Source organism: Centroberyx affinis, unplaced genomic scaffold (assembly GCF_046629955.1).
Source record: "Centroberyx affinis isolate AG114_WGS23_722 - 3 ecotype Tasmania unplaced genomic scaffold, CSIRO-AGI_Caff_v1 ptg000774l_1, whole genome shotgun sequence".
Classification (NCBI taxonomy): domain Eukaryota; kingdom Metazoa; phylum Chordata; class Actinopteri; order Beryciformes; family Berycidae; genus Centroberyx; species Centroberyx affinis.
In genome coordinates, this window is record NW_027279382.1 from 397263 (window position 1) to 469351 (window position 72089).

The following is a 72089-nucleotide window of genomic DNA, read 5'->3' on the forward strand; positions in this document are numbered from 1 at the left end:
AAAATTGCAGCCTGGGATACTTACAGAAATTCCAGTGTCTTTGTTGAGGATGACCTGCAGCAGGTGAGGCGGGAGGATGGGTGGAGACTTAAACTTTTCTTCCTGTTTGGGAACATAGGCGTCCTGATGGTACGGCCCAGGAGGGGAGCTGGAGAGGTCTGACAGAGGAAGAGAGGAGAGCAGTTAAAGGTATTAATATGTAGCCAGCAAGGGGAGAGCATGAATTCAAAATGAACAACTTAGTTAATGTGCTGCTGCGGTCTGTTTAGCTCACACCCCAACACACCTTAGTCCTATTTTCAGGTGACTTTTTTGTGTCTTTTTCTGTTTGTTTTTTTTGTTTTTTTTATAAATACTCTGAAATTGCTAAATAATTTTTCAAACTTTTCCATACATCCCAGAGGTGGAAGTGGTTGGTACTGACTGGTATTTAATATGGTGCTGATAGTGGCTGGACAACGTGGCCACATCTATAGCTGAGGCTTTTATTTTCTCCTACAAATATTATAATTTAAGAAATGACAGTAGGTTTACTGTGAAATGTGTGCAGTCATATGTGTATGGGGTCTGAACAACAAAACGTTTCCATACTTTACAGACTTTTGTGTAAATCCCAAACATGTCAAGACATGGAAAAGATTAAATTAGTTTTTTATACCTTATACTTTGGTGTTTTATACTTTTTTGGTAGCTATTATGTAGCCACTATAATAAAGGCTCTTACATTTTTGTACCTGCAGACGGAGTGCCATTGTTTTTCTTTAGGGAATTCATGTCTTTACTTCCTCATATGTATCTTACGTGACTGGCAAGGAATATCCCTAGTATACTTTGGGTATTGTTGTTATCTGCCAACCACAGAGCACCAGTTTTTTGCCGTCCTCTACTATCTCAGATCAAAGAAGCCCTCCTTTCTTATTCTTTTTTCAAGTTGTTTTATTATACTTTTCCAGCCTTTCCAGACCTCTGTAGGAACCCTGTACTCTATTCTACTGTGTGTAGAAATGACTGTTAACAAAGCAGACATAAGGGGTGGTGAGCGCTTACCTGACATGTCGGAGCATTTCTGTGAGTCCACCATGAGAGCATCAAACACCTCAAAGTCTGTTTTCTTCACCTGGATGATATTGTTGACTGTGCCGAGCTGGTTGGTGATAACTGGCTGTGAGGAACCATGAGATTCAAACTGAGTCAAACTCACAACTAAAATTCAACATTACAAATAAGCACAACGGGACAGAAGCAAAACAAGCCCCTTGAACAACTCACCACTGTACAAAAAGAAGAGTGGTAACACCTTCACACTTTTTGGAACATATGATAGTTATGAAGATGTCACTTCAAACTTGATTACTATTGTCAGATGACCTCTGTGTTTGCCAAAAATAGGTATGTGATACTATGTGTGTACATTATGTGATGTTGTGCAGTTGTGATGATGTATGTAGGCTATTTTTTTCTGTACTATATTAGCCTATACAAGACATTTTAGATAGCTATAGTCTATTTAAAAGCAGTAATTTAAAATTAGCAGTAGCTACAAAATCCATGTGCACACATCTTTTATATTTCAGTTGTGAAGTACAATTATGTTAACTGCACTGTCCTGATCAAATAAACTACTAACTAAAATAAAATACATTTGATCTGGATTTTTTTGCTTTCCAAATATTTCAGCCATGGCAGATCTGTACTGGATTAAATTTACAGATGTAGATGGTAATAATAACAAATACAGGACCTGCCCCAGTAAAAGTTTGAAAGGGCTTCATGTATTCACAACTGCAACAGTTCTTCTAGCTGCACGATGGGGAGTCGATCAAAGAGCTTATTTGACAAAAAGTGTGTATTCCTTTGAGGTGATCATGAATGTCTGCTGACCTCAGTGGGGTCGTGGGTCCACTGGCCGTCCACATAAAACTTGTACTGATGCTCGCCTTCAGGTAGATCAACAATGGCCACAAAGTTGTTCTGACTTTGAGAAAGGAGAAGAGAGAGCATTAAGCACACAGTTATGACCCAAGTGTTCAAACTTACAGGTGGTATGTATCTGGCCTCTAAAGGGCGTGTGCTGTTTTTTTGACTAGTCACCACATTTCTTTGACCATCCTGCTCATAACAGCCGGACAGGTTAAACTGGACCTAGATCAGCATTCTTACTCCCAGAAACTTGAAGGGATACTGTGACATTTTGAATTTTAGTCGTTAAATTTTGTTCACCTGAAAGTTGTTGCGGCAAATGGGGTTCTACATGTCTACATTTGGTAACACACAGTTTATCAGTTTAAAATGCCAATACAGAAACCTTTTCCCCATACTATAAGGTATAGGTGATGAAAAACAAAAGACAAATCATCCCTTAAATATATACCCATCCCAGAGCATTTGTCTAAGGGAAAGATGCAACCTTAATTGATGTTGTACTAATTTTCCATATATGACTCCTAAAATTATAGCCTACATTTGGTAACTAAAATATATACGTGCTGCACTGAATTTTGTTAAGTTTTGGTTTTCATATCATGCAATTTTGTTTCATTCTTATTTTATTTCATCCTATATATGTTTACATACTGTATACATTTTTGCTTGTAACGTGCACCTGTGTGTTCTGTAAAGTGTAAAGCAAAAAGTCATTAAACATATCTATAAAAAAATATATGTCCCAGACGGTCAGGCTACTCTCTCACCTTCTGATAAGGGGGATCTTGTTGGCCCAGTTGTTGAAGGATCCAGACAGGTAGACCTCCTTGCCATCTCCAGTCCAGCGAAACACCGTGGGCCGGTCTAAAGCTGGCCCCTTGTCATCTGATTCCAAGTCCTGCTGCCATGCAAGGAACTCCTCTTTCTCTAAAGGAGCCTACAACCATAAAATACCACAATTAACTGTTCCTCCTCCATTCATTTAGCTCATGTATGATGGATTCCAAGAAGTCTATGGGCACCAACTGACAGATTATCTGAATTCCCCTTAACGGCGCTATAACTTACTTTCATGTCTTCGCCGTGAAAGATATCTGCATCCTCGGGGCTGTCCATCAAGATTTTTGGCCTCTCTCCCTCCTTGGTGCCTCGGCTGTCCCGGCGGTGAGCCTTCTCCCCCTGGCCCATCGCAGCTCTCTCGCTGCTCGTGTTCCCCATGACTTCCTCGTCCTCTTCTTGTACGCTGAGACAAGGTCACTGCCGACAGATTTACATCCAGTCAGCCACTCACAGGAGAGTACATCGGACGAGACGGTAAATTCTTTAAAATAAAGTTAATAAATCATTAATAGCTGCCACTGGAGTACTGACGACTGAACTTGCTGTGTGAGACCTCATCACTCAGACTTGAATGATTACATTTTTCCACCTGAAGCACTCCTGCTGAATGGATCCCTCTCCTCCAGCTAACTGCTTGCTTTCATTAGGGAAGAGATGGAGGTTTGTCCGCAAAAACAACAACAGATTCAAAGACAGTAGCCTGTTGCTATCCTAGTGCTCAACATGTGTCTATCGCACATGTGCACTTTACAGCTCTGTTCTATGGTATATTTCAACTTACTTTATCCTTTAACTTGCTTTTTATGAAATACTATTGCACAATTTACTGGCACTTTACAGCTTTGTTACATCCTACGTCACAAAATTACAACCAACCAATGGTAAGGCGGGGTCAGAGCCACAGTTGCCTGACTATATGTGACCATGGCATGATCAAGGGCGAGAAAATCCTAATGTTTTTTTTCCCTAAATAGATGTAGCCAGCTTCACAGGACGGTGCAGACCCACATAACGGTACTGCAATGCCACTGACGATTTAACTAACGTTAACCGTCCAAATGATGCTAACCACCAACGGTTGACGAGTGATTCACTGGCCAAGGCTAGGTTACATGATGGTAAAAGGTAAAGTGCATGCCACAGCTCGCCTGCAAACTCATTGGGTATATTCCGACTAACGATAGACGGTGGATAGTTTTCAATCTAACGTTACTCCTACTAGTGCAGAACAGACTGGCTAACGTTAGCTGGCTAGCTAACATCAAGGTGTAATGTATCGGTGGCTGGCTGGTGGAGAGCTGGTTGATCTAGTCAGGAATTGATGGTCAAGACAGTGGTGCAGGCTGTTCGAATCCTTGAAATAATAACCATTCATAACGAATGTCCTGATGATTAATATAGAAATATATATTTTATTTACCTGAGACGAGTTTCTAGGTAGTGTCGTACAGCTCGTCATTTTCAGCCAGTCCAGAAAACAAAACATTCGGTTGCTCTGAAGGAACCCCGCCCCCCGGTCGGCGCATGCGTAGTAGGTCTAACGGGAGAATGAATGAAACTGCCACTTTATTTATATTACTGGAGACAATAACGTGTTTGAATCAAGGCACAAGCGAATATATAATTTTCTCAGCTATCCCTATTATAATTTAAACAGTTTATAATTACTAGTCAGCATAATTATGTAAATGTTGTCGTGCTGTACCGTCGTGTCATCATGATTGGTCTCAGTAAACAGTTGTGTAACTTCACATGTTGAACACGAGATGGCAGTGTGGCTCAAGGTCAAACAGAATATACAGCTCATTTCACATATATTGAGTCATATTGTTTTTGTTTTTTTATTGATATGTTTGCCCTTTTGTTGACACTTATTTAGTACGGTTTCGTTCATTATTTCATTATTTTAATTATTAGTAGTATTAGTATTAGTATTATAATCTGAATTCCAGATATGCATATATTGAGACAATAAATATATACGTTTTTAATTCAATTTAAATTTATTTTATTTTATTTAATCTAATTTAAATGAATTTAATTTAATTCAAGTATTTATTTATTGTTTATTTTTTATTGATATGTTTTTCCTTTTGTTGACAGTATGGTTGCTTTTTCATTTTCTTTTTTTTTATTAATCTGAATTTCAGACAGGACAGTCTGTCTAATTGACATAGCTCCTAATTTCACTATATTGAAAATTTAGCAATCACTGTGAAGCGGTTTATAAATTTATAGTTTCTAGGAGGTCACAAGCTATCTCAGCTTTGATGATAGTTTAATCCCTGTGTCAGAATTTGCTATAGGATTAAAAGTACATATCCTTAGTTCCCACTATTTATAGTTATTTCACCAACCTTCCCTCTGGGCATAGGCTACAGTCATGTCTGATCGTCTGTCAGCAGTAATATGGATTTCTGTAGCAAAAGCTGCAGAATATGTTTCCATCTCTGTTTGTCCCCTTACGCTTTCTACGTCATTATACCAGCATTCCCCGATTAGCCCAATTCAGTTATGCTCAAATGCAGACACACATCCAATAGGCCTAACGACCCCCAACCCCCCCCCCCCCCCCCCCCCCCCCCCCCCCCCGCCCCCCTCCCAGAAATAAACACTCCAGCATCCTCGGGACACGGGGGGGGGGGGGCATCCGGGGCTGGAGGCCTTGGCACGTAATGAGGACCTAAATAAAAAACTGTCCAGCAGAGATGTGTGAACCGATGGGAGGCTGGATGGATAAAAACAGAAGAATTACATTTCACAAGGCCCTATTATCGGGACTGTCACAGCAGAGGCAGCCCTGAACAACGGGCATGGCTACAGCTGATTGCAGTGTTGAGAAGTCGGTCCAGACAGGGTTTTCAATTACAGAAGAAAAAATGTCCTGTCCCCCCACCCCCTCTGCGACCTTTATGCCCTGTAACATCCGGATTACACCGCTGGTCTCTCCTCATGAGGATGCCAGGCGACGTTGAAAATGCTTTTTTTGAGAAATCTGACAGCGATGACACTGTTATTCCAGTGCAGTGAATTTCAACAAACTGTGTGTGTGTGTGTGTGTGTGTGTGTGCTTGTGCTTGTTGTTGTGCAGGTGGTGTGGGAGCGAGTGGGAAAACGAGGAGGTGTGCGCCATGCATGCAACACCGTACAGCACTTCAATATTTCATCAAACGAGCTCTGAGAAAACAAGAGAGAGGCATGTTAGACTGGTTTGCCCTGGAACCAGACGGCTGCCTTCGGCTCGCAACCGGCCGCAGAGACTAAGTGGGCTCCGAGGAAGGAGGTGGCCGGGGCCGGCGGGGGTGGGATGTGATGTTTTGCTTGCGTGGGTGGGTGTAAAAATGGATTTATGGTCAGAGAGATATGGAGTCGGCTGGTAGGCTATATGGGATGTTGGGAGTTTCATGTGTTTTGAGGACTGGAGTTAAGTTGGCAGCGGCAGAACATGCACCTGCAGGTTGGAAGAGGGTAAATCCTTGGATCATAGCAGGATGTATTTGTGCCTTCCAAAGCCTCTGTGTCCTGTATTTCAGCCAATATTATTGGTGTGACTGGGCAATTCTTGTGCCAAGGATAAGACATTATGTGCATGAATATATGTAGCCTATAATCATTTACACATACCCCCTCTATCCTTTACACATACCACCCTTCTATCTTTCTCTATCCTTCTCTATCCTTCTCTATCATCTATCATGTCTCTATCAATCAATTCAATTCAATTCAATTACTGGCATGACTAAAACAAAAAAAACAATATTTCCAAAGCATGAAACAAGAAATTAATCCTCAATTAACCAACATTTGAGAAAATCTATCTATTTCTCTGTCTATCTATCTACCAATCTATCTATGTACTGTCTATCTATCTATCTATCTATCTATCTATCTATCTATCTATCTATCTATCTATCTATCTATCAATCTATCTATGTACTGTCTATCTATCTATCGATCTATCTATCTATCTATCTATCTATGTACTGTCTATCTATCTATTTCTCTATCTATTTCTCTATCTATCTATCTATCTATCTATCTATCTATCTATCTATCTATCTATCTATCTATCTATCTATCTATCTATCTATCTATCTATCTGTACTGTCTGTCTATCTATCTATCTATCTATCTATCTATCTATCTATCTATCTATCTATCTATCTATCTGTCTATTTGTCTATATATCTATGGACTAGGCTATCTATCTATCAATCTATCTATCTATCTATCTATGGACTAGGCTATCTATCTATCTATCTATCTATCTATCTATCTATCTATCTATATATCTATCCATGTACTATCTGCCTATCTATCTATCCATCTATGGACTAGGCTATCTATCTATCTATCTATCTATTTATCCATGTAGCTACTATCTGCCTATCTATCTATCTATGGACTAGGCTATCTATCTATCTATCTATCTATCTATCTATCTATCTATGGACTAGGCTATCTATCTATCTATCTATCTATCTATCTATCTATCTATCTATCTATCTATCTATCCATGTACTATCTGCCTATCTATCTATCTATGGACTAGGCTATCTATCTATCTATCTATCTATCTGCATGCAGAAATTATATGTTATACAATTTCTTTGTACCATCTCAGAGAATACACTTTGATTCTGCCTTTGGACTGCATTGTCATTAACATTGAGCTCTCATTAATTACTCAAAACTCAAAATAACTACCTTAGAGATATTAGGAAAATTTCTGCTTTTTCGTATTAACAACCTGAATGACCGTTTTGATTGAATTTCTCTCTCTGCCCAAAAAGCCCACAGAGGTCTGACAGCCTCAGCAGAAATCCCAGGGCGGCTCCTCTGGATAAAAGGCCTGCTGACGAACATCGCAACGTGACTGATGTGATGACATTTCAGCGTGGCTCCATTAGGCAGCCGGCCGGGGGTCTGGCACCGCCGCCCGCTCCCCCGACGCCCAGGACCATCGCCATGCTGTTCACCATTACTCATCCCTGTTGAGCTTTACCCACCGGCGCACCTCAGCCAGCAGCCGGACCTGACACGCTCTCTGCGGGACAAGCTGGATAACCTTTCCATGAGCTGGTGATGATTCACAAACTAACATTTTCACTTGTTGCCCTGGCACGCACGACACATGCACACTGCAAAAAAATATCCATCTTAACAAGTCATTTAGTCTGTTATTGAGTCCTAAAATCTTACTTTTCTTAAAACAAGTGAAAAATTCTGCCAGTGGGGTTTGATAATTTCACTGGTTTCCAATGCAAATCAACTTGTTTCAAGAATTTTGTAGAATCAAGTGTTGTTTTCTTGATAGTAGTGCAGTGATCTGCCTTATTCTGACTTGTTTCAAGATACTGACATTCGTTTCTAGAAAATTCCTGAAACTGCATTGGAAACAAGTGGAGTTTCATTCTCACCTCAGTTTTTCTCATTTTAAGAAAAATAAGATTTGAAGACTAAATGACTTGTTAACATGGGTGTTTTTTACAGTGCCACACACACAAGCTTTTCTGTATTTATGTGCTTTGTTCCTTTGTGAAGCACTTCATGACAACCTGTTTTGTTGAAGCACTTTAATTTGACCTGACTACACTTGCCATTATTGAACAGTATGACCCCGCTGTCGTTCTGATGTGCGTCAAACCGTAACAGCAAGGCCGCTGTGGATAATTGCTGAAAACAGCTTGGCTACATCTACAGGAATTTAGAAAAATTATATCAGTTTATTTTGGCAATCAAAATTTGGTACACACCCCACAGTTGAAAGCTTGATTGGTTAATTGCCACATCAGGATTTGTTTTGGGCTAGTAGAAGTTTAGATTCAGTAAGTCTAAATGATGATTGGATCGATGTTGTTGATTGGATCGATGCTGTTGATTGGATGGTGTCCTATGGGGAGTTGATTGAAATCTTTGTGCTCAAGATGTGCACAAACAACACCAGCACACAACTGCACTTTAGTCTGTGCAAAACTGCAGCAACATGTAACATACAGTACAAAAAACATACATTGATTGATTGTACAGAATCTTCAGACTACCTTTTCTTTCTATGAAATACACACACTCGGTAAATACAGGTGAAAGCTATGATCAATTAGGTTATTGATTTCACTTTCTGCTATTAGTCCACTTCAGTCATGAAGGGCAGATTCAGATGATGGGGAGGAGACGGGGTTAAAGGAAAAATCATTAAGCCTTGACACAACAGAGACATGGATTGTGCAAAAGGAGGGCAACTGCACTGTGCAGGAAGCTGTTCCAAGTATTGTGAGCACTCAGTATAAATTGGGGTGAAAAACTTTTTCAGCTTTTACTTTTTATAGCATATTGTCAATGTCAGCTAAGGTGATATAAAAAGAAACAGGGATGCGATTTTTCTGGGTCTTCTTTTTTCGCCTGCCATACTCCCATTCATTTGTTTTGTTTTGTTGTTTTTTTTTTAAAAAGACTGTTTTTTGGCATTTTTGCCTTCATTAGCTAGTGTATAGAGAAGAGAGGCAGGAAAGATTGTGTACAGAGAGAGGGATGACATGCAAAAAAAATCCCAGCCCTAGAGCCACCAAGACGCCCCTGCCATTCATTTGTAATAGAAGATTCAATTCATTTTCTGCCTCTTCCTGCTTTTTGTATTCCTGTTTACAAGACATGGCCTGTAATCAAATTGCGTTGTTTTCTTGACGGCCGCCTAATGAGCATACAGGAATGAGAAATGAGGAACTTTGTACACAAATGGAAAAGAAAAAAAGTCATCTTTCAGAAGCATTCTAGATCAATCTTTCAAAGTCCCACGGACCTTTCTAGGTAGACAGAGACTTGAACATAAGGTGAGTAGCCTGAGTTAAGTGAAGGCTGCATGAGAATGTTTTCTCTTCTCGTTACCCAGCTGACAGATTTGGGTGGAGCAGCCTTGGACTAATTCAGAGCTCAAGTTTCACATTTCACTCAGCTTTTAATGTACCAATTAACCTGGTGAAGAGCGCCATCACTCAATCCGTTATGAAACAATTACGTAACATCCTCATCTAAATGATCTCTCTCTCTCTCTCTCTCTCTCTCTCTCTCTCTCTCACTCTCTCTCTGTCAGTTCAATTAAAATAAGCTTTATTGGCATGACTGTTAGGATACAGTGTTGCCAAAGCAGTATGGACTCCATAGTCATACAATGTGTCATGTCATACATTAAAATACAAAAGGGAAGCAAAGAAACAGAGAAAATGAAACTTAAGATGCAATATTATATATTAACAAAATAGCAAAATACAACAAAATAGTAATACATATAGGTCAATTACAGAGTTATACATCATCTCTCTCTGACAATCTCTCTCTCTCTCTGTCTCTCTCGCTCTTTATCTCGCTCTCTTTATCCCTATTTCTAATTTTTTCTCAGAAGGCTATGTCTGGTGTGTCTTGTTCTCTCTCTCTCTCTCTCTCTCTCTCTCTCTCTCTCTCTCTCTCAATTCAATTCAATTCAATTTGCTTTATTGGCATGAAAGTTTACAATGTTGCCGAAGCATGAAGGTACAGAGTGTGTGTGTGTGCGTGCGTGCGTGAGTGTGTGTGTGTGTGTGTGTGTGTGCATCTGTGTGTGTGCGAGTGTGTGTGTGCTGGGTTAGCACTCCATCACATTATTGATATATGACTATTGATATGACTATCAATAGTCATAACAGTTCAACAATAACAAAAATACATTCAATAAAACAAGAATCAAAAACACAACATATTGGTCAACGTGTGTGTGTGTGTGTGTGTGTGTGTGTGTCTCTCTCTCTCTCCCTCTCTCTCTCTCTCTCTCTCTCTCTCTCTCTCTCTCTCCCTCCCTCTCTCTCACTTCAAGGCTGACCTTCAGTTTAACATTTGTGGAGAAGCTACTCCAGGACTCTGGTCTACTCTTTCTTTTACTAACAGAGAACAAAGTAACAAAAGCCTTAGGGGTGGCAAGGGTAGCTACTCTGTTAGAGTTGTACTACCACAGGTATGTTTTCCTTACACCAGTGATTATTTGGGCCGGTTATGCTTCCTCAAGCCTGACAAACCTCAGAGGGGCGTATGTAAGAATAAGCACTCCGATTGTTTTTGTCCAAAGCCCTCTGGCAAACCCCTCAGTGTTAAGGTAATCAGGTGGTATGAGTCCATCCCTTTTATTTTAATTGAAAAGTAGGAAGGATAAAGGTTCAGTCCCCATGATACTCAGATATCCATTTGAGTCTGTCCCTCTTGATGTGCGCTTGAGCAAGACACTCCAGCTCCATGGTTGCCACTTCTGGCCGTCCCTGAGCTATGTGACCCTCTTGACGAGATAATGTGTTGGAGATTATGTGTGTGTGTGTGTGTGTGTGTGTGGTTTTCAAGGAGAGTCCTCCACACTCAGTTAGTACTGTCGCCTCACAGCAAGAAGGTCATGGGTTTGAATCTCCACCCCAGCCCTTTCTCCCCGTGTTCGCGTGGATTTCCTCCCACAGTCCAAAGACATGCAGGTCAAAATTGCCCATAGGTGTATGTGTGTGTTTGTGTGTAGTACAGTGGTTGGAGAAGTACTCAAATCCTTTACTTAAGTAAAAGCAGCAATACCATAATGGAAAAATACTTCAGTAAAAGTAAAAGATCTACATTCAAAAGTTTGCCTCAATAAAAGTATAGAAGTATTAGCAGTAAAATGTACTTAAGTATCAAAAGTAAAAGTCCTCATTCATTCAGAGAGTTAAATTATTGAAGCATTAACCTGTAAGAAGTATTTTAATGTTGTAGGTCTAACTGCTCCAGATACTGTTGGGGAGCTTAAACTCTAACAATGCAACATATTTTATGATCTTATTGTATGTTTTGCATGGAAAACCTTATTGTGCAAAGTAACTAGTAACTACAGCCGTCAGATAAATGTAGTGGAGGAAAAAGTACAACACGAGTACGAGTTAATGTACTTAGTTGCTTTCCATCTCTGGTATAGTATGGTATATGATATAGTATATAATGTATAATATGTATATGATGTAGCCTAATAAACTATGTATATGATATATGTATATAATGATGTAGTAAATGATGTATAGTATGTTTATGATGTAGTAAACGATGTATATGAACTATGTATATGGCGTAGTATAGGATGTATATATGTAGTATGTATATGTACGATGTAGTATTGATGGTATGTAAAGCCCTTTGAGACTTGACTGTGATAAAGGACTTCATAAATAAACTAGACTAGATTCCATACAATGTATAGCCTGCCTGTGTAATCTAACTTCATGTTACAACTGTTATATGATGGCATTTATTATGCCAAACAATGGAAATAGACAGGGACAAACTGCTAACTGCTTACAGTAATATATATATATATATTTTTGCATATATAAATAAACATGATCCTTGCTCACACATAAAAATAAACACGTAGAAAAGACACACACCCAAGATCCTCAAGAAGGAGAGTAAATGCCATGCATTTATTTCAGCACTGTCACATATTCCTCACACTATCAAGATTCATGTCATTGTCATACGTTTTCCAGTAAGAGAACCCGGCATAGAACCTTCATTACATGGCATAAACACTACATGATGTTCTACCTGTTAGGCCCATTTAAATCAATACTAACTGCGATGTTTCTCGTGATCCTATAAAAGAGGCAGTTTCATGTGCAATTAACATGTTGTATGAACTGTAACGTTATATAATAATCGCCACTATGTTTTCCATAACAATTCTAAAGCAGTGCTTATGCAAATTAATGAAGGGCAAATGTGTGGGGCCAGATCTCCTCCCATTTTCTTCCAGTATTTTTCGTTACAGTGATTACGTCACACAAAGAGTAGTCCAACCATATCTCATTCCCACAGTGCAAATAATGACACCAGAACAGTAGCAGATGTTTCCACCTTGTCAAAGTGCAGTTTTGAGAGCACAACAGGAACAAAATGTACTATATTGGCAGTATATACAAGTCAGTTACTGGGTTAGCTTTCATTAACGTTCACATCCTTTTGTCACAGTTAGTACTTCATAAGAACATCGATTCTTGGATGAGAATGGGGAAAACAGAGGATAAGTCAGAGGATACAGGAATAAATACAGCTTTTTAATGCATAATAATTTATTTCATTTATACTTGTACGTATAGCAGGTCTCGTATAATATTATGTACGCAGATAGCTTTCATTCCTGTTTGGTATATGTGCTGATAATGGCAGTTGCAGGGTTAATCTCCTCCCAGAAGTCTATCCACTCATCAAACAGTACCAGTAATGAATTTGCATGTGCCTCTGTTTAGTATGATTAACAATTTCGATGGCAAATAATACAATCCCATTAAAGGAGAGTGGACTTATTACGATGTGATGAGGTCCAAACAAACCAATGAATAATTGAAAGAGTAGCAGCCGGTCACACTAATGTAACTGCATGACTGCATCATCCATGGAGAGGTGAATTATGTAGCGGGAACAGCGAGTCTAGTGTTTGTCATTTAAAGGGAGTGTGAGCATCCTAGGATCTCATCTGAATGTGTGCATGATCTGTACACTCAAAGCCTTCAAAATATCACTGACTGACTAGTTGTGAGTGGGTGGTTGTCTTCCTCGTCCTATCTCTCACACTTGTTTGAAACCATCAGGTTTTTTTTTTCGGTCGGGACTTGTCAGACAGCTGTCACTTGTTTCGTCGGTGTGTCAGTCAGTGTGTGTTGTCAGTGTCGGGTGTTGAGGTGACGCAGAGGAGGAGAGATTCTGTCGATGGCTTGATCTGCTGTCTCTAAGTGATATACTTCGTCCAGTCCGCTCAGCTCCTTTCCTCACGGTGTCATGGCGTCTATCTTCCTCCTCTCATCCACATGACATTAGGGGACGCCTTCCTTCCCTCGCTCTCCCACCCTCTCTCTTTCTCTCTCTCTCTTTCTCTCTCTCTCTCTCTCTGCCGGGGTCCAGTCGAGGACGCTGGGGACTATAGAGGCAGACGGATGTGCATGGCAGAGCTATTGGGCCGGGCAGCCACAATATAGATGGCACTCTCCTTTAGAAAGTCTGCCCAGGTCACCGGCCTGATGAATACAGAGAGGGTTTCACTTACTAGTCAAGCCACAATGTCCAAAATCTTCATAAAATCACTCACTGCAAAGATTTGTTTCATCTGTAACTACAGTTAGAGTTATGCATAAGGTCTCAAACTGAGGGAAAGGTTAGGGTTACGTTCATGATATTATCATCATCATTATGGAACTGTGTGGGTGAACATTTGGTACGTTTCATAACCCAACCTGATCTCACACAAATATGTGAAATGAACACGACTTGTTAACACCAAATTATGTGTTGGTGGCACCTAAAGTGTTAAAATGACATGTTCCCAGTATGAAATGGTTACGTGAAATAGACTATATATATTTAGCATATAGACTATGGCTATAAACAGGAAGTTGTGTCACATTGAAGTAGCGCAGTGGAAAGTAAAGGTGTTGTGGTCGGGTGGTGGATAGGTGGATGAGTTTGCCTTTGATGCTGGTGACTGGGGTTCAATTCCCAGCCTGTATGAAGGAAATGTCTTTGTGAAATTTACATTTTTAGCATACGGTTTCCTTATTTAACCATGACCAAAACCTTTCCCTAACCTTAACCAAGTTGTTTTAGTTGCCTAACCATATGCCTTGAAGAAGGTCTCTGACCGAAAGCTTGCATATTATAAATGATTCTTGCACAGATTTGAGTGTGCGGATGCTTTTTTCATTCAGTTGCCTAACCATAACCTTAAACCAAACCTTAACCAAAGTTGTTTTACATGCCTAAAGTTAACCAAAGTTGCTTCAGTTACCTGCACTTAACCGTTAGCCAACCTTTAGCTGAAAATGTCTTGTGGTGGAGGAAAGGAAATGTCACATAATTTGTGTCCACAGCATGTAATCTGCGTTTCAGAGTTCGTGCTCATTTCACATTTTTTTATGAGATCATGTTGTGATGACCACACATGCTTACTGTATGTGCACATGCGCAGGCATACATGTACACATATGCAACACAAAAGTACACATGGGAGACAAAAAAACACATATTTGAAGAGATAAAGAGTAAAAGAGATTTACGCAAACAGATCCCTCACACACACACAAACATGTAAAAAACAGAAGAAGAAGACAAACCTGTTGTCATCAGACTTGCTCCTCTCACTGCCGGAGCTGACTGGACTGCTCTCACACATGGGGCCCACATGGCTTATACTGCACCAAGGGACAAACAACAAAAAAATAGACCGCCAGATATATGGGTTACTTAATACAAATGTTTAGTAAAGGACAAGACGTTCCCTTGCTCTGAAACGTGATTAATGTCGACTCCAAGAGGTCGTGTACAAATATAGAGCAAGGCAATGTTACTTTATATCTCAGTGGAAACAAAATGGCTGTCTTCCACACCTTAGATAAGTCATGAATTTTTGATATTTCAGAGCTCAAGTGAAGGTCTTTGCTAGAAACACTGACCGATGGCTCCTTGAAAAAGTCCTTTTCATCGTCACTCTCTGCACACAGAAAAATAAAAGGTGCAAACTGGAGAGTGATGCCATAGAAGAACCATTTCTGATCAAGGTTCTTTAAAGAACCATTTCTGCACTCCTTTACTTAGACTCCTGCATTGTGTTTTTGTGTATCTGTCCTTGTATAGCCTCATTTGCAATTGCACAATATATGGAATGGCTCTTGTCCAATCAAATTATTTGACCGGAACTAACTGTTGTATAATGCAGGTTTAAGAACCGTAAAATATCCCATATGGTTCTTTGGGATATTAAAAGGTTCTTGAAAGGTTCTTTGTGCAAGCAGAAATGGTTCTTCTACATGGCATCACTCCGAAGAACCATTTTCGGTTCCAGTTCGCACCTTTATTTTTCTGTGTGTGCCGTGTTTAAAGAGTGTAGTTGGACATAAGCTCTGTAATTTAGTGACCAAAGGGAAGAGACTTTTCTGACTCATTAGCTAGCTTGTCTTTAATGAGTGTGAATTAGGATGCATGCTTCACCGTGACCTAATACACACTCGTGCCCTCTTGGCCCACAGTGTCCTCTTTACACTGACGAGCGATGCTTCTTTTACAGTGAAGCCTCCCCAAAGAGAACAAAAGCCTTTCTTTTGATCCCTCTAATGAGAGGCCAGCAAGTGTCTTAACCACGGCTCAACATAACAAGGCATAATCACATGAAGGGCTCTTAGAGTAAACATGGCATTCTGTTCATTAAACTTCATTCATTTATGCATGCTGGCTTTGATTGTCGTATTCTTACAAGAGCTCTAGTTCGGCGTTAGAGGCTTCTGTTTTGTAGAGCGAGGGTTAAATGACAGATGAAATATAAATCGAGGGGCTGTCTGAGAATACTTGAGGATTGCAGAGTGTTGAAGTGAGGAAAAAGGAGGCAAGCCATGCAGTGCTGAGTCACACTCACCCACAATTCATAGGAGAGCACAGTCCCATGAGTCTGTGGGGTATTGCCGCACGTCGAAGAGGTGAGGGGGATGGAATGGTAGGATAGGATATTTAACACAGCACAAGAGGTTATATGCACTAACAAGCACATGCATATGCGCATACGTACACACACACACACACACGCACACACACACACACACACACACACACACAGTGAGACACACAAAACAAATTTAACCTCATCAGAGTCAATCAGAGCCTATTTTTCCATTCATTAATACTGATGAGGTGCGGAGTGTGGGTGTTATACTGATATGGGTGAAATAATAATTTCTTTAATATCCCACGTATCATGCAATATTGTACATGATACCTTATATCAGAATCAGAATCACTTTAATCACCAAGTGCAGACTAGCAGGATCAAATAGATTGTGGTGAAATAAAGCTAAAATAAAATAATAAAATAAATAGGCAGCTCCTTATTGAGACTCAAAGCCCCCGTGTTGGCCACAGTCTAAACTCAGCAAGAGAAAGAACAGTTCTTCCAGTTGCTGCAGAGGCAACCAAGTACAAGACATGACAAGTTATTACTATTAATAATAGCAATTCAGTCATACTCAACATGCAGCCAGCGGGTGACTAAGGGCCCACAAAAGTCTTCTGAGTGGCATTACAGAATAAATTATAAAATAACACATTTCCTTCTTGCCCCTGATTTCATCTATGGTCTATGTTAAAATTGTAGTTTAGTGTGTTTTTATTATTTAATGAAAGCTTTATTTCCAGTTTGATTCACAAAAATTATCTTCCCTTTCAGCAAAGCACGATATACAAATTATTAAATCAGTGATTAGTGCAGTGATAGAAGAACGCCTGCATTGAGTATAATAAGATTTTCCTCATCCCTTCCTCAAGCTAACATACCCTTTGTTGTTTTGCATGCAGATAAGAGTGCTAAAAACAACAACAATAATAAACTTTATTTCTATAGCACTTCTACAGCCCAAAGTTACAAAGTCCTGGTATAAAAACAGAAAAAAATACATACGGCAAGTGAGAACAAAGAACAAAAGAAAGAATACAAAAAAGGCCAGAAGAAAACAGATCAACAACACAACAATACAATAAATATTAAGAGATAAAAGCAAGTTTGTAAAAATGTGTGTTTCAGTTGTGACTTAAAGGAAGATAGAGTCAGCCATTCGTATTTAGTTTAACTGCAAATACTCGATCACCTTTTAACTTCAGTCTAGAAGTAAAAAGAGCTTTGTCTGTGAATAAGGCTATGTTTTTGTCCAAAGGGAGAAGCTCTGCAATATAAGCTGGGGCGAAGTCATTTATTGCTTAAAAAGTAATTAATAAAATCTTAAAATCAAATATAAAATCAACTGGAAGCCAATGTAGGTTTGCTAAAATGGGAGTTAAATGGTCTTCTCTTTTTAGTTCTAGTCAAAAGCCTGGCTGCTGTATTCAATGCGGGATGAAATAAAAGCATAAATAACTTTTTTCCGTATTAGAAAAGACCTAATTTTAGAGATGTTTCTTAGTTGATGAAAGCAAGACTGAACAACAACCCTTGGACTTGTTTTTCAAAATTCAACCCAGAATCAACTCCCAAGTTCCTGGCAGCTACTTGCAAGGTCAAACAAACAAACGGACATCTAAAGGTTGACAGTAAACCAAACGAGACTTGTTGAACCAAACAGTTGTAGCACCTTGTAGCCCTTTGAGTTCCCCTGTTGTAACTGATTCACACTGAATATATCAGTGAGCTGCTGACTCCCTGAGGCCTCTCAGGTCCGCCAGTCTCGGTCTTTTGGCTGTCCCAGAGTCTGGGTTAAAATCAAGAGGTGATCGATCCTCTGCTGTGACGGCCCTCAGGCTCTGGAACAGCCTCCCACACAGTATTAGGTCTGCTGATTCAGACCCTGTTTTTAAATCTCCCCTTAAAACCCATTTTTATAGAACTGCTTTCGCTAATGATTGATAGTGGTGCTCCTGACATGTTAGTGCTCTGTCTAGTTTTTACCACTGTTTTTGCATTTTAGATTTCTGTTTTTATCATTATGTTTTTGTATTTTATCCTTGCTCTTGCATTTTATGTTTCGGTTTTAAATATTATATTTTTGAATTTTATCTTTCTTTCTTCTGGAAAGCACTTTGCTCTATGCTTGAAAAGTGCTATAGAAATAAAATGTATTATTATTATTATTATTATTATTATTATTATTATTAATATTCATGAGTTTACTTTACAAGGTGATATATCCCTCATATGCACACACATAACCCCTACACTTTCATCAGAGGTCAGAGCCACAGTGAAGCACATCTAGAGTCCAGCTGGCAGCGCAGGTTAGTACCATAAATGAAATATCAAGCCTTCCAGTTGCCAGCTGGAATATATCTGGAATATACCTGGGGATTGAATTGACACAGGAGTCGGTCTCAGGGATCAAATCAGTAGCTGACCGGTTATTAGTCAGCCTCTCTAGCTCTACAGACCAAAAGGCTACCCCAGTTTATGGACACTAATGTGACAGCTTTGCCATAATCGATTCAGGGGCATTAACATAGCCAACTATCTTAATAAGAACTTTATTTAATACTTTAATAAGCTACAAGGTGCTTCACAGTCAGAAAAGCAGACACATGAAATGATGCCTAAAGGTAAAGGGAAAAAAAAAACCTACAGATGAATGAAGAAATTTAAAATAAGAATAACAGGAATTATTTATTATTAGTAGTGGTAGTTTTGGAAGTAGTATTAGTATTATTTAAAAATACCACAACGCAACACGATTTAAAGCATGCAAAAAATAAAATCTAAACATATGCAAGTCTATAAAGTGCATTAGAAGAAGTTATTTGAAGAAAGGAACTGATTTTGTTTGCCTCTTCTCAGTAGTGTCATTCCAAAGTCTACAGGGTACAGGGGCTCAAGTAGCAAAAACACAATTGCCCTTTAATTTAATTAATTTAATTTAATTTGGACTTGGTTAGGAATGGTTACGAGGCTGTTGTCCAAAGAGTTCATGCTACACTCCAGTTCATATGGGGGTTGAAACATCAATGATGTAGGAAGGAGCAAGAACCAGTAAAAGTAAACAAAAAACTGGCAGCCAGTTTAAAGACATTAAAACTGGAGTGATGTGATCATGTTTTTAGGCTGAGGTTGAAGACTCACCATAGCATTTTGAAGAATATGGAGATCAAGGATTAGTGTCTGACTGCAACATGTGTACGAGTTGCAATGATCAAGATTATAGGAAACAAATGCATGGATAATGGACAATTTTGGCTATGTTTCTTAATTAAACAGAGAACTGGACATATTTCTTCATTTGTTTAAATTTAGTTCAGAGTCAAAGACAACAACAAGGTTCCTAACTGTAAGTTGGTTTGGGTTCCTGCAGGGTGGGAGCCTGAGAGAAATCTTATATATCTAATAGCTTTATTTTCACTTCAGAAGGCTGTCCAAACTGCATTTGTCGTTTGGTCTGATGCATAAGTAAAGCTGTGTGTCATCTGCGTAGCAATAAAAATGGATATTGCTACGATGGATTATGCCAACCAGAGGAAGCATATATAATGAGAAAAGAACAGAGCTTGTTATCTTGTTTCCAGTCTTCTTTCTTGTTCGCTCCCTTCCTTAAGCAGCCTAAACAGCTTTCCTCTGCCAGCTGGCTTTCGCATACAGATGAGTCTTCCAGACTTCCCTAACTCACGCCAGACAGATAAAATTGCTCAGTCTAAACTGTCAGAGAGTGTTTTAATGGTTTATATTCCCTACCTGCACACAAAGCAAACAAAGCTACTTAATAGCGTGATATAGAAGAAATTATATTGCACAGATTTGACATAAAAACATAAAGAAACTCTGCATCTGTTTCCATAGGTTACGTCTGATGATATATGAATCGGACTGAGGAATTTATATCAATCGTAAAGTTCCAGTTTGTCTGATACTTAATGAAATGCCTGTGTGATCGATACAGTAGTTTCAAATAATTCTTACTATTTGCTTTAACCTATTTGTAGTTTCAGATGGTTGGGTTTTTGCATCAAGGCAATTCAGATTATGTCAGGTAAGTCACAGAGTCAGATACTAAATTGTCTGCCAAATGCTTTTCTGCGATTGTCTAAACCCCACTCGTCTGTAAAATAAGCGAGATAAAAAAGTAGCTGCATATTTTTTGCAGGTCTGGTGTTAATGTTTCCTGTACTTGTGTGCATAGAAATAACCAGATTCTTTGGCTTTCCCATGCTGTGCTCACCTCACATTGCAGGACTGCGTCTCTTTGTTAAGCTTGTGGAACCAGGTCTGCTGGGCCTGGCGGGTCTCTGCTCCGGTGATCAGACCGTCTTTGTCCTGGTCCAGACCCAGAAACACTGACCGCGCACTGTCCCTCTCCTTGGCAGTCAACAGATGCACCAGTGAGTTCTGGGAGAAAGAACAATATCCAATCAGTGTGTTAGATTAGGTCGCCTGTATCTGACCCTCTGAATCACTCATTTTCATTTCATTCAATTACACTGCAAAAAATCTCTATTTTAACAAGTCATTTAGTCTATTATTGAGTCCTAAAATCATAATTTTCTTAAAAAAAGTGAAACAATCCGCCAGTGGGGTTAGATTATCTCACTTGTTTCCAATGCAAATCAACTTGTTTCAAGAATTTTGTAGTGTCATTTTCTTGATAGTGGTACAGTGATCAGCCTTATTCTGACTTGTTTCAAGATACTGACACTCATTTCTAGAACATTCCTGAAACTGCATTGGAAACAAGTGGAGTTATCTCACTCCATTTGCAGAAGTGTTCTCTTGTTTTCAGAAGAAAAAAAAAGATTTGAAGACTGAATATGAGACTAAATGACTTGTTAAGATGGACGGTTTTTTGCAGTGCACACTCATGAAACACAGCTATTATTTTGAGTTTTGTGATTTTAGGGGCCTAGCAAGAGTATATTTAGGGCAGATTTTTTCAGCCTTAATCATTCTCAATCACATTAGCAAACCGTCTGACGTAATCTGCAAGCACGGCTTCACTCGCATTGGCCCATGTGGTGTTAATAGCTTCATAGCCCACAGTCCAGCCCACAAATTGCAAATCCAATTAGAATGCTCAGCGCCTGCAAACTGCCTCCTCAAGAGTTTCCCAAGCCAGGACACTAAAGCATGAAATCCAAACCCTTATGTGGTGATCAAGAGAACATAAAAATGAGCTATGCAGGGAGCTGGACACAGGCCAGAGTTTAGGTTACATTTTGCTCTGAGTCATTTTATCAAACTAACATTAACAAGATGTGTTCTTTGAACCCAAGTTCCTACATCCTTCAATACCTTAAAGACCTCTAGGTTGATTAGAGTGTGTTTTGGCCAACCAGCGAAGTTTGGTTTCAAATATTTGAACTGCATAATTTGGGTCTGATTTAATTGATGAAAAAGTATTTTGGCACAACTGGCACCCACCTTGTCAACGCATCTAAAAGCCTATATATATATACATAAGCACACTAAAATCAACCAGTAGAATAAGAGACAATGGAAATAACAACCCATAGATTACTAACACTTAGTTTCATTGAGCCCTACAGAAACAGAGGATGTGGTGATGTGCCATTTGTCACATGACCACATCCTCTGTTCCTGTAGGGCTCCTATTGGTTGATTTTTCCTGTACGGCTCCTATTGGTCGATTTTAGTGTGCTTATGTATACAGTATAGGCTTTTAGATATATTGTTTTAGAAACCCTAATGGAGGCCACAAGCCGAAACACGTTGGTTATTTGTTCTCAGTACTGCAAGTTTTGCTGGAATCTATTCTTTTCCAGGTTTTATTGAATTTGCCAGACACTTGAACAGCCAAGATCACTTACAAAAACTAAGCCGTGTTTAAGCCTATTTGTTATTATTCTGAATATATCCATCTCCTGTTTCATCTGTACCTCTGTGCGTAACTTCCTCAGCACCGTCAGAGACTCAAAGTAGAGGAAGTCGGACCATTCGATCTGCCCCTTCTTCTCGGGATCCAGCGCCGCAAATTGGGCCAGGACCTCCTCCTCCTGCTCGTCGGTCAGGTCCTTCTCAAACTGCTGCTTGGACGCAAAGTGGCGGTACTGCAGCAGCTCATCCGACACCAGGCACGACTCTACGGCGGCAAGCGGCAATTCATCACATCAGACCTAATTAGTCACCAGGCGGTCTTCCAGATATAATTAACTTATGGTGACTCATTTCTTAGAAAGGCAAGACCACCTCCCATTGATTCCTTTCCATCTGAACCGCAGAATAATAATAATAATAATACCACACGTTTGGAGGCAGACAGGGTTGTGAAAATAATGGCATAACTTCAAGTGAACAATCCAATAAAAAATGTAATAGCGATCGTTCCCTCCGAGGAATGTAAACGATGTGTGTGCAGTACATTTCTCTGTGAAGTGAATACATTTCTGACTGATGATCACCAGTCATTTTAGTCTGTTTCTTCTGCTAAATGCCACCGGCAGTGGGGCATGAAACAGGTAGCTAGGGGATTCATGCATGAATTTAATGTCTTTGCTGCTGAAATGTTTTAAATTATAGAAGATAGCGATTAAGCAAGAGCTCCCAAACTGCCAAAATGGTTAGTCGAACTGACAGACCAGCGACCGCCAATAGTTACCAACAGTTGGCTGGTGGCCTGTATTATTTTCATGCTTCAGCGACTCACCTGGGATGATCTTGCACTGCTTGAAGGTCTCCATAAGGCTGTACATCTCTTCCTCTGTTAGGAGCAGATTCAAATTATCCTGCAGAAAGAGGTAGAGTGGGGTAGAGGGGGGTATCGCACTTAATAAGGAGAGAAAAAAGGGAAGCTCATACAATTTCCTCTGTAGTCAAGTGGAGGGCTTCGGTGGCCAACAGGATGATAGTGCATTACTTGCTGTTTAATAATTGAGTGTGCTCTAATTATACAGAGTGAATCTCATACGAGTCTCATATGCAATTAGCCACAAGCTTACAAAATTCTGGATTTTAAAGCCATTTCAGCAGCTATTACATTTCTCCTACTCTCTCATTCTCTTCATAATTCTATTATTAGTATTAGAAAGGGCTGTCCTAACTTATCTGGCTCCATAAAACTGCACATGAATAGTCATGGTTCTTTTGAGGCATGTAAGTGCAAAATCAATATTTGAGTCTGCAAAAGTTTCATATTATAAACCAAAAACGTAATTCTGAAGATCTGTGATGTGATTGATCCTCATAAAACTGGCCTTAAAACTTAAATTCAAATCTCAGTAGTTATTTCATTAGTTTACTGTGTTTCAGTAGGCTACTTTAGCCTTCTTACTTTAGGTAATGATGATGATTAAACTACATTTTATCTTAGAGGGACAGATGATTATGAATTTTGATTGAATTTTATATTTTTGAAGTTGTAAGCTGTTTGTTTACATTTGCATTTTTTATAAACAATATTTGCATATCATCTACAGAATGCTTCTGTCATTAAAGCTATGAGTTTGCCTCACATTTCTGTCTACCATTTCAAACATGATTCTTGTGTTTTCTGTTTTTCATTAAGTTTACAGGCAAGAATCCTTGATGTCTAATTAATTGGCCTAATTCTTTCATGTTGGCTAAGCTTTTCAAAATGGATATTTATTCTCATTCCTTTTCAATTGGAGTTGGGGCTATCTCATTGCTGTCCAGAGAGTCAGGCCAGAATTACTAGTTATACGCTTCCACATAATGTTAAAATATAAATCATGTTACAAAAGGACAGTAGTAGACCCCGGGTGAATGGTTTTGTCCTAAATTCCTATGAGCAAAACTCAAACAGCCTAGGCTGGAAGGTATAATTATGACCAGATGTTTATGTGCACCTTGAGCTTTTGCATACTTTGTTTTGCAACAAATTTAATTGTGCAACAAATTGATTTCAATTACTTGCCATTTTATGTCTGAAATGAACACAAAGTTCTCTTTGCTATCAAAATGAAAAGAAAATTCAATAAAAAAGGAAAAACTACAATAATATAAAATATAATTACAATAAAATAACTATAATAAAAGATACTATGCATATACACCCTTTGATTCATTTGAACTAAACTGCATTACCAGCACATATTTGTTCAAAATTGTATAACATATGTTGCTCAGACTATATTTAGGTTGAAGCTATGGGATGTGAATATATGTTTTCTATTCAAAATCTTTCTAATTCTGCCTTTTTGGTAACAAAGCTGCTACCAAGCCCCACTTAATAAATCTTCACAGGATTGTAGGTTGAAGGATGGACTAATTCAGAAAACATGAGCAGAGTAGAGTGGAGCCCGGTTCCTGAGGTTTCAAGGACAAGGTTTTATTGGACAACTTTATCTCTCCAGTATTATAGGCTCTGCTTGAATGTTTATGTGTGTGTTCAGTTGCAGGCAGTTGAAAGCCTGTATGCTGTGCAGTACACCTATATGCCTTTTGGTTTGGCTGTACTGTATATATTACTTATTTATCTGTAAATTAATGGATTAAATTTCCCTATCATTTTGTGTTTGTTATCCCTATTTGCTGTTTATATTTCCCTATCCTTTCCTATGTGCTCTCTGTCTGCAAACTAACGATCGCTCACAAAAGAACTGACTGACATTATTCATGATTAGATGTCTAAGTGGAGATAAGAAGGGAAAAACTGGGGTCTTTTAGCGTGACTTTTCACCACATTCTAACTATTCATTCGTCTAACTGCCAATTCTCCCTAGTGCGCTTTTCAGCCAGAATAGAGCCGGTCAGGTCGGACTCACATTATAACTTCCATTAAGGTGATTTCTGCTGCAGGTGTGCAGAGAATGCAGATTTGCTATCTGTGTAATTAGCAACTTGACAGAATATGCGGGCTGACAGACATTCAAAACCGAAGCGGATAATGGTCCGTGATGTGTGCAATTCCTCGAGGCACAGGTTTATGGTGGACAGATGACGTTTATTGTTTTGCTGCCGCTGCCAAAATATCTCGATTAAATCATTAACCTGCATTATGGGAGCTGAAATAGACTACCAATACAAGTCTAATGTAAAGATTTATGCAATCTATAATTCTCTTGCCAGCCTCTTGTGGCTCCAGTGTAAACATCAGTAAATTCATGGGCTGGAGAAGTCATAGGAGGCAATGGCGTGATTATTTATCATACAAAAGATATAAGATAAGAGGCATGATGAAACTTTAATGATCCCTTTGGGAAATTTGAGTCAAGTCGAGTCAAGTGTAGCCATTAATCAAGCACTTCACAACGGCCACATTATGAAAACAATAAATGAAAACGACAACCACCAAGCTTAGACCCTCAACTAAGGATGAGAAAAAACTAAAAATGGAAGAAACCTTAAGAGGGATATTCAGAGAGAAGGATTCCCCTACCAATGTTCAAACTATTGCAAGATAAAATAAAACAATACTAAAGAAAAAAGTAAATCCAAATAAGAACGGAGCATGTAGGGGTTATGTAAAACTACTCAACCAACAATTTCACAAAAATATATAGTAGAAATAGATGGATAAAGGTATGAAGAATGCATGGATTACAGCATTACGAAGGTGTGTAAAATAGTAGGTATAGTGTAGGTATAGTATGTTTGTGTGTGTATGTGTGTGTGTGTGTGTGTGTGTGTGTGTGTGTGTGTGTGTGTGTGTGTGTGTGTGTGTGTGTGTGTCTGTGTGTGTGTGTGCGCGCACACAAGTGTACACAGATGCATGGTGCATGCATGTTATGACATAAAGATCAAGTCTATTGACTGGTGACCGGCCTGCTGTGTGACATTTGTGAGTTTGCCATTACTTGCACCATACAAGTACGAAACTAAACCAGGGATAATCAATGACTTAAAAAATTAATAAGAGGGAAATGGCAGGGAGCTGAAGAAGAGAATACAGGAAAAGGCAAGAACACCTGAAGAAAAAGGTTGGAACACAACTTAAGGTGAAGAAATACAAAGGATGGTTGGAGGGGGGTGAGGTAAGTGGATCTGCACCTGACGGTAACTGGGACAAGGCTAATAACTGGTTCATTTCTTCAGTAGTAGTAGATTTTGTTTTTGTTTTTTTTACCTTTATGTAACCAGGAAGGTCAATTAAGAACAAATTCTTATTTACAATGATGGCCTGGCAAAATGACAAAAGGAAAGGACCTCTTGAAGAAAAAAATAATAATAAAGCAAGCAAAGGAGGCTGAGCAACAAAAACAATCCAGACACATGTTAAAAAACCATGATTTGGAATACATACATGGCAGAGGCAGAGAAAAACCAACACAGTATGGGAACAGAACACCGAACAGACATATTTGATTGGGCAGTTGCAGGGCTGGGATGCAGCTTCAGGTGTGGAAATCGCTGATAGTCCTACACTGCAAAAAATCTCTATTTTAATAATTTGATGATAGAGCTTGTTGATTGAGACTGGATCTGACAACACTGATGTAGCGGTAAACAAGAAGAAGGGTAAACTAGGTACACCGCAAAAAATCTCCATCTCTACAAGTCATTTACTCTGTTATTGAGTCCTAAAATTGTACTTTTCTTAAAACAAGTGAAAAAAACTGCAAATGTGGTGAGATAATTTCACTTTTATCCAATGCAAATCAACTTGCTTATCTATCTTATCTTTATCTATCTTTATCTACCTATCTTGCTTCAAGAATTTTGTAGAATCAAGTGTCATTTTATTGATAGCAGTGCAGTGATCTGCCTTATTATGACTTGTATCAAGATACTGACACTTGAGTATTGAGTCCTAAAATTGTACTTTTCTTAAAACAAGTGAAAAAAACTGCAAATGTGGTGAGATAATTTCACTTTTATCCAATGCAAATCAACTTGCTTATCTATCTTATCTTTATCTATCTTTATCTACCTATCTTGCTTCAAGAATTTTGTAGAATCAAGTGTCATTTTATTGATAGCAGTGCAGTGATCTGCCTTATTATGACTTGTATCAAGATACTGACACTAATTTCTAGAAAATTCCTGAAACAAGTGAAGCTGCATTGGAAACAAGTGGAGTTATTTCACCTCACTGGCAGAATTTTTCTCTTGGTTTAAGAAAAATAAGATTTGAAGGCTGAATATGAGACTAAATGACTGGACGTTTTTTTTTTTTACAGTGTAGTCCTTAAAAGCAGCGAGGGAGATAAAATTGTCCAGCTTCAAAGTCTCTGCAGCTCATTCCAGTTGCTGGGAGCAGCCAACTGGAAAGAGGACTGACCAAAGAGAGGTATTAGCACAAATTCCTGTGCCCCAGCAATGCCCCAACTCAACACAAATACAGTCTGCTGCCGCTGCCGCCCCAACAACACTATATCCACCTATCCCCAGCCTGAAAACGAGGAGGCTCCACACAAACAAGGCTACAGAGCCTGATTACAGCAGCCACAGGAAACTAAAAAATGTGTGCCAACCAGCTGGGCGGTGTCCTGGAGCATCTCTTCAACCCGTCATGCAGACTGCAGCAGCGGTTGGCACCACTATGGAAATCATCTTGCACAAGAAGTGGTACCCCAGTGTCCACAGCAATTATAGAAAAGCGGCACTAATATTGCTACCTGCTCCACAGGGCATACTCGCATTTGCATAAAGCTGGAAGCACGGTGAGAAATCAAGTTGGGTTTTTTTTTGTTTTTTTTTTGCATTGCCTTCAACACCACACAGTCCCTCCTGCAGGGGGATTAGCTCTGGATGATGCAAGTGGATGCTCCCACTTAACTTTTCTTTTTTTAGCTGCCACCAGCCACCAGCAGCTAGTATCACTGCAAAAAATGGCCATCTTAACAACATTTAGTCTCATATTCAGTCTTAAAATCTAATCTTTCATAAAACATTCTGCTAATCAGGTAAGATAATCACACTTGTGTCCAATGTAGTTTCCTTAATACAAGTGGCAATATGTTGAAACAAGGCAGAATAAAGCAGATCACTCGACTAGTAACAAGAAAATGACACTTGCTTCAACAAAATTCTTCAAATTGATTTGCATTGGGAACAAGTGAAATCATCTCATCCCACTGGTAAATTTGTTCATTTGTTTGAGAGTCAATATTTGAATAAATGACTTGCTAAGAGGGATATTTTTTGCAGTGTGTAAGTCACTCAGTCAGTCGGTTGGTCCCAAAGTTGTAACTGTATAAGCCTGACTGCTGCGTTTAGTTTGGCTGGTAAAGCGTATGTCTGCCATACTGGAAATCCTGGGTTTTAATCCCGACTGAGTCAGTTTACAATTTTTTCATGCATGCTGGCTTCCCTCACAACATGTAGGCCTACGCTCTTTCAAACAGCTGCAGCCTCATTCTCGAATGTGCACCCACTGTTGGGCATCAATCATGAAAATTAATACTTGTCAATAATGACTGAATACACTGAATTCTCTCTCTCTGTATGTGTTTGTGTATGTAGGCCGGTGCGTGGTGTGTGTGTGTGTGTGTGTGTGTGTGTGTGTGTGTGAGAGAGAGAGAAAGAGAGAGAGAGAGAGAGAGAGAGAGAGAGAGAGAGAATGTAGCCTACTGTTGGTAAATATCAAGCAGTATGCTTGGTGGCTAGAACTGAGTAGGAGTTCCTTTCATAAGCCCCACCCCGTGATCTGGATTTCCCCTCAAATGTCCTGGCTGTCCTGGTCCCTCCTGGACCACCAAGCTAGTTGCAGCGCATCACAAATTGCGTGCTTGTTTAAATATTTAGATACAACACTACAACACAGAGTGCAACCTTAGACGGGCCACTAGAGGGCTTTTGGTGTCTTTCTGGAAAAAAAACCCATGCTTTCTCTCTTGATGTTTTATACTCAGCCTTGGGTAGCTGCTCTTGGTAGCAATTATGTAATTATCAAAGCCACACATAAAAGTCCAGCATGGGCAAACTTTAAGAAAGCAAAGATAATGTTGTTCAGAAGGTATGTGGAACAGAGTTGTGGTTTCGGGATCATCTCAAAGAGCTTCCAGCTATTTCTACCAGTGAGGAAGATGGACTTAGCCAAAGTAGCATGACAACAGTCAACACAGTCTCATAAATTTTCATAAAATGAGCACAAACTCTGAAACCCAGATTACTTGTTGTGGACACAACAGTTACATGTTAAATTAAAACTCACAGTAGAAATGTTCATGGTACAGTATGAGTTGAGAATCAAACACGGGTCACTGGAGTTGAAGGCAGATGTTTACACCCACCACCACACCTTTATTTTCCACTGCACTATTCCAATGTTTCTTTCTGTTTCTACTCCCTTACATAATCCTTTTGCTGCGGGAAAAAGTATTTCTCTGTCTTTTTGTGCATGGAGCAAGTAATTCACAAAATTTCAAGAGACCAGGCGCCAACATGTATGCAAGCTCCTGGTAATCTACTTTAGCCTTTGTCATTTTTTGGTTCAAATGCCACACTGGCCGGGAACTTTTTAAGGCGATAACATTTGAATTTCTTGGTTATGTACAGTCTTTCGTCTTCGCCTTTTTTCAAACTTTGTCCCTACTGGCCACTGTACACACCCTGTGAGCCAATCAAATCAAAATGGTAGCGTCTTAGCTTCTGCAAGTTTTTCCTCCAGTTTCTCTGTTGTTTGGATGGTTAATTAGCCTAAAGTTAGTTGAAATGTAACATTATCCCCATGTGGTGACACAGGTGTGACAGGCAAAAAATTATATGTAAATCTGCTCTTGTCTCTTTATTGAATGTTTCACACAGGACCTGATTCTGTACACAAAATAGCATTGAAAATAGTTATGGTGAAATGTTTTCGTGAAAAATGCGTATTAATTATTTTGGCTGGTAAAAATTATTCTTGGCATGTAATATTTTTTTTTTGGCTCACCAGCCCTTGGCACTGGAGCCAAAAAGTTAATTTCAGAAACTGCTACCGAATAACACAGAAGCACCCCAAGAAATCATTTGGTCACCTCTCCTGTTCACCCACCAGGCCTCGGATTTCAGATGAAACGGCGTGTCGAGTCAGTTACACAAGTTCTCAGATGACTCCAGGAGACTCAGCATGACAGGAGAGGATTATTACAGAAGCCTGGAGGAAAGCTTTGTATCAGGCGGATGTCGACTTGGTCCAGACCTGCAAATACCTCCGGCTCCACTTGGACAACGTGCTTACAGGAAAGAACAGAGTCATTGTTCTTGAGGAGTCTTTGGTCTTTCAACTTGTGCAATTATGTATGTTTTATCAGATCCTCATGGCCACTGTGCTTTGCTGCAGCCGAGAGGTCAAACTCATGATCAAAAAGCTCATGAGAATGTCTTGCTCTGTCTTGCTCTGGACTGTGTTAGTAGTAGAGAAAAGGGTATTTGCATGGATGTTGGACAGCACCTTCAGCCAGAGGTGGGGAAGAGTGTCCTACTCAAGTAGAAGTAGCCTACTGTTACTTTGCTGATATTTTACTTAAGTAGAAGTAAAAGTACTGGTGTAAAAATCTACTGAAGTAAAAGTAAAAAGTGTCTCATTTAAAATGTACTCAGAGTAAAAGTTACTTTTTTTTTTTTAGAAAAGGGAACGTTGTTAGCTGTGATTTTTCCCATGTGATTCTAAAAGAATGAGAGGACAGAGTTTAAATTTGATTATTTTAATTGGAAAACTAAATAAAATGCACAAAGAAAGTAAAACCAGATTACTCTTTGTTCTTTGTTTATTCTTTGTTGACTGCAAAAGGCTCCACTTATTGGCCAGTTTACGAGTGTCCGGTTTCTGTTGCTTATGGAGAGCCACAACATTTGTATTTTGTAATGGATGTGATTTAAAATGTAGCTGAGTACAATTACCGACTTTAAAAAATACTCCAAAAAGGTACAAGTACACAAAAAAGCTACTCAAGTGCAGTAACTGGAGTGAATGTGGTTAGTTTCTTCCAGCCTTGCCTCCAGCCTAGGCTCATCCATACTCCGGTGGTCCAAGCAGCACTTCAGGTGGATTATTCGTGATTATTTATTTGTGCCTCCTCCCACATCAGCAGCAGCATTAGCCTCATAGCCATCTGGGAGGCTGTTGAGAACTGCTTTGTCATATTCGCATATGTAATCTACTCTCTTTCTCTCTCCTCTCTCTCCTCTCTTACTCTTCTACAGCTTCAGCCAGCAAGGAGGAGCTGAGCACAATCTGTCCACTCTGGAGCTGTGAATACTGTGAAATATGTAAATATGTGACTTAGTCAATGCCCCAGAGTTACATATATTTTAATGTGTCTTTATATTCTGTTGCATTATTATAATTTGCTTTATTATGCTGTCTATCTTATTGGGCTGGTGACGAAGCCACAACTTCCCACCTGGAATCTATTTATCTGTCTGTCTATTGTTCTAAAAAGCTAGATGAGAATCAAAACAACAGGCTAATGATAATGATGATAAATATTGATTTATCTCCTTTGCTGGCTCTATGCCAATGTCAATATCCATGTGGATCTGTCAGCTTGTTAATCAGAATAGTGCTGAATTTAGTTATGTTACAGACACTTCTGTTTTATTTACATGGTGCACCGACTGAAGCAAATCCATAATTAGGCATCACCACTATGCTTTTGGGATTGCCTATATTCTCAGCCATATATCTATATATCTGTTTATCACCAGCAGGAGACTTTATTCTGTTCCTACCTTCTTCTCTAAGTCATAAAATCTGTCTAAGAAATACAGTAATGTGATTTGTTATGTTCACCAAGCATTACACCAAGAAACATCAATTGTATGCACAGCAATCAAATTGACAATCTGCCCTGGATGTTTTGATGATATTCTTATCTCCAAAATAATGTCCAAAACTTTTTTTCAACGAACTTTTCCTTCAGTTCATAACAGCACAAAAAAGGTGACCTTGAAAGTGCTTAACCGATTTACACAACAAGCCACAACATCTGGAAAGTATTTTCTCTAAGATTGAAAAAGCCCTTAGGGAATAAAAAATAATAATAACAATACATTCTAGGCCGCTTGCATAAATAACCATTTACATAAAGTTCCTTTAAAGACGCTAAGTGACAAGGCATGAGTTGATAATGATGCGCTTGATTCATAATTTGATTTAGTTGCAGTGTTATATCATTCCAGGCTGCCTCATATTGTTTGCAGCTTCATATTGTTTGTAGCTTCATGTTGTTTGCAGCTTCATATTGTTTGTAGCTTCATGTTGTTTGCAGCTTCATATTGTTTGCAGCTTCATATTGTTTGGGAAGTGCTCTATTGTTTAAAATGTAATATTCTTAACATCTACCACTCAGCACTCTTAGGGTGTGATCACACCTACAGTTTGTTTTCTTTGGTTTTTGGTTTTCTTCTTTGTTGCCTTTTTGGATTTGGTTCGTTTAGGTTCGCACTGCCCAGTTACAAGTGAACCAAGGCCTCTAAGCAAAAGTCACATGGACTCACAAGCAGCTCGTTTATTGGACAGAGTTTTGGTAACCTGTCATCCTGCCAGGCTAGAGATTTTGGCAGCAGAGGGAGTCAAAACAAACCAGCTTTAACTTGTCTGCACTCTTTGCTGTAATTCCCCTTCTCTGGTGTTCATATCAGGTCAGAACTAGCCAAAGAATTAGCTGAATATGAATATGAGTCAGCCGAGACCGCGGTTTGCCCTCGCTTCATTTTATTTTGCTAGTCTTTCTAAGTATGAGTAACTGCCTGCTATCAGATGTAAACATCCGTGTCCTTATATCCATGAAAACTGCGCGACTCCTAACGAATCGCACCAAAGCTCACTTGGAAGAGGGCCGAGACGCACATTTTCAGGCATCGATGCATCGTCTGAATGCCATCATTCTCACCTGCCCAAACAAACCACACTGAAGGACTAAAAGCACCAGAGTTCGAATAAACCGCCCCAAACATGCTTGTTGTGAACGCGCCCTTAGTGCTAAATACACGCTTGGCGCTTCGCTCTGTCAGAATCACACACCGGTGCCCTCTTAAAAGTGAAAATGATGAGGAAAAAAACATAAGCCAGTGCTTTAAAGACAGGTCCCCGGTGTGCACACACCCTTGGAGTCCCTTCATCTGATTGGACGCCACTGAGCCGTGCCTGCTTTGAAGGCTGCCTGCAAATCAACTTTGAGGAAAACTTTAGCCCATCTGCCAGCAGCATCGGTTCCCAGTGCCTGTGTGAAATTAAATGTCAGAGGTGGCAGAAGGGGGGGATTTGTGACAACTGACTAACGTGCTAACAAAATAGCTTGTTTCTTCAGCTATGAACACTGGAATTCTCAATTTAAATAAATCATCTCTCTCTCTCTCTCTCTCTCTCTCTCTCTCTCTCTCTGAATTGTCTCCTCCTTTGTCTTACACCCCCATTCCTCACACGCTGAGGGAACCAGCCAGAGAAAGAAGACCTTTCACTGTCCTCTCGCAGATTGTGTGAAAACATCCCTCTCCCTAACTCAGGTTTGGCAAATGATTTCAACTCTCACGGCTGGCGAGAGAGAGAGAGAGAGAGAAGCCCCTACTCCACTCTGAAGTGTTCTCCAGCAAAAGCACTCTTCTGCTGTTTATGCTTGAATTAAAACAGATTGCATTAGCCTCTTACAGGGCGATGATCACCAGAGAGTCATCTGCCTGGAATTCTTGATGAGAATCCGGGCATTTTTGTTTCATTGTTTTAAAAAAAAAACAAAAAAAACACTGAAAACTCTTCCAACCCACTACAACATTGCCTCACTTTTGTTTGAAATCTAGTTGAAATTGTTGCACGATAAACAGCTGAAGCGTATTAACAGCTGTGCAGCATAATAACAGCTGTCAGACCGGGTGTATCCATCACCTATTGTCTTTGTGTGTGTGCATGAGATGGAAGTACACAAATTCCTTTACACAAGTAAAAGTACAAGTACTCATATAACAATATATTCTGGTAAAAAGTATTTCAAATCATTTACCCAAGTCAATGCATAAAAGTAGGCTAGATGGTCTTAAATTTACTTAAAGTGTGAAAGTAAAAGTAGTCGTCTAAAAAAGTAATTTCTAATGTAGAGCCTCTGAATCAGATGAGAAAGAGCTCAATTCGCTAACGTTAATTCTCGGCTCTCTTGTTGCCTCTCTCTCTCCTTCGTGTTGTTTCTCTCTCTCTCTCTCCTCTCTTTCCCTCCTTTTTAGTGTCGCTTTGCTGAACAAGCAGCCAATCGCATTTGGCTCTTGATCAGTTGATGATTTCCCGAGAGTAACGAGTCTGTTTTGAAAATGGAGTGAGTAGAAAGTATAGATTCTTCCTTTTGAAATGGAGCGAGTAAAAGTAAAAAGTCTTAAGTGAAGGAAAAGTACAGACTTGAAAATCTTGAAAAATACTTCCCACCTCTCGTGTAAACTCTTGTAAACATTTGTGTTTGCTTCCAGCGAGTGTTGTTGCAGACTTACGCAGTAGTAGCAGCTCCAGCCTGTGACAGTGTGGGCTATATCCCTCATCTCCTGCAAGGCTTCGGTGCGCAGGTATCCAAGCTCCCTCAGGCAGCCGTCATGAAACACCCGTGTGCAGATCCTGCAGGGGTAAAGGTCGTCGGCCGTCCACACCTCACACACGTCACACATCTCATCGCTCGGCGGCTTGGGAGAGAGAGAGAGAGACAGAGAGAGAGAGAGAGAGAGAGAGGAGCGAGAGATCAGCGAACGAACTGCTGATCAGCGAAACGTTTAGACTCGCTGGGGCAAAGGCAGAACAAAGCAAAGAAAATTGAAGAAAGGTTCAAATAAGGGGTTTTGTCCCGAGTTTATGTGGACAAAGAGAGAGATAATCCCTCCCAACTGCCTGCGGGCTCGCTTTTGGCCTCATTCTGAAATTCATAACATCAAGAGGAAGCATATTTTAAACTAGAGTCTGTGTATAAAAACTACCAGTCAAAGGTTTGGACACTCCTGATTGAATTTACTATGTTTTTCATTATCTTAAAGCCATTTTGATCTAACGGCTTCTGCTTAAATGCTTTAAATTTAGTTTTTGGCTGGACCACAACAGCGGGGCCAGCCCTACAAACGCGAATGTCTGTCACTGACTGACTGACTGACTGACTGACTGACTGAGTGAGTGAGTGATCAAGTTACACCATTGGTCGGCCGTGGCACGTGGCACATCATAGGGTCACAGAGCCAGAAATTTAAGTTTCGTTTTTTCCGCCGTCTAGTTTCTCCGCTGAGATCAGGAGCCCGTTTCTCCCACACAGTAAGCAGGCTGACCAATATCATGCATGTAAGCTGAAGTTAAAGTAGAATCTATACAATTAGCCTATATCATATCACCGTTTATTTCGATGCATATGCGTGAGCTCAGTCCACCTGAAGCCCCTCTGTTCTGAGAGAGACACAAACAAGCATGGAGGTTTCATCACGCCAAGGGCTTATTTCCGACCTTCCGAAGTTTCCCGGGGCCACGGTTCCGGCCAGTGCCGCTAGCTGGGCGCCGATTTGTTCCCGATGATCCGGCCGAGATTTCGGCCGGGGTCCCGACGACAATCCGCCCCCAGTGTCCGGCGAACAGCGTTTTCGGCACCGACGGGTAACAGAGCGCCTGGCGCTTGGATCGGCAGGATCAATGCGGGCCGTGGGTGGAGACGACAGCGGTGGAGAGAGAGACGGGACGCGCTGGAACGATCAGTATGGATGTATGGACTATTATTCTGTATTAGCAGTCTAGAGCCAGGGGTTAAAGTGGGCCGGAACGATCTGGCGTTCCGGCACCTTCAATTAATAAGTAAATAAATCTGATTGGCAGTTTCATACATAATAATGACAAGCGAGTTCACAGGGCTGCCAACTCTCACGCACTGACTGAGAGACTCACGCAATTGACATTTTTCACACGCTCTCACGCCACAAGTCTATTTTCTCACGCAGTGAAAAACAAATTCATAATTGATAACGTCGCGACGTGAAAAAAGGAAACTGACAGCAGGACAGACGAGACAGAGCAGCACCGTGCAGCAGAGAGTTATTCAGACCATCTGAATAGCGAGAAATATACACAAATTGTTATATTATATTATTATATATATTATATTATTATTATATTATTATTATATTGTAATTTATTCCCATGCATGCTGCTCAGAGTAATCTCAGTCAGCGGCTCTTCTGTCTCTCCCTCTCCTCGCGCGCCGTGCGCACGCAGGCAGGAGTGAGAGTGAGTTGCTATGGTTACGGGGACGCTCTGTGTCTGTCGCTCTGAAACTTTCTCATGATTCCCAATAATAGGTTTTTTAGGTTAGTATGCCTATGCAAGATCATGAATGTAAGCACCTCGATGCTGAAATCAAGTAATATAGATATATATATATATATATATATATATAATATGTTGCTGTTTCTTGACTTAATCCAAGAGGTTAGGTGGTGTAGAAATGCAGGAAATTTGTTTTAAATTACTATTTCATTCTGACCCCTCCACCAATTATGTATCTACCCCCCCTACAAATGCAGGAAATTTGTTTTAAATTACTATTTTTTTCTGAACCCCCCCCCCTCCGAAACAGGGTTCCCCCACCTGCCAAATCCCACTTTAACCCCTGTCAACAGCGGAGTTAGTTACACCATTGGTCGGCCGTGGCACGTGGCACACTCATACACGGTCCAGCCATATCCTAGGTTTTGACCTAGTCTTGTTTTTTTAGACAAATATAAATCATGACGTTGATGCCTATGTATGAATTTCTTTCCAAAGCCTTTGCCTTTCCATCAAGGCAAAGGGCGACTACTTTAAAGAATCTAAAATATAAGATAGTTTTGATTTGTTTAACACTTTTTTGGTCGCTGCATAATTCCATTTGTGTTATTTCATAGTTTTGATGTCTTTACTGTTATTCTAAAATGTGGAAAATTGTAAAAATAAAGAAAAATGTGGTGTGTCCAAACTTTCGACTGGTAGTGTATATAGATAGATAGATAGATAGATAGATAGATAGATAGATAGATAGATCATTCACCCATTCATTGCAATTTGAGATAATAAGAATTATTAAAGCTCAAGTGATACCATGGAATAGTGACTGATCCACACTAACTTCTCATTCAAGGCAGCACTGCCTCTGACACGAGAAGTGATGTGTGTGCCCTCTCTAACATCTGTTCAATGTCATTCCTTGTCCGAACTTCTGGCTCTTCCCTCTAGACTGAATTTACAGCCAGGATGCACTCAGCTGTCAAGCCAGTGGAGATGATTGCGTGATGCTCCAGTGGTTAGCCACACAAAGACAGAGTCAGTTCTCTCCCATAGCTGTTTGCATCTCTAATTCACTGCCACAGCACAAGTTTCGGGGGGGAGGGGGGTAAACACATCATGAGATACGACCTCGTCAAGCCTACTCAGTGACAGCTTATCTTAAAGTAAAAAGAGTCTGCCTACATGCTCTGGCTATGCTCAAAAGTCAGCAGTTTTGTTAAATATGACACATTTTGTGCTGTCAAATATTTAAACACTTTCAGTCAAACGAGAGATTTCCACTTGACAAGAAATGGTCCGCTGTCAATTGTCTATGAGTCACTCTGTCAGTAATACCAATAATTACAGGACTTTTGTGAAGGGCCTGAAAATACAAAGCTACTTTTTTAGTAGAATCAGCTGAGATAACCTGACAAATTTTGTTGTAAAACCCTACATACATTTTAGTTATCTTTTGTTGAGAAAACCCCAATGGATAATTATTCTCTGCAAGATTCATAACTGTGGTCATTATTCTATTAATGAAAACAGTTGTAGGAAAAAAGAAAAAATGACTAAAATTATTTCCGCATGATGCCAAAAAAGCAAGATTTCTGTCCAAATCACCGTTGATCGAAGATACTGCTGCGGCAAAACCTCTTTAATCTTGAGCTCACATTATAAATGTTGTTATTGGCAAAGCATTATCTCCCTGGATTTGCTTTGCCTTCAGCGGTGGTTGCCTCTCTTTTCAAAGGTGTTTTCATTTATTTTTCTCAACTTCTATTTAACCAAGAAGGTCAATTAAAAACAAATTCAAGTTTGTAATGGTGGCCTTGCAAAAGAAAAATGGATGTTGCGGGGCAGGAAGTTGGGATTCAAATGAAATTAAGCTCGAAGGGCACTCGGAGAGCGCAGACCTCCACCAAGGTTTGTGCTATTATTGCTTGTTCACGAGTCGGATCCGGATCCGCTCCAAAATTTAATGGGTTCTTTCTTGGCCCATGCTACACCCTTCCACGAAGTTTCATGGAAATCGGGCCAGTAGTTTTTCCGTAATCCTGCTAACAGACAAACAGATAAACAGACAAACAGACAAACAAACAAACAAACATACAAACGGCACCGAAAACATAACCTCCTTGGCGGAGGTAATTAAACCAAATGAAACCAAACAAAGACACAACTGAGGTAAAGGGATATGGCATACAATCAGATAGGTAAACAATAGAAGACTAACAAACTGTAGGCCTACCCAATGGTTATTACTTATGGTTATTACTTAAAGAACTTACTTTGTTCATCATCTAGAAGAGTTTGAATTATAAATGGAAACTTTTTGGAGGTTTTTGGAACTTTCTTAACCCACCATAATCAAAATGCAGGTATGATTTACTCCACTGATTACAGTACATACATTACACACAGTTAAAAATACACACAGTTATTATGTTTATCTCTAAGATTCCGTCATTCATCATATTTAAAGATCAGAATATGAATTTAAAAGAGAGAAAACCTGCATTCAATCAATAAATCACTATGTAAACAATGCCAGTAGTGGGGCGACAGAGTTTCAACAGGGGGCGCCATACTGCAATTACAGATTGGGCCTTTAATGTTCATTGAAAAACCAGTGATATTACTTCTGCCTTCTACTTACATCTGATATAACATCTATTACAGTAATGGAAAAAGTAGCTACTCAAATCCTTTAAGAAAAGTAGAAATACTCTGATATATTAGCAATCAAAAATTAAGTCCTCTATTCAATATTCTATTAAGTAAAAATATTCTAGTGTTAGAAGTATTATTGATAAATTAGTTAAGTTAAATTAGTGTTAAGTGTCTACAGAAAAAATGCTGTGCCAATAATAAAGTGCCTCAAAATTGTACTGAAGCGCAGTACTTGTGTAAAAATATTTCGGTACCATTCTCTTTTTCTTCAGCTGTAAGCTTATTTCAGGCGTTACTGTTCCCGACTCAACCTTTCACAATTCCCCAAACACAAAACCATTTTTCATTACTGCAGAGAGAGACACTTTTCTTTTTATTTCATCCACCTCCTGTTGAAGTGCAGCATCAGCAGTACAGCAGGTCCCAATGCAGTGCGTGCTGTTTGCAGGTATCGCCTAAATAAAAAAGCCTGATGTTTGTCGGTGCACCCGTGAACCCCGTCCACCTCCTGCTTGTCGGCAAAAGCCCCGGATACAGCGACCTCTCCGATCCCGCCCACAAGACGCTCGCCGTGGAGAGCCCTCACATACAAACAACACACCTCACAGCGAGTGTGTGTGTGTGTGTGTGTGTGTGTGTGTGTGTGTCCGGGAAATATAACTGGCTTTACAGAAAAAAAAAACTATTTCAAACTCACACTTCCTCACCTTCGCCAAGGGTGTTTAGATAAAGCTCAAGAGTCCCTGTATAGCCTGGCTGAATAGCTTTATCATCATGCCTAACTTGAGGGGAGAAAAGAGATAATTCGCCGCTGTTGCCATGGCGATTCTTTGACATATCACAGACATCTCTTTAATCCTGGGACTTGGGGATTTATTAAAGAATAAAGTACGTGTTTTGTCAAAGTAAAAGACCTTTTTTTTTTTTTTATTCCTTAGACGGTTGGTTCTCAATTAGATTTGCATAACACTCAAATAATACCCTCGCTGTGAAATCTTGATGCGAGATATTAGGGAGCATTTAGCCGCTCTTTGTCTGGAACGCTGACACAGCATCTCAAAGAAGTGCTGCCTTGAGGCCGCCTCTGCCCGTACCTGCTCTCTCTTGCCCAGCTCCACCTCTACAAGCTGGTCGTCATCCGCATCCCTTTTGGGCCGCACAAAAGCCGGGGGCGTGAGCTGATGGCTCTTGTCCAGATCTTCGGGTTCCACTCCTTTCCCGTCCCTTAGCCTGGACCAAGCCTCCTGGTTGACCTTGCACTCATCCCTCGCCGGCGCCGAGGCCTGCTGGGAGGTGGAGGGCCCGGCGCTGTTGTCTGTTTCGCCCTGCTCCGCCTCCTCGCCGCTCTTCTCGTTGGAGTTGGCCGCGGTCTCGGCAGGCCCTTCTCCTTCCTCCGCAAACCCTTCTGTCGGCTTGGCTGGGGCCGGGCGCTCCTTCACGCCCTGCTGGAAAGCGGAGACTACGGCACTGCACTTCTGCACCTTCTCCACCTGCTGCTTCTTCGACATGAGCACTCCCATGGCTAGAGTTGGATGGAGAGACGGACAGAGAGAAAGAGAGAGAGGGAAAAAAAGAAATAGAGAAGGGTTAGACATGAGTATTACTCCCATGACATTTTATCAAAACCCTGCTTTTCAAGGGCACAGTTATGGTCCAAGGTAAAGAACCACATTCAAAACTTTTTCTTCAATTCCGATATAAACTTAAAGTGATGGTGAACTTTGGCAGTGCCTTGGGTTGTGTAACTTCCTAGCCATGATAAAACCCCAAAATTAGCGATTCTCTGTTATCTGTTGCTCCGGTAGAGACGATTGGAGAATTGTGTTTTCTTCTCTCTCCATTCACTGCCATTATATCGCAAAAAAACTCTCAAAATCACACTTCTAGCCCATTTTTTTTTTTATACAAATCACTTTCTTTGTTTATTAAACCTTTCAGTTTGAACACCAAAATCCAGCCAGAAGAAATTTGGTGTTAGATGTTGAGACCTGTTCCTCCATACAATGGCAGTGAATGGAGAGAGGAAAAAAAGCAATTCTCCAATTCTTGTCTCTACCTGAGCCCCAGAGCAGTAGAAACCAGAGAATTGCAGATTTTGGGGTTATATCATGGCCAGGAAGCTACACAACCCAAGGTACTACCAAAGTTCACCATCACTTTAAAGGTTTATTCACAACTTCTGAGAAGGCTGTACCTTCTATGCTCACTGTCACTGAAAATGAGGATGTAACTCTGTATATACAATAAATCAATATAAGAAAATGTCAGCTCTAATGCTTTCTGCAGTCAATCATAGGATACAGTACTTATGACCTGCCAGAGTTACACTTGGAAGGAAGGAAATTCAGTGGCTCCCTCTCAAGCAAAAGGATTTTACATCTACTGGACTAGATCCGCCGATTGAAGAATAACTCAAAACTCTCATTGAAGCGGTTTAAAAGAAAAGTTGATAGACCTACATCACTGGGAATGCAAACTAACCGATGAACTCTCTGACACTAAGATGTTTTTCATATAAAAGGATGGAAGATTGCAAGATGGATATGATGAGAACTCGCTGCGAGTCAGGCAGAGAGATGAGACTATCAGCGTATGAAAATATTTACTCTTTTATTTACTCTCTTTGTGCATCTGATCTCACTTTCCGGCAAACCTCTCCCTCCTTCCACGCACACACAAGTCTTTCCACTCCTCTTCCTGACACTGATAAGCCCCCTGCCCTTCTGCTCCTATTCCCACGTTTGCGGAGTTCAGCACCCTAACTGATATTTCAAACAGCAGCTCAATTCTCATGTCATCAATGGGCAATGCAAATTTTGACTGAGATGCTTTTTTTTTTGGATTCCAGTGGATCTCTTTCGTGCAAATGACAAAAAATTTGATGTCCCGCAACCCACAGCACCCTGGAAAAATCTTTGAAAATACAGGAGTTTGCATATCATCATACACACCAGGTCTAATGATTTAAATCCTGAGAAAGGACTTGAGGCCCTTGCAGTGGCAGCAGATACTGGAACCAGACTGACCAAGCATCTCTACTATCTACTATCTGTTGTGGTGGGTAAGGGAAACTTATCGATGCAAAAAATCTATACTTTGCCCTAATGTGTCTGTGGCTCTCCACAAAGATATTTGTACTCATTATATGAAGGATAATGTGCATTTGAGTGAAAAGGGGCTAAACTACTTGCCAGGGCTCTGAGAGACCGAAAGCTTAAAAGTAAAGCTGCCAATCAACATAACATTAAGAGCTGTGAAGGTTTTAGAAGATTGTGCGTCCCCCTCATCTTCTCATAGTTAAAAAGCTAAAGGACTTCTCCAATTCCAAATCTCTAAATTGATCCTCCTCTTCTAGATGTCAGGAAGTGCAAGTAGATCCCCTCTAAAGACAGTCAGTGGAATTTGTCACATTCCTGATAGAAGATTGGAGAACTTTTTCGACCCCCCCACCCTGCTAAAAGTTGCCCAGATTTCCCTCCACTCTGCTCCTAGAGATGTCATTCCTCCCCTCCTCCTTTTCTTCAAAGAAGCCAGATTCCTTCCTCCTCATTCCCTCAGTAAAATTCCCATATTCTCCACCATTTTTTCCCCCCCCAGAGACATAAAGTCCCTCCTCCGCCTTATTTCCAGAGGTGCCAGGTCCTTCCCCTGACTTTTATCCAGAGTTTTCAGGATCCTCTGTGAAATTTCCAGAGATAAAGTCCCTCCCTCACACCATCTCCAGAGATCCCAGGTTCCTCCACCTTTTGGTCCAAAAGTTTCGGGGTTCCCTCCACCCAACGTTTAGAGCATTCTCCTTTCTATTCAGTGTCTCCAAAGCTTTCAGGTCTTTTGCTTGATTCCGATCCCGAGGCAGTACATCCTATTCAGTGAGGCTAGCTCCCATTTCTCCCCACTGCATTTCACTTAAATACATGTCAGACCTGGAATAAAATGTATTTCATCAAACCCGGTGTTTTGCAACCCACCTGTCCCCATGCACAGATGTCCCTGCAATGAGCCTCACTGAGACCTTCTGAGAGGAGTGTGCTTTAATAAAGATGCAGGCAAGTTGTCTAAGGTGTATAGCTTCACAGAAGTAAAGGAATTGAATCAGCTGCTTTCAGAAAATCCTCACAATGTGCTCTCTCTCTCTCATTGGCCACTGGCTCTGTTATCTCATTTTTCACTTGTTTAGACTCTTTTTAAACATCTGAGTTTGGATTCCTCCAGGCTCAATTATAGATTTATTTCCATATCTATTGTTGAGATTTCTTAACTCACAGCTACAAATAATCTTCTTTCAGCAGATACTGGTGAATGATGAATTCTGGTTCAAGAGCTCACAACAACTTAAATTATAATCTTATAGATTTTGTGGAAATCACACACACACTGTTCTTAATTGGTTTATAACATATGTTTCAGATTGCCATATCTCTTAGATAGGCTCTATATCGGTTCTATATCCCCCTTCTCCTAATATCTTTTCAATATAATATCCTATCTCTACAATTAGGGACATTTCTTTCACTTTCTGACTTGGAGCAAGTTATTACTGCTTGTGTTTTATCTTGACCATTTTAACACTAAGCATATTTTCCTCAACCGTGAAGTTCTCTTGTCTGCAATTAATTCAGAATGAAGCAACTAGGATTTTAACTAGAACAGGAGACTCTGCAACAAATGCAATTAGTAATTAGCATTTTTTTTAAGAGAAAACTGAAAGCTTATTTTTATAAATTTGCATTTAATTGAGAATTTGTTATTGTAACTTTTGTTAATTTGTTTGTTGAGTTCAATATGGTTTCTGCATTTTGCAGTTGACCTGCGGGCTTCAATTTGCTGGCGGTCACTGAACTGTTGAATGGACATTCAAGCCTGAAGGGATCTTTTAAGTATATTTGGTTTGTTATGATAATATTGTCATTACAAAGAATGGGCCTTAAAGGGGACAGTAGGGTAAGACTTCATTTTATTATAGCTGATAATTCATATGTTTGTTTTATTCCTTTGCGGAGAAATACAATTGGTATTATTACAATATTAAGTGTTATAGTAGTAGTAGTGGTAGTATTAGTATTATTATTAATGAATATTAGTATTATAGGAGTAGTACTGTTAAGAGACTGAGGGAGAGAGAGAGAGACAAACAAGGAAAGAGTGAGAGCGAGAGAGAGAGAGAGAGAGAGAGAGAGAGAGAGAGAGCGAACGATGAGTTGTTATTGAAGAGTGTTGACTACGTTTATGGCACTGCAAAGTGTAAAAAATTTATCAAAAGGAGTGATGACAATGTGATGTCAATTTGTGCTACCATTCAAGCAGGCAAAGTGTGTGTGTGTGTGTGTGTGTGTGTGTGTGTGTGTGTGTGTGTGTGTGTGTGTGTGTGCGTCTGCGTCTGCGTGTGTCAAGCGAAGACAGTCAAAATCAAGTTTACGACCGAAGTTCATAAGCTAGTATCAGACAAAATCATTGCCTACAGTCTCAAGCAATAGTCAATTCATTTTCTACATAGCTGAGTAATGAAATGTGCAACATTTTCCCACATGTGTTGTTTTATTTTTGTTTTTATCTGTCCAGGGAAAGATGACTAAGCATGCATACTCGTTTTTAGCACTATCCTGCTTCACATTCATACTGGCACAAGGAAACCTCGATGGCATTTGCTGAGCAAATGGAAGATTCTGTTTCTCATCTACTTTCCCCAAACACATTTTTCCCAACTGTTCAGGGATTCAAGCCACTGACCTTCCAGTCAAACGTCTGCCTCTCCAACCTGTGGGCTAACACCGCCCACTGCCCCCTTAAGTTACTTTTGAAACTAACTAGCTACTTTACTTCGCTACTTGCCCTAAATAGTAACTAGTTACTTTAATAAGTTAGTCTTTATTAAAAGTAACTCAGAGTACTTTCAAGTTACCCACTTAAAAACATGCCTTTAAAAACTATCTTCTGGTGGTGTCCTCACTCTTATTGTATAGAAACCATCACTGAGTAACAATCTACTGTTATCTGAATAAAACATCAAGGTAGCTTTCATTTATTTGGGTCCCAGTCCGGCTGATATACAGTAAACGAGTCAGATCACAGAAAAAGCCTCAACTGATCCTGTCTGGTCTCAAAATAAACAGCAGACAGCGCTCACAACTGCTTTCAATTCAAATCTTCAATATGATAGTGAAAGGTATAAGCTTACAGTTAATAATAATGTTCTTATCACTTTTCTTCCATCAGTTCAAAGTAATGTGAATATTTCCAAGTTCTGCAGTTTATTGTTGTGTTCATTCTGAAAGCGAGTCGTAACCTAGAAGCCTCCACCGCACCGCCAGCCTGCTTTTAATCATCATCAATCATGTCGCACAATGCTTTCATCTTTTTTAATTTGCACTAACTAAACATTTAGCCATTTGAAAGGAAGATAAAAGTAGCGAAATGCAGGTTTGAGAAACTAATAACTGATTAAATAGATTGAAAAACGTACGCATTAAGTTACTCGTTACCACAAAAAGTAATCTGAGTACTCTAACGCGTTACTTCCCCAGTTAAGCCAGGTGAGGGGTCACCAAACAAAATTTTGCTTATGTTTCCCAAAAGCCCAAGAGCAACCCTCTGTTTGTGTGTGTGTGTGTGTGTGTGTGTGTGTGTGTATAAAATGCATGCTACTACTAAAGGGTCCCACAGTGGAATTGTCTGACACATCATCTATCACCACTTGCTCAGTTCAGCTAGTTTTAATCCCAGCTCATCATTGCCAAATGAAATGACCTTAGATCAGAAAAGATGGACTTTATTGATCCCCGAGGGAAAATGATAACTGACTACACGCTACCTGCAGGTTGTCAATGAGTTTTTGGTGATTATTAGAACCAAAACCTCTTGAGTGTTCAGCATTTTTCTGAAATATTCTGAGACAATTTGTTTTTGGTGACGTCTCCATTTGATTGTGGCAAAAGTGTGAGGATTGATAAATCAGTGGACATAGATGCAATTACCTATTTATTGGCAAAACTGTTACTGATTGATAATATGAGTCTTTTCTCCTGTCAGTGTGCAGGAATCAGTCAAACTCACTTCACTACTGGTGAGGAGCTGATAATCCTCCTAAGTGACTGCATAATTCCTGGATCAAATCATACGCGGTGAGATTAGGTACACCGTGCAGCAAAGACAAAAACAAACACAGTATGCCGAAACTCGAGTTGTTCTCATTTCCACTTGAGTGAGACGCAACAGTGAATTCCATTATTGAAAAAAGGCGCTGTCGTGGATTCAAGTTGATTACACGGTACTTATGGGACATGTGTCTTAGCTCCGAAATGCAATCCCATCCATCCACGCTCCACATAAGTGCTTGTGTGAAATTCAATCGCATTTATCTGAAGTGAAATGGGAGTCTTTCCCTCCGTCTGCCTCCCCGGCCACTCTAATAGCCTCCCAGGTCTTATGTTCTTAGGCTGTGTTGCTCTGCGCTGCTCCGGCCTCATGCTTAATAGAGTGTGGAAGTCACATGGTTTCCCCCGGTTATTAAATAATTTGTCCCATTCATTTGTATCATACAGACTTCACCATTGGCTGCACTCTATCTGGTTCCACACGTCTGACCGGTCTGAACAACTGCCCAGCGGTACAAATGGGGAAATGACATGTAATCGAATTTAAAACAAATCAAAGTTAAAGGTTCCGGCAGAAAGAAATGAATCCAAGGCAGTCGTCCCATACAAAAAGTAAAAAGCCGAAAGGTATAAAGGAAGGCTATGTGTGTGCTGCAATGCGTCAGGGCTTTTTAAACATTTTTAACATGTGTATGCATTAGCTAATAAATAAAAAAGGCTTTTTACTTGTTCTATGGGAAGAGTGCCTCTCCATACTGCACTGAGGTCAAAGCAGCATTCCTCTTTTGATAAGAGTTAAAAGTTGCTTTAAAGCTCTATGTGATGACTTTTTTTGTGATAAAACCTGGAGGGAAATAGTATAGTTGCAGGGGAAGTGATGTGTTTTACATAAACATCCAGACGCTAATGCTAATGCTAACTACCACGGTTCGTATCGTAGCTATATATTAGCCTGTTAGCTTTTGTGACACAGCGTTTTATCACAAGCATCTTACAGTATTGTGAGTGTTTACTGATCAATAAACACACGCTTGTTTGTCAGAGTGCAGTTATGAATTCTGACCAGAGAAGCTGCTGACGTGCCAAGTTATCATATAAAGCTTTAATTTTAGTTGTAGTTTGGTTTGTTTACACGATGATAAAACATAGAAGCAAAATGATACTTCATTGATCCCTGTATCGAAATTTTTTGCTTTCCCAGCTCCACAGGGAGGTCAGAGGTCAGGGTCAGAGGTCAGGGTCAGATACAGAACAGCAGCCCTGCAGCTGGTAGGGATTCAGTGTCTTGCTCAAGGACAGACAGTGTTTGAAGGTTGGTCTCCCTAGTCACACTGCCACCTTGCTGCCTGAATAAATAGCAACATTGTGATGATAAATGATTAAAAAGGAAAAACACACAAGGGACATCTGCAAATTACAAATTTGTACAGGAGAGATAAAAAAGAACTGAGTTTATAAAGTCAAGCCCACATCAAAGTAAACACAAGAAAATAACAAAGGCACAAACAAAACAAACAAATCAAAATGGCACTTGCTTGATTATGGATGAACCAATTGAATGTGTAGAAGTCTGGTGAAGTCTGAATACTAGAGAAGAAGATAGATAGATAGATAGATAGATAGATAGATAGATAGATAGATAGATAGATAGATAGATAGATAGATAGATAGATAGATTCCAGCAACACTTGCAGTACTGGGCTTCATCAGGGTTTGGGGTCAGTGTTACCTGCCCAGTCCATTCACCTTGTCAGTGGGTGAAGTTGTGCCAGAATTACTTTTTCATTTTCAAAGTCTGAATACTACAAATTAGTGGCAACCACATGAGTTTTCTACACAATAACAAAGGTTTTTTAGAAGCTTCCACCTCCTGTTACAGCCACAGTCTGATTCTATAAGACAAGTTTAGACACGTCTGCTCCTGAACAGCTCATTCACACATGGAGCGTAAGTACAGGAGCCATGCTAATCAGAAACATATACAGGAGGGCAAAGCGATTATTGTGGGGACTTAATTAGCCACTGAAGTGACCTTTCTCCTCTAGCTCGGTGCTGGCAGGCAGATTGCAGACTATTTTCTCTTCCACTTGACATCAAGAAAGAGCCACTTTGAAAGCTTGTGCATGCTTGAAGCCAAGGCCCTGGTATAATAGTATCGCTGATATATTTGCTAAATGCTACCATCACAGCTGGATCCTCGACTACTGAGCGGTGCAGATAATGGACCGTGCCATTTTAAATGAGCTAGACTAATCTACAATAAACAAACTGTTCTTTAATGGCCAACAAACTGAATACGCTTCATAAAAAAAAGACAAAAAAAAATGAGCACAGTGATAAACTAAGTGCAATTACAAGCCCCAAGGTCTTCATGGACTACATCAAAATCAATGCCAACAGTCAATAACATGAATAAACTTTCAAGATCCTTTGAGAGAAGATTGTCAAATAATGAGAGAAAACATTCAGTTGAACCTCTGGGCCATAATCTCATGTCTCCATGATACAATATCTGGATCACCATCATCATTACTGTGCCATTAGTTATTAGCAAAACATAACAAAATGACGCAGCTAGTTTGTCTGCTTCCAAATCATTCACCAGACTTTGATGAAGTATTTCCTGACCAAATAGTCGGATCGGGAGTCACAAAAACAGCGCTATTTTTCCTGCCGTGTCAGCAGTTTCTGTACACCTACTCGTTTTTCAAATAGATTCAATAAAAGATCTATAGCGTTTTGGAATGGAAACCTACACCTGCGTATTGGTATTTCTATGAGGAGTGCCAGAGGGAGGACAGCCTACACTTCTCACCACTTTGCATTCTCTAAAGAGAGCAGGGAGTGAAGCTACTGCTGATGAGAAAATGTCTGAGCACGTAGAGGACCTTGTCATTTTGAGGTGAACGTATGAATTTTAAATAAGGGTCTTATTTTTTTTTTTCTCCTCTTTGGGCAAGTTGAATCTGACACAAATGGGTCAGCGCCTTGCTTTGATACCTTACAGTTTATTAGACGGAGCTGAGTAACCTGCCAGCTGGTTGCCTCGCTAATCTGAGAAACCTCGAGCTTTTTGACCAGAAACCTGTCAAAACGCTCAACAGTTTCACCGCATGACTGACAGTACCATTGTGCAGCTCAGCACCTGCATACATTTTATATTCTCAGAAGAGTGCATTGCTTCATGACATATATATACATTATATATACAGTATATCCCCCCCCCCCATACATCACAGCAAAGGGATTTTTACAGAGGATCCACAACAAAGTCATTCATATTTCTTGAAGAGGACACGCTCATCTTTGTTGATCAAACTCAGCTCACGGCAGAAAAAAGAGAAACTTCTACAGAGAATTTCTACAGTTCTACAGTTTTTTTTTCCCAGTCTTCCTTATCGTTCACCCTTCATATTATGTGCCGGGGCAATACGGGTTGAGGAGGAAAGGCTACATCTCCCCCAGGCTTGGTGTTCACTAGGCTCCTGCAGGAGCAGCTGCCTCCTCCACTCCGCTCTGCTCTGCTCTGCTCTGCTCTGCTCTCCCCGCCCCAGACCCCTCTGAATGATTTAAATGCCCCTGGATAAAAAAAGATCTGGATGATGGAAAGGAAAACAGGGCCCCTCCTTGGGGCAGAACCTGACATATATGTGGCAGAGGAAATTCCATTCTGTCGAGCTGCACTGCGACAGAATATTGCCCGCCGAATGTGGCGAGGTATGGCAGCGGTTCAGGCACTTTTTTTTTTTAGCTCGTAACGCATCATCGTAGCTTCCATCTGGGCTTTTAAACCCTCCGTATCCCAAAGTGACGGCCAGTTATAGGAAAAGTACATCGAGAAGTGACTCATTCATTTAGCTTGTTTCCTAATTCTCAGACCCCCGAAAGAAAACCGCTTTCTGTACCGTTTTGCACGTGTTTCTAAGAAACATTTAAACTTTTTTAGGCTCAATATGCGTTCCAGCTCTTGATTTATGTCAGCAATTGACTGTGACCGGGGAAAGATGAAGCTCTCAGGAACATCTTGGTTTAATTAAATATTGATAATTTTGGAGGGAGGCGGCACCACAGCGCTCTTCAAATCCCTACAATTTTTTTTTCTCCTGCTCCTCTGAGTAATCTTTTTGTAGTCCGTCCATACTTCACTCATCAGACGTTTAGCAGAACCAGACCGTGTCGGGGGCCAAAGCTCACTAACTTCCACAATGTCGATACAATAAACAACAGCGTGTTTTTTGGTTGTTGTTTTTTTTGCAAGCACTCTAGCTTGGTGTCACTTTGCACTTATGAAAGCGAGTCGATTCCGCTTGACATCATTTTGCGAATTTCATGCATCTCAGACAGAGAGAAATATATCATGCAGCTCCCCTGGATGTCGGTGGATCTATTTTTGTCACATGCTGTCGTTGGCAAGGGCTGAGCCTATTATGCTAAAACAGGAAATGAATCTTCACTCTGAATTAGAATCCATTTTCTCCCGTAAGCGGCGGCGTATTAGAGGCCGATCAGGACACCTTGAGCTCTGTATTAGTATTCAGGCCTCCCCTGCCCAGGTGTCACCGTGGAAAGTTATTGGGATCTAAAGCAGCTCATATAACAGCCATTTATCCTTCCAGAGAAAATAGTCTGTCACACCAAAAGAAATATCAGTCTCAACCCTCAACTAGTTCGTCTTTAAGGTGGGACATCTACACATAAGCAGGTCTATTCTCACAAGAGGCAGCGTTACCATTCAGCTGTCCAGGTGTCACCAAGGGAAAGCGGACGGGACCTCGCTCACACAACGACCATTTATTTACCCTTCCAGAAAAAAAAACATTCTCGTCATGTGACAGACTCAACAATGTAGGTGAAACATGTGCATCTTTTAAAGCAGGACTTGTCACAAAGGCAGATATGTTCTCAGGAAGTTAAACTTGATGATAGAGCTTGTTGAATGAGACTGGATGAACGAAGGGTAAAGAAGGGTAAACTAGGTACACTGCAAAAAATCTCCATCTTTACAAGTCATTTAGTCAATTATTGAGTCCTAAAATCATAATTTTCTTAAAACTCTACCAATGGGGTTTGATAATTTCACTTGTTTCCAATGCAAATCAACTTGTTTCAATAATTTTGTAGAATCAAGTGTGATTTTCTTGATAGTAGCGCAGTGATCTGCCTTACTCTGACTTGTTTCAACATACTGACACTCATTTCTAGAAAATTCCTGAAATAAGTGAAGCTGCATTGGAAACAAGTGGAGTTATCTCACCTCACTGGCAGAATTTTTCTCTTGGTTTGAGAAAAATGTGATCTGAAGGCTGAATATGAGACTAAACGATTGGCTAAGATGGATGTTTTTTGCAGTGTAATATCCATACAGCCATATAATGAAATGGATCTAGTTTCAGAATAATACGTCTAGTTATCCGTATCAAAACACAACTATAGGTCCAACAAAACAGCAGTATAATGCTTTAACTCTAGTTTTGGATGCTTATTGTCCTACTAATCACATTAATGCATCAGCTATGGCATAAAAACATCTCATTTTCATTTCAAGTTACAGCAGTCTCGACACTCACTGTAATGTATTCTATGTGTTTTATATCATACAGAGTTTTGGCTTGAAAAGGATGGTAAACTATATCTTTAAAAAAAAAAAAAGAGGGGGTGTTGACTGAGTTGGGGTGAGTTTACTCTCCACTACATCTGTGTGTGTGTGTGTGTGTGTGTGTGTGTGTGTGTGTGTGTGTGTGTTGACTGTACGCTTCTCTTCCCAAGGCCGTTGGATGTCATTGGTATGTGCTGATTAGAATCCCAACCAGCCCTCCTTTTCATTCCTTGTTTCGGGGGGTGAGATTCTGTGAATGGAGCCAAAGCACAAAGCTCGCCTTTTCATGGGAACGAGTCCCCCCTTTTAGCCACAGATCTCATCCACGGACCGGAGGAGCAAAGACCTGGAACTAATTACACTAACGAGTTCACCCAGAGCCCCCGTAATAGCTAGTGAGCAGAATCATTAACAAACGTTTAAAGACGCGCAGATGTACGTGCACACGGACACACACACAGTGATAAATAAGTCAAATTTGCAGAGCTGGAGGATGATTCTGTTACAGTCTCTAATCAAATTCTTCAGTGAATCGTGCTGACATGGTCTTATTCTCTGCGTGAAACAACAACTCTCTCCCTCTGGCAGGGCTCCTTACCTGCCAGCATCACACCAAACATCTTTTCCCCTCCTTGTGTACCTGAGCACAACAAGAGGCTCCCCTAAGGCTCTGACACTTACACAGGTAGCTCAGCAAAAGCATATGGGGAGTTTGAAATTCAGCCCGTGAGCTGACAAAAAAGGCGGCTGAATAGGGGGAGGAATTTAAATCTAAATGCATCTTTAGACTGGAGACATCACGTTGGCATTCAGGCACTGCCAGGCGGAGAGCCTGTGCCAGCCGATGCTCTGACAATAAGCAGTGTGCAGGCAGCAGTGAAGCAGCACAGGCTGCGGGGAAGCTGTCACAGACTGAGGAGCAGGACTCAGTCCAAGGTTAACACCGCTGAGCCCCAGCTGGGCTTGTTTGTGGACATATCATTACAGATGATAGAGACACTATGATACAGACACCATGGCAGCAAACCATGGCAGATAGAGAGCAATGAATAGCAGGTATCATACCGACTATACAGTTTATGTGTATCCCAGACAGTGGGGCAATACTTGGCGAAGTGGATATGACCATGCAAACAATGCAACTGAAACTGAAACAGACTCAGAGCAAAAACTATGTCTGCTGCGGGGAAGAGAAGCGTGGAGCCAAATCCAGAATCACCCAGTCATGCCATTAGTTGGAGAATCTCTTATTAACACAACTTAGAGGTGCAACAAAAACGGCCGTAGCCTATAGCGCTTTAACTGTCTAGTTTCTGATGCTCATTATCCTACTAATGACGCAAATGGCCCAATCGGTCCAAAAGAGCAGCCCAGCTCTGACTTTCCACTCTCCCTAAATTTTGTGCATTGTTATGAAACGAAGGGCACAGACACAGCCGAAAAAAAAAACAACAGGAATGGCAATGAAAACTCCTATTAGTTTGATGACAAAACGCGGCGCGCATCCACACCCATGTGGATGCTGACCTAAATCTCGCCGCTGTGCATCACATTCCCCGCAAATCCTCGTTTCTCCTATAAGCTAAGCGTGAATCATCGGGGTAAATGTGGAGGGGGGGGAGGGGGGGGGGATCCAGCAAATTGAGTCCCGTCACAGCCCGTATAGACCGCTGAAAACATCAAACAAACTGGGGGGGATCTGGAGCAGCACCGTATCCCCCACATGACAGTTTTCAGTTTGTTATGTAACATTGTGGAGACCAGTAAGGAAAAGCCAGCAGCACAGGACTTACCTATAAGGGTTAAGGCTGGTATATTCACCGCGACTTGTGGGGGGACTTATCCTTTATCCTGCTGTCTCAAGCCCGGCTGCCCAGCATTGCAAGACTCCGCTTGAATGAAGTATGTGCGCCTTTACTCGCTGGTGGGAGCCCACGGAGAGATGAATGGCACAGCAGTTTATTTTCAGACCTCTTACCCTCACAGTCCTACCCACACGCACACACAAACATACACATGCACACACACACGCACGCACACGCACACACACAAAAATGTCAATCGGAAGGAAGCAGCACCGTCTCTCTAGACTTCTTCAAGAGGCTTGGACAGCTCCGGTGCTGAAATCTTTTTCTTCTTCTTCCTTTTTTTTTTTCCAGGCTGGGCTACTCCCTCAGCATGTGAAGAGAGGCAGCTTGCAGTTCAGGCAAAAGCAGCGCGCCCTTGATAGCTGTTATTGCCCGGCGCACACTCACAGACGGCCACTGTGAAGTTAAATCACGGATTTATCACCATCATGGCATTGCATCCCCCCCTCCCTCCCTCCTCCTCTCTCTCTCTCTCTCTCTCTCTCTCTATCTCTCTCTTCCTCCTCCCTCCTCCTCCTCCTCCTCCCTCAAGCCCCGTGAGTCAGTCGTGATCATTCAGGTTAATAACTTGTGGGCTACTCAATCTTGAACGGGAGCATCTTGATTGGCCAGGACCCAGCTCCCAAATAATGACGTTATCAGAGATACTTCTTCGGCAACCAATAACTTTTCTGCAGATATTTAAAACGTAACAGGGCTCCTCGCTGTCGACTGTGTGTGCGTGTTTGCAGCTCATGTGTCCCACTTGGATCTCGACTGGCAGGAAGGGTGTGTGTGTGTGTGTGTGTGTGTGTGTGTGTGTGTGTGTGTGTGTGTGTGTGTGTGCACGTTTCATAGCGATGGATCCTGGAGTCGAATTTCAACATATGTATGAACGGGGAGGCATCCAATATGCTGCGCAGACGCCGGGGGTTTGCGTCTGCACAGCACAGCACAAATTAAATGAAATGCTGTAGGCCTAATGTTATAAAGGAAGAAGAAGAAATGGACTGGGGAAAGCGCAAAGAGTCTCGGGGCAAAGGTGAAAAACTGGGGGGGAAATAAAGGTCATTAGTTCCTTTTCTCAAGAGTTCATTATGATTTTATGAGGATCATGATTTTAAAATAATATATTATAAGCGCTTATTAAGGGGGAATCCTTAATATGAATGTAAATAAAAACGAAATCATATGATGTTACAAAACAACTGATGTAACCTAAATACTGTGTTTTTCATTTAATAATGAAGCTGAGAAGCTGAAGTTAATGAATTTTCATTATGAAGACATTTTGAAGGGCCCATTGACTTTCTGTGTAAAACAATTCCCCCCTTAAGGACAAAGAGAGCTCTATTGAATTTAAGTGGTAATACTGAAGGGAAAATGCATGTAAATGTATGAGAAGAGTGGAATGAAAAAGATGGAGAAAAAAACCCATTTGCAAGTCATACTTTAAGAGTCTCTGGGTTGTTTAGGCTTATACAACATTTACATACTGGGAAACCCCCCCAGACTGGAGCTTTAAATGTTATAAATTCACAATGACGCTGTAAAGAGACAAAACTGGCAATATCTTTGACTAATGATGAAATAAGTTCAATGAATATCACTTATGCTGTCCTATTTGAAAAGGGCACCCACACCCACATGCAGTAATTCAAAAAGTACTGGCACCCTTGGCTTTCTATGGTCTTCATTTATTTCAAAATAAATGTATATGGGTCTTTTTTGTCTGAAAGAACGATAAAAAAAGGACATAGACAAAAAATCACAGACTTGATGGTGGCTCAGTGGAGTGAGAAAGGCACTTGGACATTTTCAGCCAAATACACACACATACACACACACCATCAACCCTACCACAGTGCAAGCCAGCCCTAATGATGCTGTGTGTGTGTGTGTGGGTGTGTGGGTGTGTGTGTGTGTGTGTGTGTGCAATTACAATACCAGTGCCAAAACTATCACTGGCATGACACAGCACATGTGTTCCCAGCATATTTCCAGCCAATAATGTCTAAAGAAAAAAAGACAAACATCCATAAATCTGCATCCCTAACCCTTGTGTCTATACATACATAAATAAATGCATAAATAAATAAATAAATACATACATACATGCATACATACATGGATAAATACACACATTCATATAGGATATAGGGTGTGACAACCCCATAAATTTCAAAGCCAGGTTTTCCAGTGTCCGCAGCAGAGTGTGTATGGTTAATGTATGAACGACTGTATATGCGCCGTGTCCCACTGTGCAGTTCCACGGCCTGCTGGTTCAAATGGACGGCCATGCATTATTGATGAGGAAGTAAATGCACACTGACCCGTGGGTCTCGGGGCGCTTGGTCTCTTTTCTCAGCTGGAGGGAAGGAAGGAGGAGGAAGCGGCGGTCAGCGACGGCATGTCACACAGGAAACCCGACACCTCACCCACCTCATGGTGACACGTTTTTTTTCCCCCTGTAGTCACCTATGGGCTTTACATCACTAATAAGATATAGATTTCCTTTGTGTTGACCAACTAATCTAAGATGAACTACACAAGACTCCATTACTGCAGACTGTTAATTTTTCAGGATAGTTACTGAGAAAATGAATAGAAAAAGGCAATCGCATGCAACCTTGGAATATACCTAGAGTACACTGCAAAAAATCTCCATCTTAACAAGTCATTTAGTCTATTACTGAGTCCTAAAATCATAATTTTCTTAAAACAAGTGAAAAAATCAGCCAATGGGGTTAGATAAGTTCACTTGTTTCCAATGCAAATCAATGGTTGGATTTTGTAGAATCAAGTATCATTTTCTTGATAGTAGTGCAGTGATCTGCCTTATTCTGACTTGTTTCAACATACTGACACTCATTTCTAGAAAACTCCTGAAACTGCATTGGAAACAAGTGGAGTTATCTCACCCCATTTGCATATTTTTTCCCTCTTAAGAAAAATAAGATTTGAAAACTGAATTTGAGACTAAATGACTTGTTAAGATGGACGTTTTTTTTTGCAGTGTATCTTTAATGCTCTGTTTAAGACTGTTCAATTTCTCTTTATTCTTTATTATGTTGTATTTGATGACCTTTCACACGTAAAGCCCATCCGTCTTGCTCAATTATTGCCCGCAATTATGTTAAAATCATAAAGCTTGTGCACTCTGAGGTCAGCAGAGATGAGTCAGAGTCTGTAAGAGGAGCGGACATGCAGGGGCATTAAAGCTCATTATTCTATGGAGATTTTTTTTGTTTTTTTTACAGGAATGGGCTCTTTATGAAGACAAACGGGCAGAGGCGAAGCCAAGCCTGGCAAAAGTTTTAAATGAAGCAGGCTGGGAAACCAGACAGCAGCTGCCTGTGTTCCCCTCTCAGAATGGTTGTGACGGCCTCAGCAGAGCCGTCCGTCACCATTAACCGTCCATTCACAGTCCGGTTGCATTCCCATTAGCATTCCCTTGGATCTGGAGGTGGATTTTGGGGAACTGCAATCACCGCCTTTTCAGCAACGCAATAAATTCCCTGAGCAATGAAGTTTTTGGAGTGAACAATGTACCTGATTGGACCTCACACTCTTTGTATTGTGTCACTTGAGCTGTTTCTGTGGTGAAGGAATTTCACCGTGAGATCACCAACTACAGCTATAATGCCGAGGTGGAAAGTAACTAAATACATTTACTCACTAATCCAACAGTTACAAACACTCTTTCATACCCTCAGCCATTTCACTGCTACTCCAACTCCAATAGTAAAAGGTAATATCAGCTCGACCACCCAACCACACTTGGTAAATATTGCTTTAATTTTAGTAGTCCTAAAACAGTACTTATGTATTCTATGTTCTTCTTCTGTTTTTACTTCTCTTTTTGATATTGTGTGATATTGTGTGTATTGTGATATTGTTTGTTATTATTGTTTTTACTGCTGCACAACCAATTGCCCCTCTGGGGACAAATACATTTCTACTTGACTTGATTTCAGAGGGAAACGTTGTACTTTTTATCTGACGGCTGGAGTTACTAGTTACTTTGCAGAATAAGGTTTTCTTGCTAATCTCAGCATCTACACCATGGATGCTGAAATTCATAACATCACACAGCATGGTCCAGGCTGGTGGCATTAAAACCAATATTGGAAGAGAATGCAGTGTGAAAAATGACAGGAATTTGAGCAACCTAAAATATCTTCCCCCATCGTCCAGCAGATATGCTAAAACGCCACAGCTTGTTTTTAATGAAATCATGAAAACTGTCACATTTGGAAACGTGTTAAAGCTGAATAAAACCTCATGTAGTTTACATATGGCTCAGGCTCTGTAGATCCACTCAGACGCACAACATTAACTGCACCTTGGAAGCCATGGGTCCACAAGGCAAGGTTTATTTATATATGACATTTCACACACACAGGCAATTCAAAGTGCTTTACACAAGGTATATACGACACTAGATGAGAAATACAGGATAAGATAAATAAAAAACGAATGACAAGCGGCTTACTCATGAAATACACACATCATGAGTTGAAAAACAATCATTATTACCTCCGCCAAGGAGGTTATGTATTCAGTGCCGTCTGTTTGTTTGTTTGTTTGTCTGTTTGTCAGCAGGATTACAGAAAAACTACTGGCCCGATTTTCATGAAACTTTGTGGAAGGGTGTAGCATGGGCCAAGGAAGAACCCATAAAGTTTTGGAGCGGATCCGGATCCAACTCACGAACAAGCAATTGGTCTTGGCGGAGGTCTGCGCTCACCAAGTGCCCTTCTAGTTACTATTATAATTATTACTCATGAAGTGTTTGTCTGTCTAGTCCACGTTCCAATGTAACACACACGCTGTCTCTGTCATCTCTGTGTGTTAATTTGTGAGTTGTTATTTCTTGTATCCTTGTGCTGTCACACCTTGCGAATTAATGTTGCATGCTGTCTGAAACAATATCCAGTGTCTCTGTGCATAATATATATGTCTGGTTCGCAATAAAAAAGAGAAAAACAATTATGTAACATTACAGTGTACAGTACCTTGTAAGGTGTATTTTATGTCTAATTCAATGATATTACATCAGTATGTCTATAAAATAAATTGTACATGGATTATATAATTCCCCATATAACAGTATGAGTCTAATGGTGTGCGTCTTTCTTATACTGTATACCATACCAAAATGATAAAGCTGATTTAAAACTGGTTTCAAAATGGCTTCACACACCATTCGATTCTCACTCCTGAGCTGATAGTACTGCAGGTCTTTTATTCTATTTATTTTATTTAACCTTTATTTAACCAGGTGAAGTCCCATCGAGATTCAAAATCTCATTTTCAAGGGAGTCATGGTTCCACTTGGATACAATGGTCAGTTGTACACACAGATGGACATGGATGTGCAACAAACAGTGTGTGTTGAAATTCAAAATTTCTCTTAAGTGTTTATGTTTTCTTTCTTTTTTTTAAGTGCTGCACTATAATGACAGTTATGTCGTAAAAGTCCAGTCGTGCTTTTACAACATCTCCCATGTTGTTTGAAGTCCAAAAAAAGAAATCACATTGTCAGCCTGAATCAGAACAAATACTTAGGATTGTTTATATTCCTAAATTAATTCAGCGTTTATAATTTGTTGTATGGAGCAGTACTTTGAAAACTAAATATATACATCTTTAAACTCTGGAAATGAGCTATGAATTATTCTATGGATGTAAGCTATTCTTGTTTATATTTGATATATCTATCAATTTCTCTCTCTTTTTCTCTCTCATATAGTGTATATCATAAATAATCTCAACATCTCAAATCTAACGTATGTAGTAGTACACAGAGTTACATATATGTACATGGAATTACGTGTTCATGCACATGCAATATACAGCATGTGTGTATTTCCTGTGCGTAGAGCCTTGCCTCTCTCTCGTTGCTTTCAGGAGCTTGTCTTTGTTTATTAGACTCGTGAAAAACCGCCGTCTCAGCGTGACACTCGTCCATGACCCTACAACCTCAGTCATTGTAAAACAGCAGATGATATTTTCTTCAACATGTGGAGCTCGCTGCTCACATCACGTCATCGTGGATGAAAGAGAGTGTTGAATATGTGATTGAATACACAAGGGGGGAGAATCGGCTTTTTTTTAAAATTTATCTTGGCACGTTCACCCAAGCCAAGGGAGCTGCAACAACAAAGAGGAAGGTTGGACACTTCTAGAGGATGACTAAATCGTCCAAGTCCTTTTCATGTGGCTCAGGACACAATGTCTTCACTGATATAAAAGGAAAAGATAGCATTGATCCGGTCCAAACAATGAGTGCGTTTACATTAATATTCTGAGATCATTAAGGATATTTAATTATTCTATTTAGGAGTGTTGCAAGTTAACACTGAATCCCATTTGAGACAAGCTAGGAGAAGCTTGTATCCCAATAATTAGAAACCCAAATATAACTACAGTATGTAAAACACCTCTACCTATCCTGTCTGCTATCTCCATCATAATATTCAGAATATTCTGTTATTTCATGTATACAGGGATATTTATGACCGGGATATGAACATGCATGTAAACTCTTGAATACGGCCTTAACTGGAATGTTAACTAGTATCTGGAAAATTGTGTGCATGTACTGTAAAAGCAGTCATTGTTCCTTTATTCTAATCTCTCCTATATTTCCACATCATATATTTATGAGTGTATGTGTGTTGAAATTGTCGGTAGCATATGCTTATAAAATCAAAATTTACTATATTCGTGGATATACTATTTTCGCTTAAATTCTTTTTTTTTTTGTGTCTTACTATATCTTATCTTCGAACACTATAGTGTACTTCTTTAAAAATAAGAGTATACTTTTATTTTACTTTTGTTGTACTTGCAAAAGGTAAACCTGAGAATAGTATACTTAGCTTTATAGACTTAGCCTTTTAATGATACTAGAAGTGTACTTTAATAGACTGAAAAGTGGTCCAATTAACTCACAAGACATTCAAATGTACCTTGGTACACCTCTAGTCTTTGTGTGAGTCAACCTCAAGTATACTAAAAGTATACAGATATAAACTTAAATAGACTATTTCAGTCAAATGAAGTACAAAATTAGTACTTAAGTAGTAAATACTGGTAGTGTACTTAAGTTAACTTAAAGTATAGCTACAAGTACACTTTTATAAATGAAAAAGTGGGCCAGTTTAATCCCAACAAGTAACAAAATAGTAGACTGAAAAGTAAAGTAATAGTTTACCAAAGTTAGTTGCAAAATACACTTCAAGTTTACCACATTTTGTAAGGATTATGTTACTTGTTATTGTCCTATATCATCACTCAACATCTGAGGAGTTTCATTTCAAAATGCTCTACTGTATAATGGTTTTTGAAAAAAAAAAAAAAAAAAAAAAAAAAATGCCACCTGAATTTAATCAGTTATGCTGTATTTCAAAAGCATAGATGGGTCTATGCTTCAATCATAAATACTTTGTAAGCAAATGCCTTAGGACGACTCTAAGACAAATATAAATAGCAATCCATAATATTCTTTATTTTTATGCTGGTAAACATTTTGTAAGAGTAGGTAGAGAGTAGTATTTTTTCAGGTGGATATATCATTTTGGAATGAAACATGTCTCTTTTTTTCATGCAACTTTAATCTCTGGATTTACTTGTCGTTCATTCAGCTCACATTACTGAACAAAAAAAAGCATATATCAAAATGTCAAAGACACAGAGGCCAAATGTGCACAAAGCCTGATGGTATCTACAGTCATGTGGATACAAAATAAGATGAATCCGGTTTGCTGTGAGAACATGATAAGGCATTCTTTAAGCCCCATTATCTCAACATTTTATTCTGCTCTGAAGAAACAGAAAGATCTGCTAAACGCTGCGGATGAATTTTCATTTTTTTGTTTGATGTTCCAGCATGATCAGATTAACTGTGAGATGACTCATGATGCAGCCGAAGACTTTGTGGTGTCAAGTGTTTAATAAAGATGTGAATTTCAGTGCTTTACTACAAATGGAAACTTACAACTCTTAGCTTAACACTTAATTAGAGTTCAAGTGGGATGCCAGTGAATGTTCAAAAGGACAGGAAGGTCTTTTTCCTTTTTTTTAGGATGCACGATTCAAAAGGAGGAATCCCCCTTTCTCAGTTTTGTTGCGTGGAATTTATTTTCATTGGCCTGTATCATTTTTTTTTTTACTGCACTTCCTTATGAGTATTTATGTTTAATACCGGAAACTAAAATACAGTACATACTGTTGTATTACATGTATAGCATCCCTAAACATGGCTTTAAATGGTGTAGGTTGGGAGAATCTGTTGATGCCTTTGCCAAGACCGTTGCCAGGCAACTGATCAGCCTTCTGACTGGTTTAGGTTCGCTCCAATTCAGCCAATTTTTTTGTTTTTCAAAGTTTTGAGTGTGAGTGAGACTTTTAGAGGTGTCACCATCATCCCTCTGGGACCAACTCGCCTTATACGACTCGTCATATAGGGGGAATAGCATCAAATTTTGTCTGCATTCTCTTGGACAATTCGGTTTGTATTGGTGAACCTTTACTGTCATTCCCAATATAAAAAATGATGATCGGTGAGCTTGTCCTCCTCCTTAATCTCTGATGTCACGCAGACGTGCAGCTCCATAGAAAATGAAGTGGAAGAGATATAAAAAGTGACTGTGAAGGTGACCAAGGTGATTTCCTCAGGCTATGAATAGATTTGATGGCTAGAACTGATAGCTGTCTGCCGCGGATTGAAATTCACATGATGGGAAAGTTCAGTCAAACCTTTTGAGTCCACAGAGTCGATGCCCTGCTCGCTCTGTATGTTAACTTGCTCCAAAATTATTCAGGATACTTAATATTCCTTTGAACATGTGGTGCATATAATTGCAATATCCCAGTTACAATAGCAGAAATAAACTCATATTCCAATTATCAGGAGCCAGAATGTGATAATTGGGATACTCCGATTTTATCATCTGTGTAGTTCTGTTCCCATGGTGATATTCCTTGTACGCAGGGGAATTTTTTGATAGAGAGGATACACATGAGCAACTCCTGACTTTGACTTTAAAGCGACAATATGCAACTTTTTTCATATTTAAATTACTATAAATAAGTAGTATATATTATACATGATCAGTATCTGTCTGTGACCCTGTGTGTTCATGACTAAATCCTCCCATCTGCCTGAAATTGGTTTTTCAATTATGTTCTGGACGTTTTGGGGCGTAAACCATTTGCTGTGGTTATTGTGTGTTATTGCAGGAAGTAAAGAAAGTACAGTGAAGCTAAATGTGCGGCAGACAAAACCTGTTAAAAAACACTTTTATATACATTTATTGCAGATTGGCTGCTTTCATTCTTCTTTTCGTCTCATGTCTCTGACACATTATTGATTTTTGTATTGTGTTTTTCATAGGTAAATTCATGTTATGTGGGTGTTTTCTTTCTAAATTCATTGGCCAAATTCAAATAATATTCTAGTGCCTAATAGTACTGGACATTTAGAAATACTATAGCTCCAGCGCTCCCATCCAGATGATGGAAAACATAGAACAATCTGGTGAAACTCAACGGAGAACAGATAGGTTCAACTGATTGAACTATGTCTGACTGGAAGCAAGGACATGCAGGTATTACCATGTTCTCATTATCTCTCACCCAGCTAAAACCCAGAGAACAAAACATTGTTGCGATTCAATGGCTTAAAGCTACAATCAGCAACTTTTCACCTTGAGGCAGGAAGTGTACTGTTTGTCCCTTCCTCCTCCCCCTCAGTTGGTCAAGTTCAGACACAAGCACTTGTCACTCATCTTGATGATGTGCCTACTTTGAAACAGCATCTCGCCTCAGGCTGAGGTAGAGGCATCTGTAAAGCTTCCACAGGCACTGAAGAAGCAAACAGTGAAGCCAGACAGTCTGCAATAAAAAAAACAAAAAACAAATGCCGATGTTCACTCGTATTTTTTAACGGGCCTTGTCTGCCGCACATTTAGCTTCGCTCTAATTTCTTTTCTTACAGCTTTCCCCCATTGTTGATATTGCTATAACTTCCCTGTGCTGCGGCCACTAGCCTCAAGTTTACTGCTGGCCATACGCATACGACAAACAGCCAAACAAATAGTATAAAATGAAAACATCGTTGAAAAGCCGATTTCAGGCAAACGGAGGGATTTACGCACACACAGGGTCACAGACACAGACTCATTATGTACAATATATCTTATTTATTTATTGTTATTTTAAAGCTGCAATAAGCAAAATTTCTGACCACTAGAGGGCAACAGTACCAGCAACATGTTTGTAAATAACACACAGCAAAGCCACTGCACTACGGAGGCCTACCAAGGACAAACATTGCAAAGCACCATGTATAAAGGCTAATAGCTAAGCTAAACGTACCTACAGAGAAGTGTCGCCGGTTACCAGTCTCACTTTGCCAGATCTTTCTCCTTTTTAGAAAGGAGAAAGCTTTTAAACAGTGAGGGAGGAGCCAAGCTAGTTTAAAAAAAGAAAAAGAAAAGCTACTGAATGGAGCGGGAGGAGCTTTGTTCAGGAGCGGAATTTGACAACAAGCTTTAGAAAAGAGGTGAAAACAGCAACACAGTTGGCTGCTGTGTGGATATTGGTTTATATCATTATGTCTCAATGAAATTTCCACATAGCACACGTTAGTTTCAGGATTGATGTCGCTTATTGCAGGTTTAATGTGAAAAAGGTTACATATTATAGCTTTAAATTGAGCGTTATTCCCCTTTAAGACTGCTCTCGTAATGCCTCTCCTCTGGAGTAGCTTATCACCGCTGCACGATGCGATAGAATGAATTGGTAATTGGATTTCCATCCTCACACTGAAATCCGATAGACTGCTGCCAAACGGTAATCTCTTATCTACCTGTCCATCACTGCGGAACATCATGACAAAGCAAAGATGAAGTAGGGGCAGTAATCTGGTACAGTGCAACTTCTGGAGCACAGCTGTTCTTTGTCACACCGTACGGCTTATTGTGTGACTTGTGGCTTACCTCCTGACTAAGCACAGCTGGTGAGATTTTATCCAGATGCCACCTGCCAACCGATGCTGCTTTACAGTTCCCTCTAAATGAGGAGCTGACCAAAATGCTGTCATTCCTCCTCTTCATCAGCCCTAATCGATGGATTCGGTCCAACGGATTCGGCATTTTCGACGTGTAACTCGTACCTCAAACTTGTCAGTGTTTTTACTTGAATTTAGACCGTACACATTTCTCAATTCCTGATTTGACATTAACTTTTTTTTGGAGATTAACGTTTTTCTTCCAACAATAATAATGTCTTTGCCTCGCGATCTACATTTTTCAACAGATCTGACAAGGCCCATTATTCAGCATCACTCCTCTGAGCTGACACAGTGGATCTGGCACCCAGTCATTATGGACCACAAGCATCCATTAGGACCGAAGAAGGGAGGGCCAAGCACAATGCCTGACAGCTTGAGCTTTTGAATTTAATTAAATGTGTCACAGGTTTCTGCCTATTTATGGCCTGGCTGGAGTAATAGGGACGGGCTATAACTCTTGTGAGCACAGCAAGAAATTTACCTCATTTATCTCCCACAGTGAACAGAGGGCTACATATTTTCAAAATCTGGACAGTTCGAAATGCAGCTTAACAAGATGCCAGGCGCGTAAAACAGATTGTTAGAGAGAAGATAAGGGCGACATAAATACATGCTTTGCAGACTGACTATGGCCTGTCAGCTCCTGATAAAATATCATCATGATCATGGGCCCACTATAATAATATTGTAATCTTTAAAGGAAATACGACTCAATTTAAGGATTTGTATAAGCTATTCCGCTAGACTGGGACTCTAAAGTCAATATTTGCGAACTCAAACACAACTGGAAGCCACACAACCAAGTCACAAATCTTTGATGTCATCAGATTGGACCATCAAGAGCTGCCCCACTGACAATGGATGGGGGACAGACATTACATTAAAATACTCATATTGGGTTTGTTTGAGCTTTTACAACCACATGAGGTTCATTTCATGGCAGTGATAACCAATCTGAAGTGGAAAAATGTACACATTGTCATAGAAAGGGTTACAGATTTAGGGGCAGGGAAAGCTTTTCTCTCCGATTACAAATTGATCTGTCCTAAGGCGTACAGGATGAAAAATGTATTTGAGGCCTGGTAATCAGTCATGTTTTCTCTTTGATTATGCCATACACTAAGTATTACAATTTCATACTGAAATATGGGGCATTATCTATTTTTGTTTCATTCTACAGCAGATAAAAGCTTAAATAATATCCCTTGGGCAATAAAGTGTCAAAATCAATTACACTCATGAGTAAATAGCGATGAATTAATAAAGAGATTGAATTCAAGGCAGGGTTGGATCTATTTAAGACCAGAGTCAAGATATATAAGCCTGATTCAAGATCTGCACTTAAGAACAAGACTTGCTAGAACATCTTCACTTGATCTTTCATTGATAGTATTGAAATGTGAGTAAAAATATCAATATTTGGCATCAATGTCTCAATACAATATTGCCGGGGAAATTATTACAATAGGCCTACTATACTGTGTTGATATTTTATCCAAACCCAATGCATACTGTAAAAGAAACTGAGCTCAAAGCAGCAAAAATAGTTCCCAACTTAAAGCAGCAGGATCAAACACACTTGGACATATCCAATTTCCCCTTTTTTTTCATTTACAGTCTCTTCTCCCCCAAGGCTTCACAGATAAACATTTTTGCTTAGGAAATCGATAACCCATCTTCCTGTCCCAGTCCAAAATCTAGTTTGGCTTTGTATTTGTAAACATGGAAGATCCAAATTTGAAGGATGTATGTTTTTCAGTTGCTTTAATGTATACAGTGAATATAAATCAAGGTTGTGTAAAATGAAAAGCCGACATCACTAATCGGATATGGACAGCAGAGTTGCCACTGCAGCAGTCAGGAACAGTGGGCCAAAGTTTAAATCCTTTTCTTTTGTGAAGTTGAGTCAGTTTGTACATTGTGTAGTGCAGCATCGAAAGACTGAGAGAAGGATATTAAAATATACATTTAATCAAGACAGAATTCTGAATTAATGCACCATCATATTCTTTTCATATATTCTAGATTATATAAATTTGATATATTCGAGATATAATGCCTCTGGCAATGACGCTGACAAAAACAGCAATGCTGCCAGTGCTTGGCTGTTGACCAAAAATAGAAAGAGGATCATCTTGAAAACACTAAAAATACATCAGTGAAGACTGTACATGACAAGAGTCTGAGGAGATGTTTATCTTCTCCACCTCACAGTATTTTTCAGGCGCAGCGATGGGAGTGTGAGCGGTGGCCACTAAGGTAACCTACTTCTGCCGCGGAGGGCTCTGAAAGGACCTGGCAGAGTTAATTAATTAGACATGAAGTGACAGAATGAAACAGAGGCAACATGCGAGACCACTGGGGACACTGGGAAGAGTCGGGTTCGGCTCCTAATTTCAACTCAGAATAGCACCTTGGGAAGAGGATTCTCCGGTGTCAGAAGAAAGCTTTCAGAGAGGCTTGTTTCACTTGTTTATTTACAGAAAACGACAGAATCAGGATCATTTCAGGAATAAGCAAAGCAGATTTATTTGATCCACATCTTCAGTACAGTGTAAGGTAATCTCCATGCACTAAAGCCAGATAATAATGAATGGAAAAAGCATTAGCCCTGTATATAAGATCCACGTCCCCACCCCTTTTGTTGCCAGACAATCACCCACATATCCAAACTAGATAGTGTTTACAGCACGAATGACAGTCCATATTTCCATGGCAGCGACCCAACAGGGCGTTTTAGCACAATTTAATATTTGATAGGACCCCTTCCTGTAATGGAAACCTTGTGTTTCAGATGGTCCTGATGGGGGAACATCACAAGAGACAGGATGTGGTCAGCAGTCTGCCTGTTACAGCATCAAAGCACAGAGGAACGCCTGTAACAAAAACATGGGGAGCAGAGAAACTAACCACAAGCCATCATCACACACATTTTTGGATTGTGCTTGTAGGTGAAAATCCACTCGCTTTGTAAATCCAATGTGTGGAGTCTTACACTGCAAAAAATCTCCATCTTAACAAGTCGTTTAGTCTGTTATCGAGTCCTAAAATTGTAATTTTCTTAAAATAAGTGAAAAAAAATGCCAATGCGATGAGATAATTTCACTTGTTTCCAATGCAAATCAATTTGTTTCATTAATTTTGCAGAATAAAGTGTCATTTTTTTGACAGTAGTGCAGTGATCTGCCTTATTCTGACTTGTTTCAAGATACTGATACTCATAGAAAATTCTTGAAACAAGTGAAACTGCGTTGTAAACAAGTGGAGTTATTTCACCCCATTCGCATAATCTTTCTCTTGGTTTAAGAAAAATAAGAGTTGATAGCTGAATATGAGACTACGTGATTTAAGATGGATGTTTTTTGCAGCGTATGGATATGATTTAACGTGCAAATACAAATGCAAAAAAACATCTGTGTTGACAGCCAGTCAATCACTTGAATGAAGTCGAGTCATCGAGGTGTTCGCTTTACAGAGCTTAATTTGAATAAAGTTTTATTTGCTCAAGTCAAAAGCTCCCCATGGGCATTGTTTAGAATCCACTGCCACATCCAGTGCATATCAAATACCCATCATGCAATGTTCAGTGGATTATCATACACAAATAAAACATAATTGGACTTCTTTACAGCCAAAGAACGGAGGATCTAACAATCCATTTAGAGAAATTGATGGAAAGCAGACAGCTGCAGGCAAAACACTGCGTTGCAATGATCTAATTACTTTCTTCCGCACATCTTCCACAATTATAGTACAGCTGCCTCCCCAAATCACTGGGTATGTTAATAAGTAAAATATGTCTTGCTACAAGACACTCACACACACAGAGGAGCCATGGGCTGAGGAGGTTGGCTAGTTAGAGCTGAGTGTGAAATCATCAGTTGTGAATCTCTGAATTTAGACAAATTTTGAGATATTTTGCGCATTTACTGTATGTTTTACCATTTTTCTAATCAGTTAAACATTTAAACAAAATATTTTTTTTACAAAATCTACATTTGGTCTCATTTAAAGGTGTGTTTGTAGAGCTACACCTCTGACTAAAACGTCGAATGGTGTTATAAAATCCAAAGTTTCGTCATGACACTTTCCAAGAAGTGGCGCTGGTCACGAGGATAAAGCATGAAGACAGCACCTTGCCACTGCACCCAAACAACAGGGCGCCTCACTATTTCTTTCATGATGCTGTGATGTACTTGAGTAAGAAAGGCGCGCTCAGCTTGCATGCATAATTGATCGAGTCGCTGGGTTAGATGAAAGATGGATATGCTGTTGTGCGCAATGAGAGGCGGAAAAACGTTTCCCTTTGGCCCGGCCCTAATGTGAAAGGAAATGGACTGCCACTTATCGCAGATGCGCTATTATGGATGTCTTGTTTGTTGGTTGAACTCGTCCTGACTGTTGCCAAAATGGATACACAATGCGAGAGAGAGAGAGAGAGAGAGAGAGAGAGAGAGAGAGAGAGAGAGAGAGAGAGAGAGAGAGAGAGAGATAGAGAGAGAGAGAGAGAGAGAGAGGGGTCAAAAGGTTAAGGGGGAGGATTTATAAATAGGGCTGTAAACACAGTCATATGCAGGGGATGTGAGCTTAATTGATCAAGGAAGAGAGCCTGTTGTATGCTGCCACTGACTCCAGTGCACCTGTCTAGGCATAAATGCTTTAGGTTTATTTATTTATTATTATCAGAATCAGAATCAGGCTTTATTGGTATGCAACACATACAAGGAATTTGACTTCGGTTAAAAGCCCCAGTTCCCTTTTCTTACATTCATACATACATAAAACTAACACCTTAGTATTCATATATATATGCACATACAAAAGCAATATATACACATACAATGACATCAGAGTCATTATTAATTGTCTTATTGTCTTATTTATAATTATTTTATCATCAAATGAATGATTTTTGCCTCTCAGACCTCATTGGAAAGTCATCGGCATCTGTGCAGTCTTTCACCCTGGAGTTTTGTTGTTGTTGTTGTTGTTGTTTTAAATGATGTTATGATGAAAAAAGCATTGTATATAACCTATAATCCTATTTCAAAAACTATAACCATCCACTTTAAGAGTTTATGGGGCATAAATGTTTTAAGATATGGCCGTTTATGCAGAAATCAGAATAAAAGATGACAGGCGGACGGCTCTTGCACTTTTTCGTTTTTGTAGTCGCTGTCACACACTCATAACAGTTGTCACATTACTAACTTTGATGAATGACTAAGAATAGCTTTAGTATTTTAGGCTTTGTATGGAGTAATCTACTTCTCACTGCTTCAAACTGCCAGCAGGGATAGAGTGGCCTTCATTTCCACTTATGGTATTATGCGATATCTTGGTCATTCAAGTGACTTACTGTTAAAATTATATAATACCTATACAGCAGTGCAGAACTGTTCGTCTTTATCTGCTTTGTCCTGAAAGTTTGACTTTGTGTTTTAGTGAAGCTCCCCTATATAATCTGTCATCCTCTGTGCCCACCATCTCTACACCAGCTGTCTGTATAGTGCTGTGTAATGGAGTGTGGAGGCAAGTAAGCTGGACAACTGCATTTTTTTTAAAAAATTTTTATGCCTTCCTTTATCTTTTTCTATCTTTATTTTCAACCTCATCTGGTGATGTGCGGTGTGTGGCTGCAGAGAACAACAACGAGAATGGGAAAAAGATAAAATAAAGCTGCTATAATATTTATTTGTTTTTGGTATTACAATCATTCGGTGAAAAATTTCATTCCAAAACAAGATATCTACCTCTTGAGAAAAAACTGATACCTCCTTTTATAAAATTATTGCAAGCATGAAAGTTAAGCATATTATATTATATTATATTATATATTATAGATACTACTTAAGTTAGGAATTATCGTATGACTTCTGTTGTTTTGTGGATATTTTCTGGATCCTCTCTGTTTTTGAAACATTGACTGATGAATTTCAGATAGCAAAAATGTTCCAAAATGAAATGCATTTTGGAATGAAACCCGTCCAATACACACTGCGAGCGGATAGGGGCATTGTGTAAGAGTGGCGCTACATTAGCATCCATTGGCTCTACCAGATGCCAGCTGGAAGAACTGGAGGCAGGTCGATCTTGACACCACACACCTGGACTTTGCTGAGCTTGTTAGCTGGAGTTCACTGTATGGACAAAGGCCTTTTCTACACGGCTGGCTGTGGCAGGAGAGAGAGCCACATGGAAAGAGACACGTGCCATTTGGTGGACGCTTTTTTCTAAAGCTCCTTCCAGTGCCATTAGTGAATACAACAGCGCCATTAGCACAAACTGGGCTCTCTGGCTTTTAACTGGAATGGCACTCGAGCGAACACACGTCCTTAGTGTGCAACTTATTTTTCCTGATGTGAGTTTGCACCAGAGAGCGTCCAAACAATTAGAAAGCCTGATGTTCAGAAGGGAGTCAGGCTTTGATTGCTTCTTTCGTTCCCATTTGCTGTTCTATTATTTTCACAATAAAAGCCCATCGCCATCGATCAGTGGAAACTAATTCTTCCCGCGTTTGATCGTTTGACAACCACACTGTTCCTCTCTGTCCTTTCATTCCATTGGTGGAGAATAGATAGTACCTCCTAGTGGTTCATGCAATAATCACAAAATGAAAATTTCAGCATGGACGGCCTTGTAATATATTTACTATGGATCTCCATGAAGCAATAAACTATATGCATAAGGAGCTCCCCGCCATGAAAGGATTATGTGGAGGAGACATGACCAGAAACAGGCAGGAAGTAGTTTGACATGGAAAGCAGGAGAGTTGAGGTCAGAGTGCTGGATGGGATTTGCCTTCAATTCTGGCAACTTGGGTTTAATTCCCAAAGTCTATGCTCAGAGTTTTTATACTAGGAGAAGAAAGTTCTAATTTTTAGCAAAAGAAAAAAAATGTCTTACCCTTACCTTAACCAAATTGTTTTAGTTGCCTAACCATAACCATTAGCTAACCATAATCAGGTTCATGATCATTTCACAAAAGTTTTTGAGACTGTGTCTAATCTCACCTACCCAAACCTAACTGAAACGTTTGTTAGAAAAGGGCGGCATGCTGTGTGTTATTGATACGTCTCAAACCAATCAAATTTCACTTGGGCAGATCTCTGAACTGGTGCTTGTTTTTTTACTGATAATAGATAAGTGGCACAATGGTAAAAACAAAAAACAAAAAAATTAAAAATTAAAAATAAACTATCTAAGATTTGGAGTTGGTATTTTTCCTTATGGACTACGTGTTTTTTTTCTCCTTTTTTTCTCCTTTCTCCTATCCTCTACTAGCCTTGATATGTGATGTTCTATTATATTGAAAGAATTCCACGCCAAACTCCATTCAAAAATCTAGCAGTTTAATGTGGATTTTTTTAATCAGGAAAAGGTACATACCCCATGAAAAATTACTCAATTTAATCATTAGGAGCCACTCTTCAGTTCAGCATACATATAATATATATACTATATATAACTAAG

General features: G+C 39.9%; 2 protein-coding genes across 3 annotated transcripts in view; both read right to left on the minus strand.

The window, feature by feature from the left end:
- LOC139644703 (5'-AMP-activated protein kinase subunit beta-1-like) overlaps positions 1 to 4245 on the minus strand; it is a 9027-nt gene extending 4782 nt beyond the window's left edge. The window contains exons 1-6 of one of the 2 annotated variants that reach the window (XM_071520161.1): positions 4184 to 4245; positions 2992 to 3180; positions 2691 to 2860; positions 1882 to 1975; positions 1048 to 1162; positions 25 to 158 (exon numbers count right to left, since the gene is read on the minus strand). In XM_071520161.1, coding sequence (XP_071376262.1) covers positions 25 to 158; positions 1048 to 1162; positions 1882 to 1975; positions 2691 to 2860; positions 2992 to 3141 — 663 coding nt within the window. In that variant the 5' untranslated portion in view covers positions 3142 to 3180; positions 4184 to 4245. Of the gene's footprint in view, positions 1 to 24; positions 159 to 1047; positions 1163 to 1881; positions 1976 to 2690; positions 2861 to 2991; positions 3245 to 4183 lie in introns of both variants that reach the window. The other variant, XM_071520162.1, reaches the window with a different exon arrangement.
- Positions 4246 to 13714: 9469 nt separating this feature from the next.
- Positions 13715 to 40519, minus strand: phf24 (PHD finger protein 24). Its single transcript, XM_071520167.1, has 7 exons — positions 40094 to 40519; positions 34553 to 34738; positions 22902 to 22980; positions 22135 to 22337; positions 20463 to 20629; positions 14904 to 14981; positions 13715 to 13811 (listed from the first exon to the last, which is right to left on the minus strand). The coding sequence occupies exons 1-7, from the start codon at positions 40517 to 40519 to the stop codon at positions 13715 to 13717; spliced, it is 1236 nt and encodes a 411-aa protein (XP_071376268.1).
- Positions 40520 to 72089: the final 31570 nt, after the last annotated feature.

What these genes read in the sequence shown, in the direction of transcription:
- phf24 (XM_071520167.1), bottom strand. Translation starts at nt 40,519, where the DNA reads ATGGGAGTGCTCATGTCGAAGAAGCAGCAGGTGGAGAAGGTGCAGAAG. An exon ending in GCTGGAGCTGCTACTACTGC is followed by an intron (nt 22,981 to 34,552) that starts GTAAGTCTGCAA and finishes CTCTTTCTGCAG; the next exon opens with GATAATTTGAATCTGCTCCT. An exon ending in ACGCAGTCCTGCAATGTGAG is followed by an intron (nt 14,982 to 20,462) that starts GTGAGCACAGCA and finishes CCCTTGGTGCAG; the next exon opens with TATAAGCCATGTGGGCCCCA.